At 41.4% G+C, this 71,738-nt stretch overlaps 2 protein-coding genes and 2 non-coding genes across 11 annotated transcripts in view; 2 read left to right on the forward strand and 2 right to left on the reverse strand.

Annotated features, from left to right (window-relative positions):
- Positions 1–240: 240 nt before the first annotated feature.
- Positions 241–34,864, reverse strand: Mdm4 (MDM4 regulator of p53). Of its 7 annotated transcripts, XM_076832413.1 has the most exons (12): positions 34,758–34,864; positions 27,764–27,815; positions 25,893–26,003; positions 25,576–25,650; positions 23,139–23,272; positions 21,340–21,395; positions 16,757–16,824; positions 15,760–15,859; positions 13,918–14,075; positions 11,792–11,941; positions 10,125–10,205; positions 241–7,469 (listed from the first exon to the last, which is right to left on the reverse strand). In XM_076832413.1, exons 3-12 carry the CDS (start codon positions 25,968–25,970, stop codon positions 6,897–6,899), a joined length of 1,473 nt encoding a protein of 490 aa, XP_076688528.1. In that variant the 5' UTR covers positions 25,971–26,003; positions 27,764–27,815; positions 34,758–34,864; the 3' UTR covers positions 241–6,896. The 7 variants fall into 7 exon arrangements, 5 of the variants coding, with proteins under 5 accessions (XP_076688528.1, XP_076688530.1, XP_076688527.1 ...); XM_076832415.1 differs by lacking the exon at positions 27,764–27,815 and having other exon boundaries at positions 25,893–25,991; XM_076832412.1 differs by lacking the exon at positions 27,764–27,815.
- A 6,058-nt stretch (positions 34,865–40,922) lies between these two features.
- Trnak-uuu (transfer RNA lysine (anticodon UUU)) lies at positions 40,923–40,995 on the forward strand. The gene has a single exon. It is a non-coding gene; the product is annotated as a tRNA-Lys (tRNA).
- A 338-nt stretch (positions 40,996–41,333) lies between these two features.
- Positions 41,334–41,406, reverse strand: Trnak-uuu (transfer RNA lysine (anticodon UUU)). The gene has a single exon. It is a non-coding gene; the product is annotated as a tRNA-Lys (tRNA).
- An 8,708-nt stretch (positions 41,407–50,114) lies between these two features.
- The window catches only part of Pik3c2b (phosphatidylinositol-4-phosphate 3-kinase catalytic subunit type 2 beta), a 63,261-nt gene continuing 41,637 nt past the window's right edge, over positions 50,115–71,738 (forward strand). For both annotated transcript variants that reach the window (XR_013088495.1, XM_076832445.1), the window contains exons 1-2: positions 50,115–50,490; positions 70,781–71,738. The exon at positions 70,781–71,738 is cut by the window's right edge and continues 63 nt beyond it. Coding sequence is in view for 1 of the 2 variants with exons in the window: in XM_076832445.1 (XP_076688560.1) it covers positions 70,869–71,738 (870 nt within the window). In the remaining variant the exon portion in view is untranslated. The remainder of the gene's footprint in view (positions 50,491–70,780) is intronic.

The following is a 71,738-nucleotide window of genomic DNA, read 5'->3' on the forward strand; positions in this document are numbered from 1 at the left end:
TGTGACGAATTCTCTGTATCTCTTACACTAATCCCAATTCAAAGACATAATAACCTCATAATTTCTAAAAATACTCTACAAAATTTGAGGCTTTCCTTCAGTACTGGGGACCTGAAAATGAAATACAGCAATTACTCTAATAGGTAACATGAAGGAAAGTTACTATTGATTTTCAGTCCAATAACTTTCCCAAATCATAGCTCTACATAAAATTATTTCCCCAATAATGAAAACGTAGTATGAAAGTGAAAATATTTTAATATACACATATGAAAAAAAGCCAAAAACACAATATAATCAAAAGGCATTGAAAGCATTACATAGTGCAAACACCAAAAAGATACAGAGCTATTAACCTAGCGGTACTTATAAGAACCAGGCAGAATATATGAAAATAGACCCCTCAGTCCTCATTTAGTGAGCTGGTCACTTCTGAGTTACTTTAATTGCCTTTTTCTCCTACTTTATGAAACCTCATTTGCTATTCCTGCTGACAATGACCGCCTGATTAGAAATATGAAGAAAGCCACGGCTTCTGTATAGTGGCAGTACAGTTCACACCACCTACTCAAAGTGTAGGTAGAAAGAATTTTTGCACATCAAAGCCACAGCAAGACAGGTCTATCCGGTACAATCTTCAATTCAAATGTACACAATTCTCTCAGACACCGGGTGACAGAACTCTTCTAATCAAGAGTATCATGTCAAAGACAGGACAGGAACCAGAGCTTGGATTTTGGTAAGCAACACCGGCTTTGCTAGGCAGGCATGAAAAACTCAGCTTCCAGGACATGAGGTATTCTGTATACCCCAAAGTCTGATCAACCGAGAATATAATAACTCCTTACACCTTCTTCAAGGCAACAATAGGTTTTAAAGGTTCTCCCCCATACTAAATTCCCACAACAAACCATGAGGTAGAAAGGGTAAGTGTGTGTGTGCTCACTTTACAAATGATAAAACTGAAGCTTAAAGAAGTTCAAGGCTGAAACTCAAATAAGGGGGATAATCTTTCTCTATCCAAGAGGCATTAATTAGTGCATCGCTATGGACTACAGAGGGTCCTACTAAGAGGCTGATTATGACTTTTGTGCCGAGTGCTGAGGAGGCCAAAAGACATTTAATTTTCTATTGGTTTTAAAATGGTGTAAGGGGGGGTGGGCAAGGGGAACATTTTGATTCTTGGTGAAAAACAAGACAAACAACAGGGAAAAGGAATAATTCTCCCCTGCACGAAGCGGAAACAATCCTGAGAGTATGGGAGCCAACTACTATCACATCACACACACAAAGGAAGCCTCAACTACCACTGTTATAATGTTAGACAGGAGCTCTGTGACATGGCTTCCCTCCCTCACGGCTGGAACCCACAATCTCACCCTGCAACACAGTATTGCTCAGGACTGGATGAAAGGGGAATCTTAAGACATTATAGTTGTAACTGTCAAAGAGTGACACACAAGGCCTCTGGTATAAAAGCAACATCCCAAAACAGATAACTTTAAGAGGACATAAAAGCAACGGTGTGAGGGTGGAAGGAAGTGGAAATGTCTGTTGACAACAAAGTACTTACTGTTAAAACACAAAAATGCCTTTGGGTAAGAAATTAAATGTGCTGCTAACTCTCATGTGTTATAATGACAATGCCAGTTTTCAATAAAGCACTTGCCCAATTACAGAACTGCTCTGAGAAAAGAATTGCTTTGACAACACTCTTTGGCCCTTTCAAGGGCCTTGACCTTTCTACCTGAAGAAATGGGGAAGTTCTACTAGCTGTGCTGTGCAACCAGAGAGCACTTAATGAAGACTCTAAGTGGGAGTAACAACTACCTGCAAGTGAGGTGGCTTCATGATTTCAGATAGGCTACCAAGAAACATAAATCACTCCTTTATACAGATATGACTATTTCTAACATTTTGAGTCATTCAAAAGGCTACTGGAGGTTCAGTAAATTTAAAAGGTAGGTTTACTGCAATAATTTTAACAAAGCCCCATTCACCAATAATAGCATTACATGAAATTGCACATTCATTACACCAAAAGACTTCAAAATGCTTATTTCACATTCTCCCACAGGAGGGGAGATTTGGTGTTGTCTATAAATGAATATAGCAAAGACAATAAGGAGAGCTTTGTCAACACAAATGACATCTCAAAACAGTAAGGAAAAATTGTCCCCAAATTCGGTCTAGGAAACTACTTTTACAACTGTCTCAGATACTCATTTACAGTTTGGCCTTAGGATGTTCAATATTTCCCCTCCTATGCTAAACTATAGCTCATCTACTCACAAATCAGAAAATCCAGCAAAGTAAACTCACCATTCTCTATGGCAGTGCAAAATTCCAAACATTTGTAAACACTGTACATTTTAATTTTGGCACAGGGAGAGCTTGCAGGTTCTTTGAAGTGTAGATTTTAAATACAGCTAGTTCTTTATCTACAACCACTTGTAGCAAAGGCAGCATCAGTCTTGACATGGTATGTGTGCATGTACCTATACACTCGGTATGGGAAGGATCATCAAAATTATTCTTTATAAGTCTGAACAATTTAGGCACAAAATGGGTTAAACAGAAAACAAAAAATTCACAGTATCTAAAGCCACATACTTTCAGAAGTTCACATAGCTCTGTGGAAACAAAATCCAAACAGATGGTCAGCAAGTTTCCTTCAACTTCTTATTAATTACTTTTCAAAGGAGCCAACGTGGCATTGAATTGACATACTCAAAAAGCTGTCACAAGGATCTTTACCTTTAAATATAAACTCATCCAGGAGCTGGGTGGTGGCTCAGTGGCAGAGCGCTTGTCTCGCACATGTGAGGCACTGGGTTTGATCCTCAGCACCACAATAAAAAATAAAATAAAGAATTGTGCAATTATGTCCATGTATAACTAAAAAAAAAAAACCTCACCCAAACCAAGGAACATTCTACATATTACATACATCTAAATATACACAAATTATAACTAGACCCCAACATTATCTCAAAAACTTGGCAGTGATTCAATCTTAAATTACACAAGTCTATGGCAGTTTGAAGGATGGATGGCCTAGCCGAACTTAGTTCTACTGTTTCAGCCTACGATCAGACATGATATGATATCTTCAGATGGACTATAAAGAAATAGTAATACCAGCTTAAAAACTTGGCATAGATTATCAGAGTCTGATTAAGCACTAAAAGAAAAAAATCAGATGCTGTGATTTCATTAATGTCTTATGGCATTGTGCAGCAGAAAACACTAAACTCCACTGATATTTATTTTAAAAGCTCCTTCCTAATAATCAAGATTAGTGATCTTGTAATTGAATGCCCAAGACGACATTTCAAAAGTGAAAGGGGAGAGATGGAGACAAACCAGAAGTAGGATGCTGAAAGATAAGGGAAAACTGGTGCTACCTCCAGAAAAGCAGAGACTAAAAGATGAAGAGTCTACCTTTTAGTTAACTCTAAAAGATTTCACAAACTATACCTTTGCTTTAGAGGCAATGAAAAAACAAAATCAGAAATAAATTAAGATAGTTTAGTTTTCTGCAGGTAAACAGGAAGTTTGGCTCAAACACAGACCCCTAACACTGCAAAACAAAAACTAAAGAAAATGAAAACATACCTTGGATTCTGTAAGCAAAGTACTTGGTGCTGGGGTTTGGGGGAGTGGAGAAGGCAGTGAAAACCCCAGCTGAGGAAAAGGAAGGAAACTGAGTGGACTCAGGAGTAAGTCTTGAGTATGAATGTACCAAAATTAGCATAATAAATATACAAACATAAATAAATGTGTAGTTCTTCTCTCATTTAAGTCTTACAAAAAACTGCAAGTTATATAAGTGGATTACAGGGCACAACTATAGATCTTCGGTTCTTATTTATAAGTTACAAAAGCATCTGACTGGCAAAAATCCAAAAAAAATGGAGAGCTATCAAACTATTACAAAGTAAGTATAGAGGGAGGGATAGAGATGAAATTTCCTAAAATTTTACAACATTCACGATGTTCTACAAAACATTTAGTAAGTAAGCTTTACTTACTAGGGGGAAAACTAACATCCCTAAATGCAGAGAGCGCACCACACTTGAGCTTCAGTTCCCAGGAAAAGGCAATACCTAGAGAAAATGGTTCAGAGTCCCTCTGTTACCTTACTTTTCTCACAGTGGGAGCAGTTTTCTGATTTCGCTAAGCCTGACATTTACCAGGTTTTCTTTTGGGAGAAATGTTAAAAATCTTTATTCTTTCTAAAGTCTCATTTTGGCTGTAAATCAGAGTCTCTAAAAACATTAGAAGATATATATTTTAAGGTTATTACTTGTCCCAAATTCAACAAGTACCACTCTTTAAAATATTTACCAAAAGTTAACAAGTATTTTTAAGATTTGCTAGTCATGAGACTTGGACTCTAGTAACCCCCAATCACCAGCTTTATCAGTTGGCTTCATGTGCAAAGTAAGAGGGACTGAATACATCAGTCTTAAAATTCAGAAACTGTGGCTAAAGTGGTACAGTGCTAGCCTAGCATGTGTGAGGCACTGGGTTCAATCTTCAGCACCACATAAAAATAAAAAAAAAATTGTGCCCACCTACAACTAAAAAATGTATATTTAATAATTTTTAAAAAATTTTAAGAAAACGTCCCTTCTAGAAACTAATATGATAAAGGGATCTTGTGCTGCCTACTTCCTGTTTTGAACCTACAAGAACAGGAAATAAAAGCCCTCCTGGGGCAGGGCTTCCACTAGAGTACTCTAGAAAACTTGAATCAAAGTCTCCAATATTTGTTTAAATGGCCCAGACGTCAGAGGTCCGTCTCTGGGAATTTGGGTACTTTAATAAGTAACCAGGTGATTTTTTTGGTCCCCAAGTTCATTTGCAAAATGATGTATTCCTATCCCTGAGGATACATCAAGATTTTACTGTGTATGATGATATATGTATGGTAATAAGGAAATCAACTTGAAAACCTTCAGTGTCTACATGTATTGTCCGAAACCTGATGTGACTTAAGGTGACTAAAGAGAATTAGAGATATTCATTTTTCTAGAAGTACTTCCCTTTTCACAACTGTCATACTCCCTAATTCTCTCACGCCAATCTTACTATAGGTCTTTGCCCTGAGGTATGAACAACTCCAGAGGCACAAAGAGACTAAAAAAACCCTAGAAGGCTCCTAAGAGAAAATGAATGAATACAAAAAAGCAAAGCAAGGGGAGCTTTGGTTAAAAAATTTTGTGCCTTTTCTTTTTAAAAACTAATCACCAAGGCCTAGGGATATAGCTCAGTTGGTAGAGTGCTTGTCTTGAATGCACAAAGCCCTGGGTTCAATCCCCAGCACCATAGGGAAACAAAAAAAGACACAACATATCACTGAGAAGGCTGTGCCAGATATACGCCCATATATTTATCTGAACTACAACTAACATTTTCTGACTCAAAGTTTCATGTGATTTGGCTCATCAATCTTAAAATGATGATTTTGCCAGTTCAAGTGACAGTACTTTTCTATAAATTTAATCTGCTAAATTTATAGATCCAAAACTTTGACAAAAACATTTCTAAAGTGTACATATAATATACAATATACTAAGATGGTAGGTATACCCTTTGTAATTTTAAATTTTAAAAATTGAGATCTCATATTAAAAATGTGCAAAAGGAAAACTATTCTGGGAGAGAACAATGAAATGGTTAAAGGACTGTCTCAAAAGTAAATATTTTGCAGTGAGAGGAGTATCCTACAACATGTTTAGAGTGGTGATGACCATTTGTATTTGTGTGTGTGTGTGTGTGTGTGTGTGTGTGTGTGTGTGTGGTGCTGGGGACTGAACGCAGGGCTTTGCGCAATTACTCAGATTTTTAAAACTCATCCAAAGGAAACATTTCATTATGTAATTATATCTAGATTTTTTAAATGTGCAAAAATTTATCAACTCTTTCTCAAAATTATTTTAAGGGTGTGTTAGCCAAATATTTGATAACCATTGCACCTAGTTTAAGTGATGTGCAGTGGCACATGCCTGTAAACCTAACTACTTAGAAAACTTAAGGCAGGAGGATCATGAGCTGGAGGCCAGCCTGGGCAACACAATGAGATCTTGTCTCTTTTAGAACTAAAGGGGAGGGGAAGGGGAGAATGGAAGGACAGCAGAATAAAATAGACATCATTATTGCTGTGGGAATACACATGACTGCATGACCAATGTAATTCTGCAACCTGTACACTCAGAAAAATGAGAAATTAGATCCCATTTGATTGAAATGTATGCTATGTCAAGATCATTGTACTTGCATTTAAAACTGAGTGGTAGAGCACATGCTTGAGGCCCTGGGTTCAAACCATAGCACTGCAAAACAAAACAAAACAAAAACACTTTCTTCTAATTTTTCTGAACTAGACAGCCTGACTACAACACAAAGTGATTCACGGCACTTCATAATTTAACTAATCAGATTATTTGTTTTTTCATCGTTAATCCTAGTATTTTTCTAATAACTACCTTGAATTTTGACTCCAGAACAACATTAAATAGAAGGCTAGGGAATAAAATTTTAAAAAGGGTTAATCTTCAAATAATCTGATACGTGAATGAATGAATATTTATGTTTATACTGGTAACTGTTCCCTCCCAGATCTTCATCTTTGGAGGGAGAATTAAGTGACTTTTATGTATCTTTTATATATCTTTTCCCCAAACTGAACATCTAGCTCTAAAATCTAGCTCTAAAATACTCAGTCTTAAGTTCCATATAAGCTTCAAAGCAAAAATAATCCAAAACACAGATGTTTACATGTACAAATGAACACATAAAATGGGTTACACTTAGTAGAGACAGTCAATACTGATGTTTCCATACGTGACCTGGTGCTCCTAATTAATATTTCTTTGCAATTGATTCAACTATGCTATAAAAACCTTAATAACTAATTGAATCTCTTTCTTGCAAATAGGACAGGAAGCCCCAGCCTTCTTTAGTCTTCTGGCACAGGGAAAGCAAGTCGTAAGATGGCTTGTCCTTCCATGAATAATATTCCCGTCTCGTGGTCTTTTCTCACACAAGCTACATGGCTTCAAGATATTCTGGCAATCCTCCATATTTTCTACATCTGTTCTCTGCTCAGAGACGTTATCTGATTGTTCTCCCATACTTGAGATGGTCTCTTGGCTTTCAGAACTGTGAGCCAAATCCAAGAATTCCACTGAGTTGCAGGGATTTAAAAGTTTAGAATTTCCTTCCTTTATAGATACATCTTTAGGTCTAACAACTGGAGCTGAAACAGTTCTACGGCAATCAGGGACATCAATTCCTTCACTTTCCTTCTTTTCGGGCACGGCAGTGATGTCAGATGTGGAGAGAGAATGTGTTAATTTAGAACAATCTGAATACCAATCCTTCCTCAAGGCCCAGCAACGGAAACAGTACCTCTTGCTTGGAGAATTAAATTTCTTGCATTCAGTACACTGCCACTCATCCTATAAAGACAAATACAGCCAATTAATACTCAGTAGTGAACATGAGGCTGAGGAAAAGGGAAGGAAAGCTGAATTCTTGACATCTCACTAAGTTAATGATAGATGAAGAAGTCAAAACACACCAGTGGTCCATCCAGCCTAGAATTTGAATAAATTCTACAGCCACATGAAAGAAAGTCTTTGGAAATTTTACACTTAGGATACTCAAAACTGCCATTTTCAGGAGCTGGGGGTTTAGTTCAGTTGGTAGAGTGCTTGCCTCACATGCACAAGGCCCTGGGTTCAATCCCTAGCACCAAACCCCACCCCCCCAAAAACAAACAAACAAAAAAACAGCAACAACAACAACAAAAAAAACCCTGCCATTTTCAAGTCAAAATTTGATATAGCTATTTTTTTTAATATTTATTTTTCAATTATCGGTGGACACAACAACTTTATTCTATTTGTATGTGGTGCTGAGGATGGAATCCAGCACCCCGCGCATGCCAGGCAAGCATGCTACAGCTTGAGTCACATCTCCAGCCCTGATACAGCTATTTTTAAGAAAGTTCAATTATGTGGGTGCAGTGGCCCACACCTGTAATCCCAGTGACTCAGGAAGCTGACAAAATGATCATAAGTTCAAAGCCAGCCTGAGCAACTTAAGCAAGACCCTGTTTCAAAATAAAAAGGGCTGCTCAGAAGTACAGCACCCTGAGTCCAAATCTTAGTACCACCAAAAAAGGGGGGGTTTAAAATTATTATTTTCTATCCAGTCAGAATAAAATTTATTGTTTGTTCTTCCTTGATGCCTTTTTTAGGTCACTTTACTATGTACAACTCGTTCCTTTATCCACTGAGAAGCTAAAGAATGAAGAACAGACAATATTCTTTCTTTCCTACTAATTAACAGATATTATTAAACTTGACAAAGAAAAAACTAAAAGAGAGATCTGAAAACTACTCAATTTTACTCATGTTCTCTCACTGCTCTCAAGATCACAAGTTATTAATTGTATGCCTAAATCATAACCTCTGAAAAATGAATGTTCTTGTCCTGAATGCCCAAGTAATTTTCCCCCTACATACATTAGGAAACATTAGAGCCCGATGAATTTTAAATGCCTTACTTAATTCAAAGGTAGCTACTGGAACAAGTCATGAGTGTTTAATGTAGATAATTGCCTGGCTTTGACATGATCAATGATTTGACACTGGCAGACTTGATTTCTTTCAGGACAAAGGCCAAGCACTTCAAGTTGAGAAGTCATAACTCAATTGTCCAGACTGAGCAGCAGAGACACATCCATCTGTTAAACTGGGTTGTTCTCCAGAGAGCCACAAAACACCCTCACTAAGTTTAAGATCTTCCAATTTCATCTGAAATGCTACACAAATACTCAAAGGAAATTTCAGAGATTTGGAATTCATAATTGATAATATGCCACAGTTTAACTGGCATCATTTGTTCTCTTTTAATAATAATAGGGTTTCATAAAGTCAATGGCATCTTTGATGTATTTACAGTCTATTTGCTTAATAGGTTTAGATAAAAGCATTTATCTCTGGTATTTACATTATGGTCAAGAACACTTAGTGGACCAATATGTTCTACTTTATCACTTAGTTATGTAGATAACTTCAAGAATTACCATAATGATCAACAGCAGTGCAGAGGGAGCAGGGGGAGGATGGACACCAGGGACAACCTAAATAAGTTTCTCTCACCAAACTACAAAATGTAAAATCCCCTTCTTAATTATCCCCCATTTCCTTTCTCCCAAAGTGAGTTAGCTACAAGAGGCACTAGAAGGAAAAATGGGAAAATAACATAAAAAAAAGAGAAAAGGAACATATACATTTGAGGTTAGATTTGTCAATTGGTACAAACTCATTCCTATTATCTAAGAGGTTAACACCAAATCTTTAATAACCTTCAATTAATATTAAACTATATGGAAACTAAGCTGTTTTCCATTTGGACACAATATTTTTTTTTATGTGGTGCTGAGGATCGAACCCAATGCCTCACACATGCTAGGTGAGTGCTCTGCCTGAGCCACAAGCCCAGCCCCTCCATTTGCTTAAGAGAACAATGACAAAATTATTTTGTACTTGTCAAAAAAATTTAGATAGCCTACAGTTCTGTACATGAAATTACGGAAAGATAATTAGTAGGAAAAAGTAACACAGGAGTACTTTAACTATATCTCCATCATGCCATGTCCAAAGAGTTTTGAAGGCAGGAACACAGAGGAATTTTGGTCATCCTTTCCAAAGTAGGGAGAAATTTGATCCTTTTCCCTTCTCAAATTCCAATAAACCCCTAATAAGAAGTAAAGAGTTGGGTGCATGGCACACACCTGTAATCCCAAGGTCTTGGGAAGCAGAGGAAGGAGAATCCAAAATTTAAGATTAGCCAGGGCAACTAAGTGAGACCATGCCTCCAAATAAAAACAGCTGAGGATATAGTTCAGAGATAAAGCACACCTGGATTCAATCCCTGGTACTTCAGAAGGGTGGGGACACGGACACACATAAAAAAATCTGGTATCTCTTAGCAACAAGGAAAGGTGGCTAGTAAAGGGCAGGAGGAGGTGTTCCTTCAACAAAGTGTACTGCTGGGATTAAAGATGTGGCCAGTACAAAAGAGCTTTTACTGGACATTCATACCTCAGAGGTAACTTCTATATCAGTATCATCACTTAAGGACTTAGAGTCCTCAAGGTCATCATTTTTCCCCACTTCAATCACCTGTGAAGGCAAAGACATCTCATTAATAAGGTTTATCTGTTATAGGTAAGGCTATTACCTGAAAGCAAGACAAAATAGCTTCAATTTAAAACTACATTCTGCCTCCATCACTAGTACTTTTAAAAGGGAGCTAGCTTAAATGAGACCAAAAACATGGTTCAGCACACACCCAGCTGACATTTTAGTAGCAAATGATTGAAAAGGCCCTCAGAAGGGTTACCAAATATCTTCTACGATTAGAAGGGAGGTGTCCAAATTTACAACTACAGAAAAATAAATAACATCAAGAGTAAAACAGTTACAAAATACTAAAATAGAAATCGATCTTGGGAATCTAGGTAGACTCGAAGAATGAAAACAAAGCCATTTAAAATTTTATTCTTCACATTGAAGAATAAAATTAAGCTGAGCACGGTGGTACACGCCTGTAATCCTAGCAACAAGGGAGGCGGAGGCAGGAAGATCACAATTTCATGCCAGCCTCAGCCACTTAGGAAGACCCTGCCTCTAAATAAGTAGATACATAGATAGGAAGGAAGGATTGGGAATATAGTTCAGTGGTAAAGCAACCCTGGTTCAATTCCCAGTACCAAAACAGAACCAAAATAAAGAAGACTAAAAACTGGTTATGTGATATTCTGGTTGCCTTGCCAAAAAAAAAAACAAAAAACAGGAAACAAAAAGTTAAGAAATGTGGGGGAATATCTACTTAAAACCTTAGCTTTGTGGTCCAGTAAATAGAACAAAAACAATTAGGAAAACAACTATGAACCTCTACATAAGCCTCTCCTCCCACATATTTATTTAATGGATGTTTAATGAAAATCTTCTGTAGGCTGAACACTAGATCTGCTGCCCAATTTCTTTTGAGACTTATGCTGCCAGTGTCACTTCATTTTAGTGTGTTCACACCATTTATAACACTCCTCTCTTCTCCCATTTTAACTCTAAAATAGGTATAAAAAATTCTATCTTACCATTTAGTTATAAAATGATCATGAAAGCTATGAATATTTCTAAGATACCAGGATTTCTTCTCCTACAGGAGCAAATACTGAGATAATTTAGAAGCTTGTCTTGTTAGCACAGCAGGATTTCTTTTCCTTTAGTGCATTACGGCTATACGTAATAGTTGGGTTCATTGATAAAATCATACATGCATGGAATTTAATTTACTTCATTTTAACCCCCAATGCCCGCCCCTTCTCTTGATCGCCCCCTCCCTCTATTCTTCCTCTACTCTACTTATCTTCCTTTCATTAATTTTTTTCTAAATTGGTGCTTTATAGATATACTTAAAGATGGACAAAGGAGAATTTCTAGGAGAAAACTTCATAATGAGAAACTAGATAAGCAACAGGATAAAGAATAGCTTATCACTTCTAATTAGGGGCTTCACCATGAAACTTTATCTTAACTTCTGGAATAACTTATTATGAACCTTAAAATTGGATATAGGGAAACATTAAAAACTAAAAAGGGACAAGTGTGTGAGAAATTTGTTGTACAAACAGATAACAGCGACCTAAAGAGATCATGCTATGAACAAATAAAAACAATCAACATTAAATTTTTCCAGAACGTACCTTTTTGTCACTCACTTTAACTACTTCTTCACTTGCTTGTTCAGTATCAGCAGCTTCAACTTTTATTCCAACACCTAACTGCTCTGAAACTGACTCATTTAAAAACCACAAATCATCTGTAGTATCTGAAACAATGGCAGTACCTATATCCTAATAGAGAAAAACAAACATAAACTTCTATAATCAGTGTTTATCAGAAAATGTTGAATAGAAATGAACCAAAAACTTAGTAACTTCACATTACATCTCCAGAGAACATCTCACCTTTCCTCAACAGAAGTGTATATATTCAACACATACCTAGCTGACACCTACTGTGGATAAACAAATTCATGGATATAAGTGTATATGGCAAGGAGTTTTCTACTTTAATAGCAAATCAGGTATAATATTCAATAAATAGTACCAAAGAGTTTAAGGATTAAGGACCCAAAGTTACTTAACTTAATAGAATTCGTTGACACTTGTTTCTACAAGTGGCCCTCTGGGATTTGTAAAATCATTCCATTAATTCTGACATATTCTTTCCTTTAATGGACAATGACTGCTTCCTGAATAAATACTAATGGTAACCTAAAACCTATTACATTGCCCTTGCTATATGTCCATTCATTTATTCAAAAACTACTCAATAAACGCCTGTTATGTACCAGACACTGTTCTATGTGCTAAGTAAGGGAACAGAGCACTGAATATTACATCTCAGTGAGAGTAAACAGATCATTAAATATATATATAAGATACTGAATTGGATAATAATTGCATATATAAGATGCAATGGAGAATATAAACTAAGGTAAGGAACCAGAGTATCTTGAGAAGGAGACAATTAGGGATGGTTTGGCAGGGCTACCACTTAAAACTGCACAACTACCAAAAAAAAAAAAGGTAAATGTAGCCCAGTGGAAATGTTCAACATGACAGCCTTGGTGACCAGGGATAATTATAAGGAAATTCCATTTGAGGTAAGTCTTAAATCATGAGAAGGCAATGAAAGAATTTGGGGGAAGACAGTTCAGAAAGAGGAAAAAAATAAATCTATGTTGCCTGAGGGAGGAAGGAATTTTGGGCTACGGGGTCAGAAAGAAGCCTGGTATATCTGGAATGTACACAAAGAATGACAGATGAGGAAAGCCAGACAGTTCAGTTACGGCTATGGAAAGGATCCTAGAATTTACTCTACTTGCTTCCTGAAGCCACTGAAGAATTATACATGCAATTATACGTGTAACTTATCCTTTAAAAAATTTACTCTTTGAGTGGGGTGCAGTGGTTCACACCTGTAATCCCAGTGACTTGGGAGGCTGAGACAGGGATAAGAAGTTCAAGGTCAGCCTCCACAACTTAGCAAGATCCCGTCTCAACATAAAATAAAAAGGTCTGGGGGCCAAGGTTGTGGCTCAGTGGTAGAGCACTTGCCTAGCATATGTGAGGCACTGCATTTGATTCCCAGCACCACATAAAAATAAAATAAAGGTATTGTGTCCATCTACAACAACAACAACAAAATTTTAATTAAAAAAAAAAAAGGACTGGAAATGTAGTTCAGTGGTAGAGTACCCCCTGGGTTCAATCACTGGCACAAAAATATATTCTTGAGAAAAAATTATCTATTAGACGAACAAGAATAACAACATTTGTGGTATGAGGTGGCTACCATATGTGTGTGAGAAAGAATGATGACTTGAATTAATTTATGACAGTGGGACAGTAAAAAGTGGTTAGTGAGGTTCTGCATATGTTTTGGATAAAGAGTTAATAACTATGAATGTGGTCTATGACAGAGAAAATCAGTATGTCCTTGTGTTTGGCAGGAATAATTGGGTAGTAGTAGATTTATGAAAAAGGGAAGGCTCAGGAAAGTTTAATAAAACTAAAAAAATCAAGAGTTCATTTACATATCAGATCCAAAGGGGGAGATGTTAAATAGAGTGCAATATGAAAGTTGGGCATTTAGGAGAGAGGTCAGGGCTAGAGATACAAATGTGGGCATCAAATACATATAGACAGTATTTAAAGTCAAAGGAAAAAAAAGAATTCTTAAGACAATGCAACTTATGGTCAAGAGTAACCAAGAATATTACTCTTTTAAAAAAAAAAAGTTCCCTTTCAAACATGAAATTTACCTGATTTGTCTGTAAATCAGTTGAGCCATTACTTCTAGGTGTATAGTTGTTTCTCAAGTTTCCTAAAAACCACCAAGGCAGGCCAGCTACATCCCACTCCTCAAACCCAAGGTCCAACCTAGATGTCTCATCTTGGCTTAAATTTATCAAGTCTTCATCTATAGAAATTAAATAGAAAGAATAACTATGTATACAACATTTAAGAACTCACAGTCTCCTCAGAATACTAACAATCTCTTTATAAGACAGGTAAAAAGAAATTCTTATTCTTAATTTAGAACCAACCAGAAATCAATTATTTGTCTCAGTGGCAGAACCCAAATTGCTTCCTGTTTAGGCTTTATTAGATGATCATTTATGAAGGAATCTAAATCTCAAAAACTACTTGAACAATGGTATCATTCTAAAAAGATTTCTAAACCACCACATACTGGCATTTTAAACATTCACATCACTGTAAAAACTAAACAATGACTTGCTCTAGTCCATGGTGCCTGGTAATGGCTCAATCTATAGGACTGCAAAATCGTTGACAACACAGTGGCCTAACCCATGAGATCAAAATGGGCAATCACAGGGTAGTTAAAGCAGTCATACTATTATCACACACTTTGAGGCAGTTCTCAATAATTCATATGCTTTTGTAGATAACAACCATTTATTAACAGTGAACTTTTGTCAAATATACACATACATTAAGTCCTTTCTGGATTGGTAGACTCTTACTGGAATTAAGCATTCAGAAACACCACAAGTATTAAGGCCCATTTATTTCACATAAAAGATCTTGTATTGTACATGTGAACTATAATCAAGGCAATTATTACTGTAAATCTGCTGCTATCACATGAAATTCTTTCCTATCCTCTAGGATTTTGTTCTAATTCACTCTTTGCCTACTTTCTGATTCTTTTCTACCTACCTCATACACTGGGCCTGCCAAAGGCAATCCGAGGTGCTTAAATGTGCTGAGCTCTATAGGGGTGTAAGAATTTCTGCAAAAAATTAGTCTCTTGATCCTTTATCTACTTACAAAATAAGTCAACCCTGCTTATCATAGGCATATGGGTGGCATCTTTCTATTTATTCGTTGATTAAATGGTCAGAAGTCAAATTTCTGAGATGAAGTCATAAGTATCCTTATCTATTCAAGCTCTATTACTGTTAAGGAAATGGAAATATTTCCATTAAAAATTCCGTCCATGGGTTGGGGTTTAGCTCCAGTGGTAAGAATGCTTGCCTTTCATGTATGAAGAAGCCCAGGGCTTGATTCCTAATACCATAAAAAAAAAAAAAAAAAAAAAAAACCCTCACCCTATTTATAGATCTCTCTTACAATCCTAAACTATTCCCAAATTTCCATCACAAACTTCATATTGTGTCTTGAATTAATGGTTTTTATTTTGTTATTCTTTTATTTTACTGTTTTATATATAGGAGCTACCAAGGCAGATGAATTTATGTATGCAAAAAATTCATCAGTAGCAAACCAATCAATAAGCAGCTATTTTCTAATTTTCTCCAAGGCATCCTAGCTAACAGAAGATCTTACACTACTGCAGTAATCCCAGGTTGCTAAAAGAGCACTAGATCACCTTTAAAGTTAACAATGGTTGAAAAGGATTTTTAGAAAAGAATGAAAAATGACATATGCCCCTCCTAGTTCACATGAATTACTTTTTTGAGTTCTCTTATCTTCAAGTTTCTATGATGGTCCTAATTACAGCTAGTGCTTAAGATATCCAGATACCTTTTCTAAAAAATAATACCCTCCACAAAAAAAGTGTGTGTGTGTGTGGGGGGGGGGGGAGCAGGAGAAGGAAGTCTTAATCCAAAACTTACTTTCTCTAGAATTTCTGCATTTATGCTCTGAGGTAGGCAGTGCGGGAATATCACCCTCTTCAGTTCTTTTCCTGGAATTAGAACTTTCCTCTGCACTTTGCTGAAAGAAGGGAAAGAGGTCTATCAGTATAGTAGAAATGACTGAGACCAGGGGATGTAGCAGTTCCATTCTGGCTCACCAGTGTGTGCAACACAATGGGTTATGCACAAGATCTCTACAATTCACAACAGTCATCCAGTAAAGCAACACAACACCTCTCTTCAACCCATTTTGAGCAAAGATACAAAATCCCAAACCTGGGAGTGGGGGACAATGACCTCTGCAAAAAGGTCAAAACTGTTTTTTAAGAGCATTTACCTATACACTATCTAAGAGTATATGATCTGTATAAAGCTGCTAGCCTAGGGGCTGGGGTTGTGGCTCAGAGATAGAGTGCTCGCTTAGCACATGCGAGGCCCTGGGTTCGATCCTCAGCAACACATAAAAATAAATAAATAAAGGTATTGTGTCCAACTACAACTAAAAAAAAAAAGCCACTAGGCCTACCACAAAATTAGGCATATTTCAGACATTATATGAAACTCTCACCATTTACCAATGATTTTAAAACTCCCCCAGGTTTGAGGAAACTTTAGGAAATGGCCTAACATGAACTTAATTGCAACAACCCTGTTAAAATTTTTAATAAAGCAGTTTTCTCCAACACATACATATACAATCCTTCACAAACGCACAGGCACACACAAACCCAAAGACAACGCAACTGGAAGAACTGAAGATCAGAAGTGCTACATCCCAAAGAAAGATTCAGAGACTGGAACTCTGTTATGGGCAGAACAGAGAAGGTTCACTCTGTCCCTGGTCTGTGAACTCCCAAGGACCTTTCTTATTAAATTCTTACCACATTTGAGGAAAGGCCTTGGGAGTCCAAGATCCACAGGTACAGAGAAGGGGCCACTCTGTACAACAAAAGAAGTCACCGTGTGGTGATTTTACCTTCGGTTGGTCTTGACTTGGAATATCCAAACTGTGATCCTGTGCGAGAGCGAGAGTCTGAGCAGCATCTGGATAGCAAGTAAAACAAAAGGAAAACCTTCCCTGGTAATAACCATTCTTTCCACACAAAAAGGACCTCAGCAAACAACCCTAAAGCCAGGTTTGAGCCCTACAGATATACTTCACTGTTCTGGCTGGACAAGGCTCTCATTTGAAAGAAATAACCAGCATTGATAAAAAATGACAAAGACCAGCCTGGCAAGGTGGTATAGGTCTATAATCCCAGCTACTTGCAAGGCTGAGGCAAGAGAATTGCAAGTTTGAGGCCAGCTTAGGCAACTTCCTGAGACCTCACTTCAAAATAAAATGTGTAAAACAATAAACTATAGTTCAGTGGTAGAGTACTGGCCTAGCATGCATGAGGCCCTGGGTTTAATCCCCAGTACTGAAAAATAAAAACAACAAAGACCAAGATAGGCCACATTCAAAATAATACCAAAATATATATGGGGAGAAGTGAAAAATTACTAAAAATGACAAGCTTTCAATTTTTTATATGAAAAGTAGTCCCAATCAAGAAATAAGAGTATTTTTATCATCTCTTCCTTTACTACCTAATTTGCCTAACTTCAAACAGCAATAAAAATGTTTTTTTTTAAATTTAATTTGTTTTTTTTAAGAGTCAGATTATAAAATCTGAAAATGTAGACTTTCTCCCACTTGCTTTTAAAACAATAGCATCTTCAAGCAAACTGATATTCTAAGTGTCAGTGATGATTTATAATTTAAGTTTCTATTACCTGAATATATATTGGATTTTTTTAACAAAAACTTAATTTTCCCAAATTATTACAAACATTTCCTAAGAAAGGAGATGAAGTAGACAAAAGTTTTTCTCAAGGCTACTAAAAAAAAAAAAAAAAAAAAAAGAAAAGAAAAGAAAAATAAAAGATTATCCTAGATGAGAGAAATTCTTAGATATTCCATTAGCCTAAGAGAGAGATATATTCCAAAGACCTTAAATATTTTTCAAGCAGAACAGATGATAAAACCTTGGCTACAGAAAAGAAAATTTAGTAACCCGATTGATTCATTCATTATATGAAGCTGTAGTTAATGGAAATGCATCCAAATAAATCAATAGATTTTATCAGCCACTACCAGGTCCAGAGATAAGATATTTACAGAAAATATCATTCTCATCTAATCAAGACTGCCAGAGGGAAAAAAAATCCAGATTCTACAACTGGTCTGACAATTCAGTTGTTTCGTGCAATGCAAACATCTTCAAAACTGTAATATAAAGAACATTATTCCTAGAAGTATTTTTATATAAGCTAAGTGATGATACTAAAAGTTCTGACTACAGTGGCCCTCCAAGAAGTTTGACTAACATATACAATGCAGGCGAAACAGTTCCTACAAAGCAATTATTATATTACTGTCACTTAGGCTAAAACAACTAGAAGCAAAAAACCAAACAAAAAAATCTGGGAAAGTCACGTGTAAAAAGAAATTTTAAAATCACATGTAAAAAGAAAATTTAAAATAAAGTTTTCAATCCCCAGTATTACAAAAATAAATCATACACACACACACAGCTTGTCATATCTATTTCATTGTGTTAGAATACTTGGGGAAACTTAAATGATTTAAAAAGAACCACCTTCACAGGGTTGGGGTTGTAGTTCAGTGACAGAGCACTTGCCTAGCATGTGAGAGGCACTAGGTTAGATTCACATATACAAATAAACAAAATAAAGGTCCACCAACAAAAAAAAAAAAAAAAAAAAAATTGCTTTAAAAGGTGGCATTTTCAAAATAAAGGTCTAGGGCTGGGGTTGTGGCTCAGTAGTAGAGCACTTGCCTAGCATGTGTGAGACACTGGTTCGAGTCTCAGCACTGCATATAAATAAATAAAGTCCATTGACAACCCCCAAAATAATAATTATTTATTTTTTAAAAAAAAGGTCTAACCCAACCCACTTGCAAATGTGTAAAATAGTTATATGACAAGCATTCTGATTTGTCCTTTCAAGTAAAACACATGCAATTCAATTTATGAAAATTAATGGAGATGGCCAATGACAAGAACGAACGCAAGAGATAATCAGAGAAGATAATCAATCAAAATGATGGGGGGGGGGCTAAGGTTGTAGCTCAGTGGTAGTGCTTGCCTCGCATATCTGAGGCACTGGGTTCAATCCTCAGCACCACATTGAAAAAAATAAAGGTACTGTGTCCGTCTACAACTTTAAAAAAAAAATGATGTGCAATTTCCAGGTTTTTATTATTGCATGATGGTTTTATAGACAATGTTAGACAATCTGGGAGTAATGACAACTCTGTATCATACTTTTGCAAATGTTAAAGTCTGAAATTTTTTCAAAATGACAAGTTAAGTAACGAATAAAAGTGTTTTAAATTAATGTTCAGGGGGAAAAAATGTGTCCAAAAAAATGGGTGGAGGGTCAAATTGTTAGAGGCAAGGGTTAAAGAGACATCAATATGTGGCATAATGGGCAGAGAAAGAACTGGCCTGTCAGAAATCTCTGCTCTATTATTTACCAGTAATGTCTAATATTGAGCAAATCACTCATTCTACACAGACACACAAAAAAACAAAACCTGTTTCTTTAATTCTAGACCCTTCTCACAGGGTTGTTACATAAATTGAAGTGTTTGCTATAGAAATGTTCTTTATGATATATGACATATTAAATTCTGCAGAGAAAGTACCAAAAAAATTGAGAGGGGAGAAAAGGTGAAATTTTACTCACTCCATATTTCAGACTTAGATCAATGAGGAAAAAAAATTACTAAAAAAGTAGATCAGCAATTTAAAAAATTTTTCTATATACTTCCAGCCATTAATGACTATGACAAGAAAGCCGTATGATTCACAAATCGCTGATATTCAATAAAGTTGCCATCATTTGCAAGACTTCTCAGAAACTTAGAGCTACATCTCTAAATGGGTGAAGTGAGCAAATGGCTCAATGAAACAAACAGGCTTCAAAAGTCATAATATAAGTTCAAAATCATGTTGCAATGAGAGCAAAACCTCTTTTCCTAACTTTAAAGCATAAATCAATATTAGAAATTGATTCTTTCCAATCTATTTACTTTAGCAAACATAGCCAATTTAAAGAGATTATTTTGAGCTTTCTTCAAAGAACAATGCTACCTACAATCTAATTTAAACTCACAAAATGGCTTCATATAGGAGTGGAGGGGAGGAACTGTCATTATTTGGAAATGACAGTGTTACATTTCAGCTGTATCCAGTTTATTCACCCATGTCTATCATACCACTACTTTGGGGTTTTCAGATTCCAAGGCCAGTTTCCTGAACATACCTAATAAATTCAAAGGACTGTATTTAAAAGGTCTAGAATCAAGCAAAGGCTTAGACAAACTGGCATTCAGAAAACAGATTACTCAAATCATTAGGTGAATGGTTTTAGGGGACCTTTATAATAAATGGATCAGATTGACAACACCTAAGCCCCACAGACCTTACATGACTGATGTAATCAGACGACAGTACAAAGCACCACCTAGGAAGAACTCTTGACAAAAAAACTTAAACTTGAATGTATTCAAGCACTACTAGCATAGGAAAAATAGAAAGGCTGAAGAAACAAGTTAAACAATCACAAGGATACAATCTCCAACTCCTGAGTATAGGAAATTCTACAGGATAAATGATCCATTTCTTTAATAAATCAATGACATGGAAACAAAACAAGTGTTCTATACCACAGTAGAGTGTCTATAGTTAATAATTTATTATGTATTTCAAAAACAGGAGAGGATTTTTTAATACTTCCAACACAAAGAAATGATAAATGTTTGAGGTAATATGTACTGATTTGATCATTGCATATTGTATACATGTGACAAAATATATTACACACCACAAATCAATTATGTATAATTGTATCTCATGAAAATGTAAATTTTTTAAAAAGTTGTGATTAAATAAAAGTATTAATTAAAACCAAACCAAACACACAAAAAAAGGAGGATTAAGTTTTACAGATTAAAGAAATATGAGATGTATCAACCAAATGCAATGTGTGGACTTTGTTTGAATCCTGATTTGAACAAGCCAAAAATAAAAGATAAGTTTGCTTAGCAGGGTTGTGAGGCTGTGGGTTTGATCCCTAATGAAAATAAAATTAAATTTTTAAAACTGTAAAATTTTGAGATAATGGTGAAAATAAAACAATAACTAGCATATTAAATAGGATTATGGAATAATTATTAATTTTGTTGCGTATAATAATGATGGATGTATGTTTGAAGGAAAAATGTCCTTATCTGTTAGAGATTTTTAAGTTATGTCTAAATTGTAGCACGCATGACAACATGTTAATAACTGCCAAGTCTATGTAGGCATCTGCCTAATTCTCAGTATGTTTGAAATTTTTCATAGTGAAAAGTTAAATAATAACATTCTGTAAGACAGACAGTATCCCCAGTCATACAAAAGACTGCATTCCATTTCTATTTCCATCCTCTTGCTTGCCCCTTTGAACTCAAAGCTATAATATAGACTGAAGAAATATGTGACATACCTGTAGTAGCAGTGGTTAAAGTGACAAGATTCTTTCTTAGCATATCATAGAGAGGGCTGTAAAAGAGATAAAATAAAAAAATTAATAACTCTAAATGCCACTGTTAAGATACTGGTCATGGGCTGGGACTGTGGCTCAGTGGCAGAGTGCTTGCCTTGAATATATGAGGCAATGGGTTCAAATAAATAAGTAAAGGTATTGTGTCATCTAAAACTAAAAAAAAAAAAAAAAACCCATTTCAGTGGTTTTCCATTATATAACACATTATCTCTGATATGTCATCCCCCCAACTTTCCCTATTAAGTATAGAGAAAGAGAATTCTTTCCCCAGAACTGCTTTATTTAAAAAAAAAAAAAAAATCACTCTTAAGGTCTGGGGTTGCAGCTGTGGTTAGAGCACTTGCCTAGCATGTGTCAGGCACTGGGTTTGAGCCTCAGCATCACATAAAAATAAAGGTATTGTGTTCATCTACAACTAAAAATATTTTAAATAAATAAATAAATAAGCTATAATAGATGTTAAGATATAAATGTCCAGGTTCTTGTGACTACTTTGCCCCCATTAAAAAACTGATTAGGGCTGGGCACTCTGGCCCACACCTGTAATCCCAGCAACTCAGGAGGCTGAGGCAGGAAGATTCCAAGTTCAAAGCCAGCCTCCGCAATTTTGGCAAGAATGTAAGCAATTCAGTAAGACCCTGTCTCTAAATTTGAAAAAAAAAAGGAGGGGGTGGGGGGCTGGGGATGTAGCTCAGTGGTTAAGTGCCCCTGGATTCAATCCCCACCCCAGTATCAAAAAACTGATTAGTTTTTGGTTTAAAAAAAAGTGATTAGTTTCCAGTTACAGTGGCGCATACCTGAGGCCGAGGCAGGAGGATTACAAGTCTAAGGCCAGCCTCAGCAACTTAGCAAAGCCCTAAGCAAGACCCTGTCTCAAAATAAAAAATTATAAAGACTGGGGATGTAGCTTAGTGGTAAAGTGACCCTGGCTTAAAAGACAAAAACAAAACACAAACAAAAAACACTTGCTTACATTTTATGTCATTAGCTAACAATTACCCAAGTTGGAATATTTCCTTCATTTTAATTGAGGGGTGAAGGTGGAGAAAAGTCTTACTTTACTAACTTAAGAAAATGAGCTAGAAGAAAGTAGTCTTTACTAAGCTACAAAGAAAAGTGAACAATGGTTTCTCAATGACTGACCAGCTTGACCTAATGCAATACACCCCATGCAAGAGGAGAAAGTCACACAAAGATCATCTTATCTCTACTATGATTCTGCCTAGGCTCACCAACAACCTCAAATTGTCCTGCAATTCTACATTTTTTTGATCTGCTCCTATTTTTCATCTTTGATCTTTCCTTCTATTTCTAATAATTACTTCACAAAATCCTAAACTAGCTACATCAAACTATCTCCTACCTGCATGATATCCAATCTGAAGCTCTCCTTCAACTATCCCCTCTGTGTTGTTTAGTTCTCAGCTTAAATTTCACTTCCTCAGGGAAACAATAATATTCTAAAATTCCACCCACTCCTAACTTTATGTACTTCTTTCTATAGCGTATCTGTAATGTAATTTTACCACATATTAGTGTGATTATTTGATTAAAATGGGAAAGACCATTTATTTTTAAAGCTCTAAAAATCAAGACTGTGTTGCTCACTACTATATTCCCAGTGCCTAGCAAACGTATGCCAACCCCTAAATATCTGTTGAGTAAACGAATTAATCATCAATAACCCAAGAAGATTAATAAGCACTCAAAAAAGATACACAATCCCTAACTCTTTCTACCTTGGATCTTTCACGGAGAAGCTCTGACGTCCCAGTAGTTCTCCCAAAAGATCTCCACCACAATAAACCATATGCTGCTCCTGTTGATCATAAAGCTGCTTCACCATTATATACTGGCCTAGATAGTGCATTACCTGCGTGGGAATAAAATAACATGAAAGAATCTGCTGGACTACTATCTAAAACAAAAATTATAAAAAGTAGATAAGGAAGTATGCTAGAGAAAGAGAACACATTTATAAGATTGTCAGTGCTTGTACACTGGCAATATAAAAGGGGTCCTACAACAGGATAGTTGTTCCCAACTACTAAGTACATCCACTCATTATCTTTCTGGCCATCAACAGACTCAGACTTTTTAGCACAGAAATGTGCTCATCCAGGGCTGGGGATGTGGCTCAAGCAGAGCGCGCTCGCCCGGCATGCGCGCGGTGCTGGGTTCGATCCTCAGCACCACATACAAATAAAGATGTTGTGTCTGCTGACAACTAAAAAATAAATATTAAATTCTCTCTCTTAAAAAAAAAAAAAAAGAATACACTAGGATTTGTATTCTTTAAAAAAAAAAAAAAAAGAAATGTGCTCATCCAACAGTGAGAAAAGTGATGAATCTACTTAATATCCCCTCAAAAATGTTCTCACTAGTTCAAATGAAAATGTCTGTTCTATTATTAAAAGCAATAAGCTTTAAATCTGCCTGGATCATAAAAATATTTCCTAAATCCCAGGGGCATATAAACAACTAGGCTTCTGCTAAGCTCACTTTTTTCTTTCTGGCACATGTACAGTGTTTAAGAAGCTAATAAGCAATTATCTGCACAAAATAAAATCTAGGTATTTAACAAATAAATACTTATGTCTGAGTTTTTTTTCCCCCACAGAATTCACAAAATGGAAAAGAACAAGTTCATGATTCAAAAACCTGAACATTATATTTTAAAATGCAGATGAAGCATTTCCTATAACTTTTATTATATCATCCAGGTTGGAACATTTTGTCAATGGACCTGTCTGCATTTTAGCATAAAACTAATGAAACTTATTGAAAATAAATGTTTTCTAAAGGTAGCAAACTTGAAAAAAAATTTTTTAACTTAATAATTGGTTGTCATAGATCACAAACTAAAAAAATCTTTATTTCTTATTTTTTATTTTTTTATGTGGTATTGGGGATTGAACCCAGGGCCTTGTGCATGCGAGGCAAGCACTCTACCAACTGAACTATATCCCCAGCCCAGCTATCTTTAGATTCCAACTTCTTAGGAATTATTAAATATCTGTATAGAACTTTTCTAACATAATCCTTACTATATTGAAGTAATGATGCTCCTAATAACATCCCCAAATACATATTAATGGATTAACTGAGATCTCATATCTAATCTATTATGGGAAAATAAGATGGAGAAAAGCACCTACTCGAAGAAACAGGAGGAAGTTCTTTATATCCATCCAACTTTCCGAAAAAATAAACTAACCTAAGTATATAAACAGGATTTCCTAAAACACTACTCTGAATTTATATATAATACTCTCATTAAATCATCTGCCTCAACATACACATTGAGAAACATGATTTAATAATAAAAAATCAGAGAATTCCCCTTTAGGATCAAGATAGGGTCATGGTTCATAAAAGCTTATCATATAAACATAGGCAAATCTGCTTCAAAAATAAAGAAGATGGCATAACTCAGCATAACAACTTTAATGATATAAAAAAAATTCAGACTTTAGTAACAGGAGTCTTACATATAAGGATTCTAAAGATACAAATTCACATATTATATAAAGATCTGAAATGCCTCCAGATTCATTTCTTTGAGAGGCATATTATAACTCAGGAGCACAGCATTACTAACAGATATGGAGTTTTTCAAGGAAAAAAAACCACACTTCATAATTTTATTTCCTCTCTTTAGGAAAAGTCAGATATCTACCCTTCTAAATGCAAACAGTTCCAACAGATAAACATTTTAATATTGGGTCTTTTCCACTTAAGGAATTCAATTTGTCTTTGTTTCTTAAAAAAAAAAATTCAGAAACTAAATAAGTTATTTAAATGCATAAATGTTTAAAATAACTCAGTTCTCAGAAGAGTATCTGACACACTTATAATGAAACACTACTATAAATTCCTGCTTAGCAGCATATCTTGTAAATCATAGTGTCATTTTCTTAAATCTGTACATGTTTTGCTTATTAACTCTGAGATCAATGAATTCATGGTTAATCTTATATTTAAAAGATACTTCAAAATGAATTCTGAAGAAAATATGAAGTTCAACTTAATAGTCTTAAAGACAAAATAGCAAAAATCACCTCCCTCTGGTACCTCAGAGTAGAACTCTCTTTGTTATCTCTGATTTCAGAACTATTTACTGGATGCTCCTATTCAACTGTTCTTAAAAACTGAGAATTTTCATTGATGTCTTACCTCTTTAACAGTGAACATTTCACCTTCTGCACCTGCTGCCTGCAAAATCTTCAAAAGTGGCAATTTTGGTCGTACCTGATGTAAACATGAAATAAATTTGCTATTTACATTTCAATTATATTGGTCTCAAATCCTACGGAACAAGCAAATTTCTTTAAATACTTTCTTTTTTTAAACAAACTCTGGAAGACACTTATCACTTAATAATGTACAATCTGCTCTGTATAAATCCTAATCAGTGAATGCAGCTATGTTTGTTCTTCAATTCAATTTCCTAAAAATTTAAAAAAGAACAGGAATGCCCAATAATGACTCACCTTATTGACTCGTTCTGGAGAGATCCTGCAAACACTATCAGATGTTGAACACTGGGCAGAGGTGGAATATGATGTCATTTTGACTGAAGAAACTGCAGTCTGTTGATAAAACTAAAAGGAAATGTATATATAGAAAACTGTGTCTTTAGCACTAAAAAAATAAAAAAAGTCAAAGAAAGTAAATAAAAAGACACATGTAGGGCTGGGGTTGTGGCTCAGAGGTATAGCACTTGCCTAGCATGCCTGAGGCACTGTGTGCGATCCTCAGCACAACATAAAAAATTAAAATAATAATAATAAAATATTGTGTCCACCTATAACTAAAAAATATTTTTTTAAAAAGACACATGTAACACAGATATCTATCAGAGCATTCTACATAAATGTAATTTACTCATGCTGAGGTTCTCCGTATCTTCCAATCATTTTCTAGTTCAGATCCTGCAAAAACTTAAAAAGTTTAACTGAGACTAAAAACCATCTATGTCTTCAGGTGAAGCATGAAAAAGAAACAGGTTTGGGCATGCTCCAACCTCCATACTGATGTAAATGAGTAAATTGTTTTAGCTGAAAGTCATTTACAATCATTACTTCCTCAAAGGATTTCAAGTTCCTATCTCCTGGTGATGTGAAGACCCTCTCTGGAAGACAGATGTAAAGCTGGAGAATTGCAAAGATTCCAAGCATTTCAAGGAAAATCTCAGCAACATGTTGGAACATGTCTCACTGAATAAAGTGAGAGTCAACATTTTCAGTATCAGCTTCTGAGGGTTGAGGATATAGCTCAGTTAGTGGTGTGCTTGCCTCCATGCACAAAACCCTGGGTTTGATCCCCAGCACTACCAAAAAAAAAAAAAAAAAAACTTCTGAATGCACCAAACCTAAAAGGAGCACAGCCACTAGACACTTAAAAAATGGGTTAAACTGGGCTGGGGTTGTGGCTCAGTGGTAGGGCACTTGCCTACCACGTGTGAGGCTCTGGGTTCGATTCTCAGCACCGTTATAAAAAAAAGTTCACTGGCAACGAAAAAAAAAAACTAAAAATGGGTCAAACCAAGATGGACATATATCATCAGAGAAAAATGCAGCATGAATTGAAAGAAAATTGAAAATTGTTCACTCTCTACTTCTTAAAAAAAAAAACTATACAGAAGGAAAATAAATATTTAAATTAACTGCTTGAGTTTACCTTCAGGTTTTTAAAAATAGATGGAACTCAGTGAAATTTGTGACTTACAAGTCACATGGGGAAAAGGGTGAAAGGAACTTAGAAAAACAAACAAATGCACTGGCTGAAGCTAACAAAATCCCTTATTCTTCAGAGAAAGCTAAACTATAACAAAGTAATTCCTCTCTGCCCCATTAGCTTCCCTTGTTATAAAAGGGAGTCAAAGAGGATATAAACACAACTTAAATCCTTAAATCTTTTAAAACTGGCTTTTAATTTGTACTTCAAACCCTACAAATATAAAAATCACTTGATCTCCTCAAACCTGCCAGTTCTGCAGTCTTCCCCCTCTCAGTAAATGGCTATTCCAGCCTTCCAGTTGTTCAGGTCACTAACTCATGAAGCCACCCTTGACTCCTCTTTCACTCCACACCCAGTCCATAAATAAATTCTTAAGCTGCATCTTCAGATTATGTCCGAAATCTAATCACTTCTCACTACTTGTTATTACTACATTAATATAACCCAACTCTCTTAATTGTATCAGGAGAGAATACATGAATAACAAACTGTTTCTCATATACTCTCACTCAACAATCCACACAGACTTCTGTGACCTATGGTCAACCAATTAAGAGCATTTGGGCCCATCAGTAACCAACCAATTCTGCAGCAGACACAGCTGGGTATCCTCTAATTTTACCTGAAGATAGTGTCAGATGCTGTTACCGCTGTTGACCGGTGACGAGTCCTTGCTTCCCCAATGTTGAAGAATGACACCAGAGAAGCATGCCGAGGCAAGGTCAAAGTAGAAATTAGAAGTTTATTAAAGGACAGCAGAAAAGACTTCTCCCAAAAGATGGAAGTGCAGCTGTCTCTCCATTTTATAGTTTCTTTCAGTGATGGAATGTAGGTGGGAAGGCCTGAGGAGTGGGACACAGATGGGCACTTCCGAGTCAGCATCTTCAAGTTTGCTATTCATTAACATTTCTCTGGGATGGACTACCTTTAAATCTGCTGGGGCTGTTCATTAACATTTCTTTGGGATGGACTTTGGCCTTGGGATTTTTCCAGGACTTCATTAACATTCCAGGAGAGTTGCTCAACTTTTCTGGAATTCATTCTCAACATGGCCTCCATTTAGATTTCACTCAATATTAGACTCGATTTACCTACACTGACTACCTAATTTTAAATCTGGCTTCAATGCTACAGATTGAATGATCAATCCCAGACTGCACCCCAATGCCAATGCTAAAGCTGCAGCTTGTTTTACCTGTGCTTCCAACTGAATGGCTACAAATCAGGATTCCCACAACCCCCTCCTCAGAACCAATTAATTTGTTATGGAAACCACATCTAATTTATTATAAAGGATATCGATGAGCACCAAATGGGAAGCACAGGGCAAGGTATGTGGGAAGGAGTAAGAACATTCCAAGACCTTTTCTGGGCAAACAACCCTCCAAAAACCTCAGCTATCAAAATTCTGTCCTTTTGGGCTTTTATGTAGGTTTCATTACATAGACTGATTTGCATATCATAGGCATCAAGGGCCACTGAAGATCAATTTAACCTTCAGCCTTTCTCCCCTCCCCCAAAGGTAGGGCTGAAAGTCCCAACAGTAATCCTACCTTGGATTTTCTGGTGACCAGCCCCCATCTCATAGCTACCTAGGGGCTGCCAGCCACCAGTCAACTCATTAGCATACAAAAGGCATTTATCACTTTGGAGATTTCAAGTACTCCTGAAACTGCATGCCAGGAAACTCAGGTTAAATTTTTAAAAAATGTACACACACATACAACACATGCACATGCGCATAATATCACTCCTCTTTAAAGTTTTCTGCTTCCCTGTCCTTTAGTTCCTATCCTTTTGTCTTCACTTAAGCGTCAGTCTGTCCATCAGTCTGTCCCTGAAGTCTCCCAGTGACCAACCATTTTTAATAAGTGCAACTCCCAACCCCCTGTATTACTGTCTCCTTTCCTGCTTTATTTTTCTCCACCATCCTTATTACAAACTATAAACTATACATATTAATATATTATTAAGAACATAAACTCTAAGTGGGCAGAAATTTATATCTATTTGCTCATTAATATATGTACCAGATCCTTTAATATAGCTGGCAGAGTTTACAAGACCTCATAGCCTGAGTTTTTTTGTTTTTTTTTTTTTAATGGGATTTTGCACCCAAGGGCACTTAACCACTGAGCAACATTCACAGCCCTTTTTGAGGCAGGGCCCTGCTGAGTTGTTGAGGCTGACTCTTAACTCAGGATCTTCCTGCCTCAGTCTCCAAAGTTGCTGGGATTTACAGGCATTATGCGCCATCATGCCTGGCATATGATCATACTTCATGTCCTATTTAAATAAATGTGCTTGGCTATAAAATTCTAGGTGGCTTCAATACTCTGAAAACTCTTTTGTTTTCTTGCATCTAGTGATACTGCAGGAAATTTTTATTTGCTCCCTTTAAATGATCTGTTCTGAGATCCTAGTATTTTTCTTTTGCTTTGATCTTCTTAATTTGACTATTAAGCTAGGACTTAATTTGACTCACCTAGGAATAAGTTTTCCTGATTTCTCACCTTTAGCATTCTAGAGAATCTCAAGCAGAGGTCTTTGTAACTGAAGGAGAATTACTCCATTATTTCTTCAAGCATTTCCTCCCTTTTATTTCTCTAAAACTTCTATTAAATCAGATGCATCTCTACATTTACTCTACTTTTCTCCTTGCTTTTTCTGTGTCTTTTTCCTTATTGTAAGGTTGTACCATTCTGTTATGCTTCCCATGTATAATATAACCATTGTATTCTTCATACCTACTATTTGTTTGGTTCTCCCAGTCCCTGTGAATTCTTATTTCAAATTGTTAACATCTCCCTTCATTTCTTCTAGGATGATTATCAGTAGCTAACTTTAAATTGTTGGTCAATCTGTCCTCACGTTTCTGTTCCAATTAAGCCTATATAGTTTCAATTAAAGTATTTGTGTCCTTCAACTGTATTTTTCTGGGGAGATCTGATCAGGTACTCCCACAAGTGAAGCATATGGGGGAAATCCAGACTCCAGCCCATCAGCCCCTGTAAGCTGGAGAAAGAAATGAGGGCTCCAGTAGAAAGCTCCACTCCAAACCAGAATCTACAAAATCACTCCTCAGATCAGGGTTTCACTCTTTGTTCCCCAAGGACAGAAACATGATGATAGAGATTTACCAAGACCTAAGGATAAGGGACAGAGACTGCCTAAAGTCTTTGTCACCACCTGACTCCCAGTTTGTTTTTCTCAACTCCTCACAAGCATGGGTACCAAGCATGGTACTTGAGGGGAAGTGAACTAGAAATCTCTGTCACAGGTGTGGAAAAAGGTAAACTCCAAGGTAACAACGCAGGAAAGAAATAGGAGCAGTTTTCCAACAGTTCCTTTTCCCTACTGTTGTATTCTTACACAGCCATGCCTGACACTTATTTCAAGACAGTCCTCTCTTCTCCCATCAGTTCAAAAAGATCCCCATCACCCATTACTTCTCACAATATTTTCCTTTTATAGTTCTTCCAGGTACGACTTTGGGGAAGGGAGCCAGCAGTCACGCTCGTTCAGCATAGAGATGGGAACAGAAAATGACTTCTTGGCAGTTTTGAAGAATTTAAACCACAGTGAGGGTTTCTTACATTAACACCTGGTAGAAAGTGTTGTCCCATTAAAAAGATAATGAATATAAGAACCTTTTTGAGGAAGTGTTTCTGAGAAAATGCAAATATAAGAGTAGCTCTTAAAAACTGTCCTTTTGTAAAAGAAACATCTAGAAAGGAAATCTACAATCAGTAAAGAATCTGTATCAGGAAAATGGCTGATGAGACTTTTATTACCCAAGAGACTTTATCTGCATAACAAGACAACCTTTATTCACCATACAATTCCTTCCCTCATTCTCCCATAACGCTTGTGGCCATCAACCCTAGAACCCCCAAAACCCAATGCCTTCTGTAGCTCAGGAGGTTATACAAGTTTCAATATTTGACCTTTTTTCCAGTCTTTATTTTGTGAGAATTTGTAGGTACATGACTGTTTTTTTTTTTCTCTTATTAATGTCTTATGTTAACTCACAGCCCAACGAATCTAGAAAGGTAAACCATTTTTCACAACTTATAAGAGGTACTCCCATATACAGAAACTCAGGTAAACCATTTTTCACAACTAATAAGAGGTACTCCCATATACAGAAACTCGTTCCCCTCACAGGGTATGTGTACACAAGCTTTCTCTCTTTTTTTTTTTTTTTGTTTTTGGTACCAGCGATTGAAGCCAGGGACACTTACCACTGAGCCTAGCCCTCTTTTTTAAATTTTATTTAGAGACAGGGTCTCACTAAATTTCTGAGGCTGACTTTGAACTCAAGATCCTCCAGCCTCAGCCTCCAAAGCTGCTGGATATACAAGTTTGCATTACTGTACCTGGCTACAAGCTTTCTTTACAGGTTTTCGACTAATTTTCCATTCCATCTTGGTATTCTCCAAGTCTCCACTTCCACCACTCAACACCCACTATTATGAATGGCAAACTCAATTTGCCTCCTTTACCACTCATCTCAAGAGTTTTTAGCATTAAGTTTTCAAACTGTTAAGTTGTACCCCAATAGGCCTAAACACTCCCTCAGAATTAATGAATAGAAAATAAAACAATGCTTAACAAAATTATATTTTATACCATGGAAACCATTTCTGTTACTCCAAGTAGCTAACACTTACTGAACATGCTTGGGAATCTGAGACAGGAAGATCGAAGTTCCAGGCTAGCCTGGGCAAAGTAATAAGACACTGTCTCAAAATAAAAATCAAAAAAAGAAACAAATAACAGCAGCATAAAATGTGGACTACAGATGTAGCTAAGTGGTTAAGGGCCCTTGAGTTCAAGCCCCAATACCAAGAAAGAAAGAAAGAAAGAATGCAGGGCCCAGTAGCACGCACTTATAATCCAAGCAAGTCAAGAGGCTGAGGCAGGAGAATTGCACATTTGAGGCCAACTTCAGCAACTTAGCAAGATCCCATCTCAAAACAAAAAAAAATTAAAAGGGCTGGTGTTGTGGCTCCATGGTCAAGTGCTCCTTCATCCCCAGTATCCAAAAAATAATAAATAAAGTAGTTGGTTTTTGTTTTTGTGGTACCAGGAGCACTTTAATGCTGAATTACATCCCCAGTCATTTTTGGCTTTTTTTTTTTTTTGAGACATGGTCTTGCTAAGTTGATCAGGCTGCCCTCAAACTTGTGGTACTCCTGCCTTAGACACCCAAGTAGCTAAGAGTACAAGCATGCACCACCATGACTGCCTGAAAAATGAATATAAAAAGGGGTGGAGGTGTAACTAATGATAAAGCATCCCTAGGTTCAATTCACAGTACTACCACATTCTATATTAAGCACTTTTGGATCATGCATTCTTTAAAGCACTTTTCATATAATAATGCATAATCCTTAGGGAGATCCCAAAAGGTAGACAGTATTGACTCAATTGCAGAAAGAGAACTGAAGCAAAGAGAAAGAAAACATGCCCAAATCTTGGAGTACAAGCACTATGGCTGCAGAAGCCACAACTATTCCTATTACCCCCCCCCAATGTGTAATAGGACACAATACAAAATTTATTTTTCACTGGGGGGTCATGATTAAAATTTGAAAGCCTTAGTACTTGTCTTTTCTTTTCTCCGAGACTCAAAAATTTTTATTCATTCTTCTACCTAGGTCAAAAGTCACTTCCTTAGTCAACAGTTTTTCTGAATTCCAAGGGAAGCTAATGATGTCAAAGCACCTCTATTAAAATACTTACTTGGGGGTGAGGGTGTAGCTCAGTGGGAGAGCATGTGCAAAACCTTGTGTTCACACACACAAAAAAATAACCCCACAGGGCTGGGGATGTGGCTCAAGTGGTAGCGCGCTCGCCTGGCATGCATGTGGCTGGGGTTCGATTCTCAGCACCACGTACAACCAAAGATGTTGTGTCCGCCAATAACTAAAAAATAAATATTAAAAAAAAATTCTCTCTCCTCTCTCACTCTCTCTTAAAATAAAAAAAAAACCACATATTTTTATCTTTTCATCTGTGTCCCTACTAGACTGAAATCCCAGAAAGCTGAACAGTTAGTTTTATTCATCTCAGAGATGATAAAAGGGTGGTTTCCACCCTATACTCAGTCCAAGAGACTCCTATATACCTCATCTTCAAATCTCTACCTTTAAAGACAACTATGATTTTAAGAGTAAAATAAAAACTTATCAGTAGCAGAACTAACTGTTCTATAACTTCCTTAAAACTGCGGGAGCCAGGTGCTCGCCTGTAATCCCAGCAGATCAGGAGGCTGAGGCAGAAGGACTCAGAAAAAGCAAGGCACTAAGCAACGTAATTAGACCCAGTCTCTAAATAAAATTCAAAACAGGGTTATCGATGTGGCTCAGTGGTTCAGTGCCCCTGAGTTCAATCCCCAATACGGGGGGAGGCTGTGGGACCTATATTAAACACCAGTTTTCAACTGGCACATGAGAATGAAAACAATTTTTTTCTTTTAAAAAAGAAACTACTACCAGACGTTTAAAACGTGAAATGTGTCCCTACAGTATACTCCAGCACAATCTGCAAAACAAACAAGCCGCCAGGAAATAACGTAAAAATACATCCATAGGGATCTGGTTACAGATATTTGTTGTACAACACTATAGCACAATACAAGTCTTTAAAAGAAAGAATTGTATATATTTATAGAAAGCAGCCCAGGATATAATCTGAAAAACTGAGTGGAAAAATACATACAAAGGGGTGCCCTTATGATTTCAAAATGTGACTTGGGGTACAATCAGAAAGGATAAACATCAAGCAGTTAACATTAGCTAGCCGGAAGAGCTGGGTTAGGAATGTTGGACTGCTACCTTTACACACTTGTGTATTTTGCACTTTTAAGACTTGTGATCCTGACCAGTACCGGGAAGCAAAATATTGTGAAATAAATACTTTTAAACTAAAATACGTTTTCATATTGGGAAATGTACGGGGAGGGGAATGCATCTGAACTGACGTGTCTTAATACCTAAAAACTCCAAATATCTTTGACTCATAATTGTTCCGCGTGCCAACGTCCTAAGGCCAAGAGCAGCCCATTTTCAAACTTCAGCAAGTACGACCACCATCGAGGTGCACTGATTAAAATACATATCCTGGAGCCCCATCCCAAAATAAAGTTTCCGTAAGTCTGGGTGTGGCCCCCAAACGGGCATTTTTCAAATAAGCATTCAAACGAGGCAGACAATTCGCAGTTCTAAAATGATTAAACTCAGGTCACGCCAATATCATCCTTCCCGCTTCACTCTCTCCCCCCGGATCTCCTCCAAAGTGCCTCGGCACTCCTCAGATCCTGCGCCGAGTTAAGCATCTTCAACTAGACTACTTCGATTTTAAGTTTCGGCTGGCCTCCCTCCGCCTCCATTTTCTCTTCCGCGGGCGCGCGTCTCACAGCCCTTCCCCCACCAGCCTTCCTTCCGCCCGGCGCGACCGTTCAGCGCCGCCACCCACGCCTCAAGTTCCTCTAGCCCGCTCCCGCGCTCCGAGGCCCGCACAACTGCGGACCGCACCGAGGCCAGCTCCCCCCTCTCCACCTCCCGCTCCGGTCCTCCCGACACCCCGCATACAAAACCCAAGATCCACACCTTATGGTCGCCCCATGAGTCGCTCCCCCTCGGAGCCCGGGGGGGAGGAGTGGCAGTCGCAGGTCCTAAACCCTCGGCAGCATTTTTGAAATGGCGAGGAATGAGGGCGCAACTTCCGGCCTCCTAAACCCCCATCTCCTACGAGAACTTCCGGCGAGGCCTCCGGAAACCATAGATGGGGCAACTGGAGGACTACGAGAGCTAGAAAGGCTGGGCTCTCTACCATAGAGTAGATCCTAGTCCAGGGAGAGAGTCACGCACCTGGGCGCCTGGAAGTTGAGGTTTCGAGAGAAAACATTTGGGGGAAGTGGTAGGGTCTTGGGATAGTCGCAGAAGTAGCCTAGGAGATCACAAAACAGGGAAGGGAGAAAGTCTAGAACAAAATCAGAGGAGGCCTTCAGCTCGTCGGAAAAATTACATATGCTTCCTTGCCACTGTTCCTTAATGTAATTTATTCGTTGTTCTGCCCCTGGGGTGGCCGGAGAGCGAAAACGGAGCATCCAGCGTTGTCACTAATTGAGGGAGATTAGATTGGTATATTCACAAATAACTGCTAATTATGTGACAAATACTAAAAGAGAGGTGCCAAGAATAGTGAGAAGGAGCTTGCTTGGATCACACAGCCAGGCCATCTGGTCTGATCTCTCCCAAAGCCACAAAAGCGTCTTCAGCAAGGCGGCAGGCAAGCTGCCTTCAACTTCTGTTGCGTCCAGGAAGAGGGCATTACTCCTCACTATCTAATTTCATTTCTTTTCTTTTCCTTCCTTTTTTTTTTCTCCCCCCCCCCCAACTCTTTGTACTGAGGATTGAACCTAAGGGTGCTTTACAGCAGGACCACATCCCTAGCCCTTTTTTATTTTTTGAGACAGGGTCTTGCTAAATTGAGAAGGCTGCCCTCGAATTTGTGATCCTTCCTCCTCAGCCTCCGGAGTTGGAATTGCTAGGATTACAAGCGTGGGCCCGGCTCTCATTTTACTTATTTCAGGATGATCCTGAGATTTGCAGGATATTCTGAACTGTAATATTTTACCTGGCAATTTCTTTCGGTTTTAGTGCAGTCCTTTGGAGAACAGATTAAGGCTTCATTGCTTCCCAGTATGAATACTGCCCAGTTATTTGAAGACAGCTACCAATTCTCGTCTCCAACCCTATCCCTGATTTCTCTGCAGGATAAAGCCCCCTTGGTTTTTAATTTTTTTTTTTTTTTTTTTAACTTTGCTTGGAGTCTCCTGACCACACTGATCGCTCTCTTCTGTTTAAACATGGCTCCTTAGATACCCATGCAAAAGAAAATTAGGCAATAACCTTCCTTAATTTGCAAGTTGCCCCTTGCTCTACTTCTAGCAAACTTCCTGCGTGGCTGGAAGATCTAGAAGCTGAAGAAATAATTCCTTTCTCACGGTTGTTTACAGCTAACTCAAAGGGAACAACCTCTCAAAAAAAGGAGGGGAGGGCTTTTTGGGTTGAACCACTGTCAATCTCACCCCCTCCACCATCCCCTTTGTTTAACTTCCAAACAGGAATTTGTTTTGTATCTTTCAAATAGCATTTGGTTAGTTTAGGTCCCTTCCTACTGTCTCCCAGAGACAATAAAAAGAATATAAATATAAAAATAATAAAGGCTTGATAAGTACGTTAAATATTTATGGAATCTTAAAGAGTAGAACTTTTAGCTGAGCGTGGCAGTGCAGGCCTGTGATCCAAGGGTTCAAAGCCATTGAGAGGCCCTGAGCAACTCAGTGAGACCCTGTCTCTAAATAAAATACAAAAAAAAGGGGGCTGGGGATGTGGCTCAGTGGTCAAGTGCCCCTGAGTTCAATCCCTGGTTGTCTTGTCTCTTCCCCACCCCACCCCCCAAAAAAGAATAGAAATTTTTCCATCATGATTGATACTGATTTTTGATTAATCATTCATCTTCCAGTAGTATTGTTTTTTTTTCCCTCCTTTGACACTGAAAATTGATCCCAGGAAGCTTTACTACTGAGCTACAGTCCAAACCATTTTCCCCCAGTCTTTTATATTTTTTTAATTTGAGAAGTTCTCACTTAATTGCTGAGAATCTTGCTAAATTCCTGAGGCTGGCCTTCAATTTGTAATCCTCCTGTTTTATCTCCCTAGTCTGGGATTACAAGTGTGCACCATCACACCCAGCTTGCAAATTACATTTTTGCTCATTATTGTGAAGTTCAGTGATGTTAAATTGTGTATGTTGTCCAGGCTGTCTTGAACTTTTAGCCTCAAGTGATCCTTCTGCCTCAGCTTCAGTTGCTAGGACTACAGGCATGTGCCATTATAGCCTGGTTACATCACATTTTTTACTCATTTCCTATTTTTTTGAGATTTAAGGGCTAGGGATATATTTAGTGGTGGAGTTCTGACCTTGCATGTGGTGTGATCATATCCCCTAGATGTGATCCTCAGCACTGAAGAAAAAGAAGAGAAGGAGGAAGAAGAGGAGGAGGAGGAGAACAAGAAGAATTATTTAAGTGTTTACAATTTTCTGTTACAAACAATCCTGCTGTTGACACTCTAACTTGTCTCCATGCGCACAGTACAGAGAATTATTGACTGTATATATATTGTTCACTCTATTATGCCAATGTCTTCTCCAAAGTAATTATAAAAGTATACACTCCTAGCAGAAGTGTTAAGAATTCTGTTGCTCGACATCTTTGCCGATCATCAGCATTTTCAGATTATTTAAAAAAAAAAAAGCATGATAGATATGAAATGGTTTCTCCTATGAAATAATTTCCCATAGTGGTTTAGTTTATATGTTCATGATTAATATAATGAGTATTTTTTCCATAATTATTGACTTAAGTTTCCTCATCTATGAATTGCCAAAATATTTTGTCCATTTCTCTATCAGACTGTCTTTTTCTTATTAATCTGTATGAGTTTTTATATAATCTGGATACTAGTCCTTCTTGGTGATAGGTATTACAAATACCATCTTCACATCTGTAGCTTGTTTTTACTATTTAATGTTGTCTTTTGATGAACAGAAATTTCTAATGAAGTAAAATGTATTAGTAATTTTCTTTGTTTTGTAAATTTTAGATATATTTTTAAAGGGACTCTTCCCTGTCTGGGTCATGTATTTTGTTCTAAAAGTTCCAAAGATATGCTTTTCCCATTTAAGTCATTAACTTATGTAGAATAGATTTTTGTAACATAGGATTCCAATTTTATTTTTCAATTTGAATAATAATATTATGGCTCTGTTACTGAATCTATAAACTGAACATAAGTCTGTAGCACTTGAATTAATCATTTCTTCTTATTTAACATTATCATTGAAGATTTTGTAAAAGAACTATAATTCAAGTGGAGCCTTAACAAAACTAGTAGGAGCTGGATGCAGTGGTGCATGCCTGTAATCCCAGCAGCTTGGGAGGCTGAGACAGGAAGATCAGGAGTTCAACAGTACCCTAAGTTCAATTCCCGGTCCCCAACCCCAAAAATAAATAAATAAAAATAAAAAGGGGTATGGGGTGTGGCTCAGTAGTTAAGCACCCCTGGGTTCAATTTGTGGTAAAAATTTAAATACATAAAAACAATTAGGATTTCAAGAGGCAGAGGTGGGAGAAGGCATTTGAAGAAGAGACATGGCATAAAAAAATGGGGAGAGAAAGAAGGACGGTTCAGAAGACACAGACTGAGAAGAGTCCACTTTGACAAATTGTTAGTTGTTGTGTATAAGATTGTGATAATATTGAATCACACTAATATAGTAGTCACTGGCCACAGGTGGCTTGAAATGTGGTGAGTGGGGTGTGCTGTAAATATTTTTATGGTATATATTTTTATATACCATAAGATATGTACGAGGGGGCTGGCGTTGTGGCTCAGAGGTAGTGTACTTGCCTTAGCATATATGAGGCACTGGGTTCGATCCTCAGCACCACATAAAGTAAAATAAAGACATTGTGTCCACCTATAAGTAAAAAATAAATAATTAAAAATAAATAAATACCAGACTTCAAAAACTTAGAAAAAAAAAATTATGTGAAATATCTTGTTGATAATATTTTATATTGATTACATGTGTTGAATAAAACATTATTAAAATTAATTTCAGCTGTTTCTTTTTACATTTTAAAAGGTTACTGCTAGAACATTTCCAACTACAGTTGTGTTATACAGTTCTAGTAGATGGTGCTGGTATAGAATGCTAGCAAAATAGGCCAGGCCTATTTTATGGAGAATTTTGGATGCCTGAATATTCAAAAGTTACTGTAAGGAATAAATAAAATTTTTTTAAAAAAGTTATTGTAAGGACTGCCATAAAAATTTAATGTGTTATTCAATATGTAGTAAGGAAGAATAAAAGGTTCTGAGCTAAGAAAAGCCAGTCTTATAATAGTCCTAATTTCATGGCTCAGTGTCCCATCTAAACACAGCCAGCTTTAGAAAACATTCTGCATTAGTTTTGAGTAGAATTTGCATATGATTTTTATAATAAAGAATATTTAATATGGTAATCATTGTGATTGTTTTTAATATAACATGAATGGAACAAATCTGATGTGTTCCCCTTTGAGTGGGAAACTTAAATATTAATGTGACAGATTTCTAATAGCACCTCACTAATTAAGAGATAAAGTTCTTCCTTTTGCCGGGAATTAATTTTGTCAGCTCTTATGATTACATCTGCCTCCACTCTAATCAAATATGTTAATCCTTTGTTAAAGGTGGACAGCTTCAAGGACTGGTAAAAGAGCAGAACCCATACAGCTTTGTTATTGTGACATCTTTGCCATTAAGTCTTTTTTTTTCTTAAAGGGCCATTAAATCTTGATGTGATCTCATATATACTTTTTTAATATATATTTTTAAGTTTTACATGGACACAATATATTTTTTTTTTTTCATGTGGTGCTGAGGATGGAACCAGTGCCTCATACATGTGAGGCAACCGCTCTACCACTGAGCTACAACCCCAGGCCCCCTGTATACTTATTAAATGTCAGACCAGTTATAAACATTTTATAATGCTATCTTATTTATTCTCATGATCATCCTATTGTCCCCAGACACAGAGAAGCAGTTAATTCAAGATTACACAATGGCAGTCAGGATTCAAACAGACACCCCCTACCTTCAAAACTCAAACTTTGTAGAAGCATTTATCCTTTTAGTTTTTGAGTGTGTGTGTGTATATATATATGCACTCTTTTCTTGAAAAAAGAGAAAGACAAAAGCAAGCAATTTGAACTATTTTAAACAATATTTTCAATTTCCCAAGTTGTTTTTGTCTATATTTTATATTAATGACTGCATCATAACATTCCATATTAAGGCTATACCATAATTGATATAGTTATTTATGTCATTTCCAATAAAAATGCTATGATCAGATATCTCTCCTGTGGTCAGATGTTTTTTATGTCCCTGATTATTTCTTTGGGACAAATTCCTAAAAGTGGCTTTGCTAGACCAAAGCAGTCACTCCCCAATTAAAGATTGAATTGAGAGGAAGCAACAACGTCAGTTAACAAAGATCCTTTAGTGTCCCATACTCAACTCCCCTGTGAGTAATTCTCAACCAGCTCCTTAGCAGAGAGAGAGCTGTGCTCAATTACAGACGGCTGCCAGAGGTAAGTTTCCAACACCAAGATCAGGGTAAGCCCTCCACCGCGTATTCAGCATTTCTGTTTCCGACTCCGTGGGGCTGCTACCCACAATGTACTGCTGGTGCTCTCTCCTGGGGTTTGCGCCCCGAAAATTACTTGGACGCCTTCAGGCGACCTATAGGGCCACCTCACCATCCCTCTTTTCTACAACTTTATACTAGTTCAACCCAATGGTTTCAGAACGGCAGGTTTATATTCTTTCTCAGACTTTTTTCTTGTTGCTGCGGAGTTAGCGCTGATCCTGTTATCAACCGTAAAGTAGGACCCCTGTCTCACAGCCCTTCAGAAGTAGGAGCTCATTTACATTAGATCGAGGTCTGGGTGTTAGGCACGCACGCATTTGCAATTCGGGATTAGTTGGTATTGCTGGCGAGAGGTGCAGAATTTGGCCCTCTTATTTTTCTTCTGCTCATAAAGCTCGAATTTTAAAGTTGAAACCGTTTTCTAAAAAGCCAGAACACGGTTAGGTACAAAAGACTTCGTATTTTTATGTAAGATGGTGTAGAGACGCCCTCTCTTTGCGAGAGCCCGGATAGCTCAGTCGGTAGAGCATCAGACTTTTAATCTGAGGGTCCAGGGTTCAAGTCCCTGTTCGGGCGCTCCAGTTTTTGGCTTGAAAACTGACCAATAAAAATTACATCTGAATTTATTAATGCGTTCATTACTTAACATGCTTCTTATTCTTTTGCGGTGAGAACACGGGGGATTTTGTTTTAACCCTTTATTTCCCTTCCTCAATTTGCAATCCAAAAAAATGTCTCCTTGCTCACAACAACGGCATATGAAACCTCCAAACCCTGTTCACAGTCACTTTTCTCTCTTATCCGCCCTAAGAACACGTTTATCCAAGCACATTCTGAACTCAATGAATCGAATTCAATTTAAAATGGAGGCGCGTTCGGCTGGGCTAACAGCAGTTGGGAACAAAAACCACAGCCGCCCGAACAGGGACTTGAACCCTGGACCCTCAGATTAAAAGTCTGATGCTCTACCGACTGAGCTATCCGGGCGCTCTCCGCATGGCTTGCTCGCAGGTTTACTTGATATACAGGTAACAGATTATTTCTCTCCAGTGGATTAAAATGTATATAAAAAAAACTTTTTTGCTTCATTTATTTAAGGCATGTGTCTTCAAGATTTTTCTCATATTTCATGTTTGATAAATTTCCAACATCTAGTAAATTCTCTAAAACGAAATTAATGGTAGTCGATTACAAGAAAACAGCAAATAAGGTGAACTTTCAAACTTCAAAGACAGGATTGCAACCTCTTTTTATTACACTTTGTCTCTCTTCTATTACTTCCCTGTTAGAACCTCTTAATTTTACTTATGGAGCTAGATTACAGCATTTTTCCGATTGATGAAAAATAACACTTTCATTCAACCCCACGATGCAGCTGTTAGATGAGCATTCCTCAGTAGAAAAGAAGGAAAACCACGTTCAATCCATGAACAGAGGAGTTAGTATCGTAGAAAAATTGACGTGACTGCAGAAAGGTGAGTCCAAATTTAGGTTGTAGGAAAGGGAGTTTAGAATTTTATTGTGAATTTTGAAGAGCTTTTCTTTCCTCCCTTTCAGGCTCACTGTGTGAATCATTCCAAAGTGGTATTTCTCCGTGTGCACCAGGGGGAGCAACATGAAGTATTCAGGATAAAACTCCGGATCAGCCTAGTTTTTCCTAAAATCAGTTCATCAGCACTGACGCATAGGGTGTGGAACACAGAATTGTGGAGTTTCAAAGACTGATAAGGGAATTCATTTTTGTTTCTGGGAACTTGAGGCTTCTGAACACAATGGACAACAAAATAGCCCAGCCTCAGTGGAAGGAATTTTTCTTTCCTAGAATTGTCTGGTTCTTTTGGAATAAAGACCAACAAATTGTGTTCTTCTGAATAGGTCTTCAGGTTTCCACGTGTATAAAATCAGGGGAATTGATTAGAGAACCTCTAAGAAACCTTTTAAGTCTAAAGTTTTACCTTTCTGTTATTTTTTTTCTGCTGTGAATAAGATCACAAGGAGCAAGCTCAGGTACCAGAAAGTAGAAATTTAATGCAAGAAATATTTTTATTGATCATTTATTATGTCTTAAGCTCTGTTATAGCTCTGGAGTGGGATATGAATAGATCATGGACCCTGCTAACGGTCTAGAAAGAAAAGCAGACACAAAACTGAACAATTTTTAACATAAAGTAATAAATGCAGTAAAAATTCAAGATTTGAAATGGCAGGAGACGAAGATGAACAGAGGTTAGGGCTTATAAAATGTAAGGAAACTACATGATCAGCATCTGTCAAGAGTCTTAGAGAAGAAATTAGAGTGAACTAAATAATCACCTGCTGTGTTAGATAAGGGAAATCTTCTGGCTGTTTCTGCAAATGATGTGGGAATGAATTAAACCTTCATTTTTTTTTTTTTTTTTTTTTTGGATGGGATTGGTTCTGAGGATGAACCTAGGGCCTTACACAGGCTGGATAAGCACTCTACCCCTGAGCTATATCCTCAGGTGTTTGTTGTTTTGTTTTATTTTGTTTTGAGGGGACAGGGTATTGCTAAATTGCCCAGGCTGGTTTCTCCTGCCCTAAGCCTCCTGAGTAGCTGAGATTCCAGGCATGTGCCAGGATATTAGACATTCACATTCTCAAGGAAGTGAAATGGTGTCTGTTCAGGCTTCCTTAGAGGGGCAGGAATAGATAAAGGGGACTTCAAAATTCTGTCAGACTCAAAAGCCTTGTTCCATCATATTCTTTTTACTTCAAGATAATAAAGACATGTGTTAAAAGTTAAATAGACTAATAATTATAATGCACCAATCAAAAGGAAAAAGGAAAAAGTTAAATAGACTAAATGGGATTGACTAATCAATACGTTGCTTATTGGCTACCTACTATTTCCATAGCTGAGAGTTACAGCCAGGCCTAGTGGAGAGGAAAACAGTAAAATCTGAAGGGAACATGGAGAATGCAAGGTACACTTAGCAAATGACAATCTGGCCAGAGTGCAGGGAGGTAGAGAGAGGTAAGGCCAAACTAGAGACCAGTGACCGACTTTTATCAGGCTAGGAAAAAATAATTTTAACTATAGCAGTTGTGAGCTATTGAACTTGTTAACATTGAAAAGTCCCCCTGAGGTAGCATGAAATGAATGTATCACTTATGATATATTAAAAACATAAGTGATATATTAATATATCACTTATGATATATTAAAAACACCACCATTAAGTACCATCTTGTACCTTATTTAGAATCAAATCTTTCCTGTGTGCTTCAAGCTTCTCACTTTACATAAATGTTGAACCTAATTTTCTCCACTAGAGGGCAGGCTAAACCCACAGATTCTATTTTTTATTTTATTTTATTTTTTATTTTTTGGTTTTGTGGGATTTTTGTTTGTTTGATTGTTTTGTTTTGTTTTGTTGGTACTGGGGATTGAACCTAGAGGGCCTCTACCAATGAGCTAAATTCCAAACCCTTTTTATTTTGAGACAGGATCTTGCTAAATTGTCCAGGCTAGCCTTTAAATTGTGACCCTCCTGCCTCAGCCTCCTGAGTAGCTGGAATTATAGGCATCTGTCAGAATGCCTGGCATCACTGAAATCTTAAAATTTTCACGCTCTGTATCATGTGACTTAGATGATGTCTGAGTCACTGTGTTTCTTCCTGTGACCTAGATCTAGGTCTTCAAATACCAAATATTTACTGAGAGACCGCTTTGAATCAGGCAATGAATTAGGCCCTGAGATTCACAGTAGAGATTTTCTTGCCCTTTAAAAGCTGCTTCTAGTGTAGTTGTTCTTTTCTTCTGTTCCTAAAATACAACACCCTGTGATTAGTGATACAGCCCAAGCGGCTCTCAGGTATGTGTAGACAGTCTTCAGAGTCACAGTAGGGAAGTTTCCTAGAGAACCAGTTGGAGAGTGTATTAGTTTGTTATTGCTGCTGTAACAAATTACCACAAATTTAGTGGATTCAAACACAAAAATGTATTACCTTACATTCTGTAGGTCAGAAGCCCACCATGGATCTCACTGGGCTTAAACACAAGCAGGAGAGCTGGGTTGCTTCTGTCGATTCCAGGGGAGAACTTGTTCCTCCTCTTCCTTGCCTTCTTCTTCTAGTTCCATCCCTCAGCTCAGGAACTCCATCCCACAACTCAAAAGCCAGCTGTATAGCATTTTCCTAGCAATTCTGCTATATCACGTCTCCCTCTGACTTCAGCTGGGAGAAATTCTCCACTTTTAAGGACAGAAGTGATTAAATAGTGCTCACCTACAAAATCCAGGATAATCTTTGGATCTCTGGATCCTTCGCTTAATCCCATCTGCAAAAGCTTTTTCACTTTGTAAATAACACATTCACAGGTTCCAGGGATTGGGAAGTGGACACTTCTTCCTTCAGGAGGGCCATTATTCCACCTACCATGTACAGAGGCAGCCCCTAAAGGAAGAGGCTAGAGGTGGGGACTGGGGATAGGAGACCCTTCCCACACAGGGGGAAAAGCTTTGGTGAGGATATTGTGTGTTCTAGGAACTGCAAGTTTGGTAAGGCCAAAGTATAAGTTTGTACTAGACTGAGAGGTTATTTATTCAACACACATCTATTGAATACTATGTGGCTGGTCCTGTTCTGGGAATTCAGAGATGAAAAAGACAAAGTCCTTGTCCTCTGAAATGAGAATGAAAAGCCAGGACCAGTCCTGAAAGGCTTCAAGACTTTCTTCAGGAGTTTGAACTTTTAGAGTTCCAAGAAACAATGCACTCATTCATGTGACAAAATTTTATTGAGAACATGCTATGTTCTGGGCACTGTTATAGGTTCTGTGAATACAGAAGAGTAAAAAACTAAAGTAAAAAAAAAAAAACCTAATCCCTTTATGCCAATTGATTTTAAACAAGGGAAGAAATTTGTGCTGGAGGAAAAAAAAATGGAGAAGGAATAAGACTATAGTCAAATCCCTTACTAGTCCTTCATCAAGATTCACTTTTTCCTTAATTATACTTCCCTCTTGGGCATTTCCTCTTTTGTCAGGAGCCATTTTTTTTTTTTTTTTTTTTTTAACCCAGGGACACTTAACCCCTGAGCCACATCCCCCACCCTTTTTATATTTTATTTAGAGACAGGGTCTTGCTGAGCTGCCTAGGGCCTCACTATATTGCTAAGGGTGGCCTTGAGCATGTGATCTTCCTGCCTCAGCCTCTCTGAGTCACTGGGATTACAGGCATGTGCCACCACGCCTGCCCCCTTTCCTTATCCTATCTTGCAAACCCTGACTCCTACCTAACATGCTACACCAAGCTCCAGGTGTAGAACACACTGAAGAAGAAAATGAGGAAAACATTCAGAATGTAGCAATGACATACTAGAATATACAATGCTGGCTTTCTTCAGTTCTGCTAATCCCATTCAAAGGAGATACTACTCTCATTACTTTTTTTTTTTTTTGTGTGTGTGTGTGTGTGTGTGTGTGTGTCTGAGTGTGTGCGCGCATCTATATATATATATATATATATATATATATATATATATATATATATATATATATGAGAGCACTGGGGACTGAACCCAGAGTCTTGTGTGCTGTGCCACTAAATTATATCCCAGCCCACTCATTCCTTTCTATAGCCGTTTTAGCCATTAACCACTTTTCTTAAGCCCTCAACTCTCACTCTCAGCAGATTGCTCAGATTTATCAAGGAGCAACCAATGTTCTAAACATCTAGTTTCTTTGTTTACCAATCTACAAAGGCATCTGTTTATACCCTTCTTTTCAAAGATACCCCAGGCATCTTCCAATCTTCCATCTGTTTTCTCTAGGACATTTTCATTCATCACTTTCTCTTTCTCTCTGTCCCTCTCCTTGGTCTTCTCTTTCAACACATGAACATGTTTACTTCTTATCTTTAAAAGAAACAAACAAACAACCAGAGGCTCGGGAGGCTGAGGCAGGAGGATCATGAGTTCAAAGCCAGCCTCAGCAATTTAGAGAGGCCCCTAAATAAAATATACAAAAAAGGGCTGGGGATGTAGCTCCGTGGTTAAGTGCCCCTGAGTTCAATCCCTGCTACAAAGAAAGAAAGAGAGATAAAGAGTCTTCCCCTAATCCTGCATTCCTCTCTATCCACTGTCTTATATTTCTATTTCTTCACTTTCGTTGCCAAGCTTCTAGAAAGAGTGGGTCTCTCTTACTCTTTAAGCCACTGGAACCTGGTTTAATGGACTAGTCCCACTCCATGGGTACCAGTGACTTTCTTGCCATTCCTAAGGGCATCTTCCAGCCCTGTCCTCCTAGATGTCCCTGCTGTCCTGTGCTAACCTTTCACTCTCTCCTGACAAGCTTTTCCATCTGATCTTCTTCTGACCCTCTGGTCTCCAGTTTTTCTCCTACCTCTTCAGTTATTTCTTCTGGATTTCTTTTGTAGACATCTTCCTTCTTCCATATGCCAGTTTTTATATAATATATTCACTGACCGCCCGTAACCTAGAGCCCAACATTGATATCACTTTCCACACCTTTATTTTTATTGTCATAAGTCCCTGGTCTGCTAGACATTGCTAACTAGGCATTTGACAGACACTTCGAACACAAGCTGTTCAAAATTCAACTCATGATTGCTTTCCCAACACCTAGGCCCCATCTTAGGGTCCCTAATCTAGGGAATGGTACCTGCTGCCATCAATTCCTAGGCATGCAGAGGGGGCGATTCAAGATTCCTCCCCCTCCCTCATTCCCTACATTCAATACACTGTTAAATATCATTGATTTGACATCCTGTGTCTTTTATCTATCTGTTCCTTTTCGTCTCTCTGTCACAGTTCTGATTCTCTGATCTTGAAGTTGAAATGTAGCCATGATCTCTTTGTTGAGTTCCTAGTCTGTATTCCTGGCCAACATTCCTGGTCAGAAGCAAATGGCACACTCCAATTTGAGGGAGAATCTGGGGGGGAGTTAAAAAAAATAAAGAGGGTTGGGGGTGTAACTCAGTGGTAGAATACTCCCCTGGCATGTGAGAGGTTCTGGATTCACCCCACGCTCTGCAGGAAGAAGGAAGGGAGGGAGGGATGGAGGGGGAAAGAAAGACAATTTATAAAATGTGGGCGGGGGCTGGGGTTGTGGCTTGGGGTTGGGGTGGTGGCTCAGTGGTAGAGTGCTTGCCTAGCATGCACAAGGCATCAGGTTTGGTCCTCAGCACCACATAAATGTAAAATAAAGATATTGTGTCCACCTAAAGCTTAAGAATAAATATTTTTTAAAAAGTGGGCAGTATATAGGAAAGCCCCAAGGAATAACATGTAATATATTGGGCCAGTAGCCAAGCAACATTTCCATATCCAATCCTGAAAAGTCAAAGGAAGGGGGTGAAAAGGGGGGAGACGGCCATCTGATGGGGGCTATCATCTTTGGCTGAAGTGACCCCAGAAACAGAGATCCTGAAGAATAAATGTCCAGACCTCCCTGACCTTTCCCCATCCAGCCTCCTTCACTCACGGCTGTTTCCTATTGGCCAGCCCCCACCAGGAAGACAGAGGTCAGAAGGATCTGCAGGGACAAAGGGAAGGCATGTGGTACATCTTCCAAATCCTCCTCTCTGCTATGCCAGGAGGGTTTTGTTTTGGTTACATCACTTGTTACATCATTTATCTACAGCCAGATTCTCTGTCATCTACAAAATCTGAACTTTAACTAGGCACAGTGGAGCATGACCATAATTCCAGAGATTCAGGAGGCTGAAGGGAGGAGGTTCACAAGTTCAAAGCAAGACTCAAGACTCGGCAATTTAGCAAGGCTGGATGCAATTTATCAAGGCCCTGTCTCTAAATAAAACACAAAAAGGGCTGGGGATGTGGCTCAGTGGTTAAGCTCCCCTGGATTCAATCCCTGGTACTTGGACATTTTCATTTATCACCTTTCCTTCTTTCCTTCTCTCTCTCTCTCTCTCCTTGGTCTTCTCCCTCAACATATGAATATGTTTAATTCTTATCTTTAAAACAAGCAAACAACCAGAGAAACTCTCAAAAGAAAAGATCTAGACTTGTGTATCTCTACAGCTGTGTGACCTTGAGTAGCCTCACCCTTTAACATCAATAATAACTTCAGGTTTTCTTTCTTTCTTTTGGGGGTTTCTCTTCCTATTGCCTTATCCAGGACTGCCTTCAATTAATCCCTTTGCATTCCTTCCCCAGATTTCATGAGAACAAAGAATATCAAATAATACCAAAAAGTCCTTCAGAAACAGGAACTCACCTTTTATATTGCTTTATCCTACCTTAAGTAGGACTTCTTCTAATTATTCAAATTCTCTTCCCTATAGATAGTGAAATAAATGGAGACTTATAAAACCCTCAGGGAAAAAGAAACCTCAGGAAAATGACCCTTTGCAATCCCCCTGCCTGCTGAAAATCAGCCCACCAAAAGTAACTGACCAACTCCTCCCATGACCTGGCCCTGCTAAACCCTATAAAACTCAGATCTTGTTTGTAGCCCATGGCCATTTCCCCCTTGATATGTGACCCTCCGTTGCTTAAAAAAGCATCTCTGATCCGATGAGGTCTTTCTTTCTTTTTGTTTTTGTATTCTCTTTCATTTGCTTTTCAGATAGTTATCCACTTTTGGGGATATAGACTCTCATCCCAGGCTAGAACTCTTATAATTTTAGGATGACCTTTAACAATTGTCTCTTGGAGAATCCTGTTTGGGTTTGTTGCAAAGTTTCATATTAATGAGAAAACTTTTAAATGCCCCACATCTTTTAAAAAAGACTTTTCTGGGAAAAAAAAAAAAGTTTTAACAAAAACCCTCTAGTGAACTCAAAGACAGACTGCAATGGTAGTAACATCTTGACAAAGGGGAAGCTTGGCAGCTGTTTCCATGGGAGCCTTGGCTGGGGAGCTGTGGGCATCTGAGGGAGGCTGATGGCTTGAGACCTCGGACACCTGATGGGACGTAGAGGAGGGAGGCTGAGAACCAGCTGTTGGTCTTCCTAATATGACAAGAAAGAAGGAAGGAAGGAAGGCAGAGGAGAGAACAATGAAAGGTACTTGGAGACCAGAGAGCAGTTATCATCCCAACCAAACGCAGGAGGAGCAAGCCTATTAGGGGGTAGAGCCTTTAGGAAAATGCTTCTGGAGACCACCGCTCAAAGAAAAGTACCCAGGGTCAAAATTTAGGACACATTTTATGGAAGTTTTCTCCCCTGCCCTAGTTGAGTTGGAGGGTCTCCTGCCTTTCCTCCGCCCTCAGGTTGGAAAACCCACTTGGGCGAATGGAAAAAGGAATGAGGTTGTTTAAAGGGGAGAGACAGCTCCCTGCACCTGCACCTCCACCCTCAAGGTAAGGGGTTCTTTCGGGAATCGCTAGCAAATTTATGGGGGAAATTCCTCAAATCGACAACTGAACCTCCACACTGTGGCACTTCCAGCCCCATGATTGATCTGGCTGGCTTTCGTCTGACCCAAAGCCAACGGGTTCCAGCAGGAAAAAGTAACGACCATCTGCAAAAACCCTCATCCAAGCGAGAAGTGGAAATCTGCGCTCTCGGGTTTGCAGAGCCCAACTTGACGCCAGCGCGTTTCTCTTCCCCCACGCACTGGCACGAAGGGCGGGAGGAGAGGGAGGGAGCAGGGGGCGGCCGGGGTTCCCGCCGCCGCCCCGCCCTCCAGCTCGCGGCGATTCGGCGCTGCGGCTGGAGCTGGCGGCCGGCGGCTGCCTGTCCAGGCAGGGTCTGGCCGAGCCTCGCGTCGCCGTGCAGTGCGCCAGCTGTCCGGGAGATGGCTTCTCCCCTCTCGCCCGCTGCTCCGGCTTTTGTCTCGCCCGGGGTTGCCTGACTGCCAGCTCGCGCACGCTCTCGGCCCAGAGCACTCCCCGCTCCAGGTTGGTCCTTGCGCCCTTCGCTGCCGGGGACCCCAGAGCCGGTGCGAGGCGGGAGAGGCAAGCCGAACGGGAAGAGGCGGCGTGCGGCCGGCCACCCCACATCGCGCTGGTGCAAAGGACGCCCGGAGCTGCAGAGCGAGCCGGGGAGGCGCCGAACCCCGGCAGCCCGCGTCGCCGAGTCCAGGACCCGTCGGGTGTTGCAGCAAAGCCGGCAGCGAGCACAGGTACGATCGCACCCAGCGGGAGCACCGCTCCGGGGTCTGCAGAGCGCCCCTCGAGCCAAGGCAGCTGAGGTCAAGGAGCCCCCCTCCAACATGGCAACAGCCGAGGTGCAACAATGGGTGCGCCGAGGCTGCCCGGCGGCCGGCTGCGCCGGGGACGCCCTGCAGCCCCAGCTCTCCCGCGGCGCCTCGCAGGTTGCTCACCCCAAACCCACCGCGCGCCTGCGGCTTTGCGGCCTCGCGGCCCAGGTCCCGGCCCACCCCTGCTCTCTGAAGACACTTCCTGGCTCCTGGCTGCAGGGCGATCTGAACCAGCCAATGGTTTGGGGGTTTGTTTGTTTGTTTGTTTAAGATGAGAAAAGAAAAACCTGTCCCGGAGTGGGGGCGATGCGGCTTGTGCCTTTCCGTACGGTGGGTGAAAAGTCAGATTCTAGCCTGGGCACTATATACATTTTTTAACCCGGCGATGAGAATTGCCTTCTCCCTTATAAGGATATTGCAGCAAAGGAGACAGAAAGCTTGGAAAAGGGAAAGGGACCCTCAGGCCTGAGTTCCCGGCCCTCTGGGAAAGCACTGCTCTCCTGGCCTGTACTTGTCTCTGGTTCCTCCTCAGCTTCCGACAGAGGTTGCTTTGATGTTGGGGTGCAATCACAGCAGGAAGCCCAGGCAAGGCTGCCAAGCCGGGGTGGGGTGGGGTGGGGAGCCCAGGGGCTTGGCAGGATCCTGAGTTGTGAAAAAAGGTTACCAAATATATGAGGTTAGTTAGTGCACACACCCTAGTTGGCTGAGGTTGGAGTGGGGTGTGTGTGTGTGTGTGTGTGTGTGTGTGCGCGTGTGTATACCAGAGGAATCAGTCATGGCACTTACTCCTTCAAGCCAACCTCTACCTCAGTCTCCGTCTCCATCTTTTGAGGTCTTTGTGGCTTCCCTGCCCCAGTCCCAGTCAAGCTTGGGATGAAATCTCCATTGTCCTGATGATATTTTTCGTCAACCTGGGTGGGGAGTTATGCCAGCTGGTCTAGCACAACACCAGAGATTCTTCAGCACACAGTTATTCCTGCTCCCAGAAGTGGGCCAACACTGCCCCTCCTTTCTCTAAACTACCTGACTGTCTGGGACATGGCCAAGCAGATGTAAGCAATTTGCACTGAATTCCAACCCAGAATCAGTCTTTAATGAAAACTTACTTTATGGCTGCACTAGGCCTTAGAAAGATATTAGGAAGAAAAATGACCCAGAGGGTGGCAACCCTGACCCCAGAATACTCTCCCTGTCCCCAGCTACAGCTATGGATCCTGGGGCACTGAGTCTTTAGAATCTCAGCTCCTCCAGAGCCTGGCAGTCCCATCTGGGGTTGTGTCCATGGAAAAATTAAGTCGAGGCACATTTTATAGCTCTTCCTGGCAGCCAGCGCCTGAGGAGACAGTGGCTCTGAGCCGGAGCCCTGGACCCAGGCTGTGGCTGCTTCTTCTTTGGCTTTTGGGTGAGCTTAAGGTTTGATTTCCATGGCTCTGAGCTTACTGCTGAGTGTGCATGGGTGTGTATGTCTGAATCCCATGAAGCTCTCGGGTCTGGCAGGAAAGCCACTTGTCCATTTTCCTCTCCACTAGAAGCATGGGTGAGGAAGGGAGATACGTTGGGATCAGTTTATCTAAGGCCCTAAGCATTTGGGGGGTGCTTCTTTGGGCTTTCCCAGTCGTCTGAAATGCCTGTGGTCATTGCCATGACTTAGTTGCACTTTAATAAAGTTGAGCTCCAAACCTTCCTGAGCTTTTGGTCCCCTCTGTGGTATCCCCACCCCAGATAGGCCTGTGTTTGTAGGTGTCTCAGGTCTGTGGGCTTTCAGCCTTGAAGGCCTGCCTGTGCAAGCAGGGAGAGAACTGAGGGAGGGTCTCTGTGCCTTTTGGAGAACATAATGTGAACTTGGATATCGTAGTGTGGATGTGGAGTAGTAGAGAAAACAGTGTTAGGAAGCCCAGTTTTGAGTCTTGGTGTGACTGACTTTATAGTTGTGTGAGCACAGGCAATTTGTGAACTTTAGATTTAGTTTGCAATATTTATAAAATGGGGGTACCTAGGCTCCTGGGATTGTTTTAAGGATAAAATACACTGCTTACCATGAACCAAATGAAAGTATGTGTGCAAACTCTTTGACTATATTGTTATATTGTGTATTGTGTATAACTATGTACGCATCAGTATATACAACTATAATGCACCAATAAAAAATGTGGGGGAAAAGTTGGTGTTAGGGTTAGGGTTAGGGTTAGGGTTAGAGTGTTTGCTTTGCATGCACAAGGCCATGGGTTCCATCCCCAGCACTCCCCTGCCCTGCCAAAAAAAAAAAAAAAAAAAACACTCCGAAAACTGCAGAGTCCTGTATAATAAGTGTGTGTTACTCATCTAGCATTCATTATAAGGGAGGAAGAACAGTCATGGGTGTGGATGGGGTGGGATGAGGAGAATATGGAGTAGGGAATGTTCCAGAACCTTTCCTTTTTGGTTAAAGGAAGAGTGATATGACAATATGAAGGCATTATACCTTGGGCATTTCTCTTTAAATAGAGATAGGATGGGAACTGGGAGAGGGCGGGGGGAAAAAGCTGCTAATGTTAAGAGGGAACTGGGTAGAGACAAATACCTTCCAAAGGCTGCTACTTCCTATGGACAAGGTAATGCTGAGCTGGCAAATAATATGACAGCTAACACTGATGTCAGCCAACTAGGAAATGACAGAGGTGAGATTTGATTCAGGCAATCTCACTGCATAACACTGTGCTTGTAGCCTCAATGCCACTAGCAGAGATATTGGGTCTTAGAATGGACAGAGGCAGCAGAGTTGCAGAACTCATTTGTAGTGGACTCCTTGAATGTCCCTAAGATGCCACCAGCCTGGTACCTACCTTAGATAATATACTTCTCCAGGACAGGGGCTTGGGAGGATGATTTTTCTCTACCCAGCTCCTGCCCAGCTGAGTACCTTTTTAATTCCTGATTGTTGGGGTTGAGGCACATGTATGAGAATCCTTACCTGCTGCCCCCCACCCCCACCACCACCTTTTTTTTTTTTTTTTTTTTTTTCCATCCTCACCTTTCCTGGGAGAAGACTTGGGATAATCAGATCAAATAATTTTGCTGCCTGGTGTGACTGACTTCATAGCTGTGTGGACAACTCTGGTAGGAGGTTTGGGACTTGGGAAAATTAAGGGACCTGGGAAAATTAAGGCAGGGTTCTTATTTTGGTAGTTTCATATCTGCTTCATTTTGTCTCTGTTCTATACAATGGAATTTTAGGGATGATTCTTGCAGTTCCTATTGATATAAAGCATTAAAACTGGAAAAGACCTTGAAGATTCATATTTCAAAGAAGCCAAAGATCTTGTACCTTTTTGGAAGCTATCCTTCCACCTTAATTCTGTCACCCCTGCACCATACCTTCCTTGGAACCTTGCTTCACCTCCTTTCTTCCTGGGCCTTCCTTTCCATTTTCTTCCCCAGAGCTGGGGATGGAACCCAGGGCCCCACGTATGCTAGGCAAGCACCCTACCACTGAGCTACAACCCCAGCCCCAGCCTCCTCTGTGAACACTAGCCCACCCTAAGCAACCAAGGACTGCGAGTTGTCCTCCCCACAGATTTCTCCAGGGCATTGGCTTCTTTTCTTTTTGACAGTTCTTCTTGCTATGCTTTGCACCTCTGTCTATGGTCTCTGTGCTGAGGCAAGGGGAGCCATCTCCTCCTCTCCCTGCAACCTGCCCACTGTGGGGGTGGGTGTCAGGATTGAGAGCTGCTGCCCACATGTGGTTCTTCTCCACACCCCATACCTGCTAAGCCAGGCCCACCAGGAACAAGCTTGAGTGGAAGCCTTCTCTCCAGCCAAGCTGTCTGTCTGCCTCTCTCTCTCTGATTACATGGTATCCTCTGCAACACACCAGAAGGCATAAGGGTGAGGGAAAAGAAATAGAGGGCCACGAGATAACATTTGAAACACTAGTTGGCCTTGCCAGGTAGAAGCTCCTATTTGCAGGAGCTCTTCTTGTCACTTCACAAACTCATCTAGAGCCCAGATAATGTAATGTTGGAGTCCCCAACTTTTGACATCTCCCAAGAGCCCTACTCTCTGAAAGCAGAGCATCTGTCACATTCCTGACTTGCTATGCTGTGTGTCTTCCAGACTGGAAAGGAAGTCGAAGTGAGTTGGAGTGCCAAGAGAGTAGATTTAATCCTGACCAAGAAAGGAGAGATTGCCTGCAAATTAGAAGACAATATGTTCCCAAGAACATTGTAGCCAGGGATGTCAGATTTCCACTGTAGATCCTAAGAAGGCAGATTTTAAATAAAGAGACAATATTAGATACCCGATGAATGTACATGATTATGATTTATCAATTACAAATTATATATGTGTGTGTGTGTGTGTGTACTGCAGATTGAACCCAGGGGGTTTTAACCACTGAGCCACATCACAGCCCCTTTTTTATATTTTATTTTGAGACAGGATCTCCATAAGTTGCTGAGGCTAGCTTTGAACTTGTGATTCTCCTGCCTTAGCCTCCTGATCCACCAGGTTTATAGGCGTGTACCACTGCACCTGGCTACAAATAATATTAATAAGCCAAGTGGGGGTGGTTCAAAACTATCATCTCAGCTGCTTGGAAGACTGAAGCAGGAGGATTAGAAGTTTGAGGCCAGCCTCAGCAACTTAGCCAGACTGTGTCTCAAAGTAAAAAGGGTTCCGTGGTAAAGTGCTCCTGAGTACAATCCCCAGGTTCCTCAACAATAATAATATGAATAAAAAATTGAATAATGAGGGGCTGGGGCTGTAGCTCAGTGGTAGAGCTCTTGCCTCACATGTATGAGGCCCTGAGTTCGATCTTTAGCACCACATAAAATAAAAATATAGATATTGTGTCCACCTGTAATTAAAAAATAAATATATTTAAAAAAAATTGTATAATGATTAATTCATTTAGAGAGAGAGAGAGAGAGAGAGAGAGACAGACAGACAGACACACACACACATACACACACACACACACACAGAGGGGCTGGGAAGTGGGGACAGGGATGAAGAAAAGAAATACAGTTCCTGGACTACAGATTGGTTTTTTTCAAAGAGTTGAGAAAACCTTAGAATAAATGAGCTTTTGACTATGCTGTTGCAGATGATCCCAACCAGGAAGGCAAAAAAGGAGGCCCTTGGGTAAAGTTCAGGTCCACAGTAAAAATTAACAGCACACGATGGAGAATAGTTACACTGAGCATCTGTCTACCTGTAGTATCTTGAGCATTTTCTTAATTTTCTATCTCTGCCCCCAGCTTCGGAGGAAATGGATAATGATGAAATTGTCTCTTCCCCCTTCACAGATGAGAGAATTGAGATTTGGTACTGGGGATTGGCCCAGGGGTGTCTAACCACTGAGCTACATTCCCCAGTTCTTTTATTTATTTATTTATTTATTTTGAGAAAGTGTCTTTCTTAGTTGCTTACAGCCTCACTGAGTTGCTGAGGCTGACTTTGAACTTGTGATCCTCCTACCTCAGCCCACGGAGCCATTGGGGTTGCAGGTGTGCACCACCACGCCCAACTGGTTGTTTTTATTTTTTTGTTTTTGTTTTTGCTCTGCTAGAAATCAAATGGAGGGTCTTATGCTTGGTAGGCACGTGCTCTAGCACTGAGCTGCACCCAAGCTCCTGACTTGGTATTTCCAGTGACAGCCCAGAACTTACCTCTGAGTGGGGAGTCCAGCAAGTCAATAGGCTGTGGTGGGGGAAACGTGGGATGCCTGTGAACTCATGAGTGGGGTATCTCGGTGGTCAGACTTTGGGGAGGAAATGAAATGTTAGCTGAGATCTGAACAATGAGTAGGAACTGGGGCAGGATGGGGAATGAATGGGGGCAAGATGGGGAATGAATGGAAGCATGTGGTGAAAGAGGTGAGCCCAATGTAGTTTGAATCTGGCCAGAGCCATTGAGGGAGTCTGCAGTTTTTTTGTATTCATTCATTCAACCATTCAGCATTTGGATGTGAATGCACACTGACATTCTAAGTACGCAGCAGCAAAGGAGTTAGATAAAATCCCTGTCTTCCTGGAGTTTATGTTCTGAGAAAACTTAGTTCACTAAGAATGACTTAAGCTGGGCTGGGGTGGTGGCTCAGTGGTAGAGTGCTTGCCTAGCATGTGCTAAAGCCCTAGGTTCAATCCTCAGCACCACATGAAAATAAATAAATAAAATAAAATGAAAAAAAAGAATGACTTAACAACCAGGTTTCTTTACTTATTGACAGAGATCTTACCCTGATAGATCAGGGAATTAGAGATAAACTTTGGCTGATCTCAAAGAAGGTTTGAGAAGGACACTTGCAGTATATCCATGGATAATATGGGATAGAGACAAAAGCTAATCAATGGCAGGTGTTTTTTTTTTTTTTTCTTTTAAAAATAGTCCTGGGAACTGAACCCAGGGTTAGCTACAACTCTAGCCTTTTTAATTTCTTTTTATTTGGGTACTGGGGATTGGACTCCGGGGGACTCAACCACTGAGCCACATCCCTAGCCCTATTTTGTATTTTATTTAGGGAAAGGGTCTCACTAAGTTACTGAGGCTGGCTTTGAACCTTCCATCCTCCTGTCTCAGCCTCTGGGATTACAGGCGTGCACCACCGGGTCAGCTTGTTACTGTTTTATTTTATTTTTTTAATCATCCCTCTTTAATAGGTTCATGCTAAATTTAGGGATACAACTCTGAGTCCAGAGTGGTCCTTACCACCTTGTTTCCTGCAGAATGCAGGTGAATGGATGAATCCCTCATTTTTTTTTTTTTTTAAAGAGAGAGTGGGACAGAGAGAGAGAGAGAGAGAGAGAGAGAGAGAGAGAGAGAGAGAGAGAGAATTTTTCAATATTTATTTTCGGCGGACACAACATCTTTGTATGTGGTGCTGAGGATCGAACCTGGGCCGCACGCATGCCAGACGAGTGCGCTACCGCTTGAGCCACATCCCCAGCCCAAGGATGAATCCCTCATGGCAGTGGGTAATGAGTGATCTGTTGCTCTGAGAGTTAGTATAACTTAGGCAGATTAAAAAAAAAAAAAAAAAAAGTGTACTAGGCAGAATGGGAATCCAAGATAAATGAGATATAATCTTTATTCTTAATATTAATGGGCTAATGTCTGTGAAAGTGCTTCATAATTACAAATAAAAGTTATTATTTATATTCTGATCACTCATAGGGATAATATGAAATAGCATCCAACTGTGGTAGGACACATTTAACATTTTGGAGATGTTCCAAAGGGACAACTCAGATGAGCCCAGGCTGTGGTCTCAGAGTGGGACTTTGTAGAGGGCAGAGCATTGGTGCACCAGCATGAGTAGAGGTTTGTAGGAAAACTTGGGACTCTGGAGGATGGATAATGCTTATTGGCATCTAGGGTGACATTCAGGGAACGGGACTAGGACTCCACTGGAGCATCTTGAATATCGGATAAGGAAAGGGAGAAGCAAGTGTTCTCATAGGAGGGAGACTCTTGGCAACAGAGAGCATATACCTTCTTGGGGTGGGCAGGGTAGACAGACAAGTTAAGGGGCATCTCAATCATTTAGGTATGAGAGAGGAATTGTAATTTCTTTTTGTGCCCCAGAAAATAATTTTCAAATAAGAGAGTAATTGTTTGCAAGAGAGGCATAATAGGGCTGGGGATGTGGCTCAAGTGGTAGCGCGCTCGCCTGGCATGAGTGCGGCCTGGGTTCGATTCTCAGCACCACATACAAACAAAGATGTTGTGTCCGCCGATAACTAAAAAATAAATATCAAAAAATTCTCTCTCTCTCTCTCTCTCTCTCTCCTCTCTCACTCTCTCTTTTTTAAAAAAAAAAAGAGAGAGGCATAATAATTCTTTGGTATCCAATATGTGCCTTGTGTGTGTATGTGTGTGTGTGTGTGTGTGTGGTACTGGGGATTGAACCCAGGGTGCTTTACCACTGAGCTACATCCCAGTCCTTTATATTTTGAGGCAAGGTCTCACTAAGTTGCTTAGGGCCTCACTAAATTGTTGAAGCTAGTTTGGAACTTGCAGTCCTCTTGCCTCAAGCTCATGAGCCAGTGAGATTACAGGTGTGTGCCACTGCGCCAGGTCCCAGCCCTTTGTATATTTTATTTGAAGGCAAAGTCTTAATAAACTGCCAAGCCTGACCTTGAACTTGGATCCTGCTGCTTCAGCTTCCTGAGTCACTGGAATTACAGGTGTGTGCCACCACGCCTGGCCAATATGTGCTTTATATAAATAGTTTCATTTAATAAAAGTAGCCAAAGCTTGGAAAGGAATGGACCAATTTAAGAGAGGTTAGAAGAGAAAGGGTGGGGATTACCTTCCCCAAAGGATTTTAAGAAAGGGAGCAAGAGACTTGAGATGTCACAAGAGAAGAGCCCTGGAATGCCTGCACCCCATCAGGTCCCACCTCGGCTGCTGACCAGCTGTGTGAATTCAGAAAAGTCATTTTTCCCCTCTGGCTGTTGGTTCTCTTATCTGCAAAACCGTGTTCTGTCTTGTTTTGTTTTGTTGGGGCTTGTTGGCTTTTGGTGCTTGGTTTCTTTTTTGGAGTGGCCTGGAGGAGGGAAGTGCTCTTGGGATATGGAGGGGGAGGATAAGGGTGCCCCCAGAGTCATCACCAGCATCGTGGAGAACTCTTGTCAGATGTGATGTGCCTGGGTTTCTGTGGCAGGGCAGGAAGAAGATTCTGGATTTTGAACTCACACAAGCTTCCGTGTAACTCTTGATTCTATCATTTCCAGGTTGCGTGACCTTGTGCAAATTACTCAATCCCTTTCCTGTTTTCTAGTTTCCTCATCCGTAAAATAAGGATAATAATATCCACATTTAAGGACTGTTGTGGGGATTAAATAAGACAATACCTGGCACAAAATGCCAGAGGAAATAAAAGGCCTGTTTGCTTCCTTCCATTTCTGGTGATGGTCATAGCCATTTAGCCTCTGTTCTCCCACCCAAACAAAGTGTTATGTCCTCACTCCAGTTATGATGGTGAGCACGCCCCTGGAGATACTAATTTGCAATGCTCAAAGTATAGACTTTGCAAATGGCATTTACATGTGTTGTAGAGGTCTTTCAACCCAGCTCCTATGGGTCACTGGCTCCTGTGTGCTTACCCATACAGTCACATGCCACTACACTCATCAGCTGCAAGCACTGTCACCTACTCTGTGCCGAGAAAGGCCTCTGACTGTAGCTCTCCTGGGAGGCCCTGGGGGAGGGTCTTATGTGGAAGATGAGTGTGCTGTGCTCTGTTGGGTGGTCATCCCCCCTGCTGAGTATTCTCTTTGCCTAGCATAGACCTGGGCTCGGTCTCCTTTGGGAACTTCCTGTGCAAATTGGAGGATAGGAGATCAAAGGAAGGCATCAGGCCCTAGGTGTGATTCCTTGCTCTACCCTGCCCTTCCCACCAAAGTCACTTTCTTCTTTGAAAATCTTTGCGACTTCTCCATGCATAGAGATGCAAAGCAGTTTAATATGCTCTGGGGTAAGATGTTGCTCTTGTCCAGCAGACACCAGGGCCACCAGATAAGTCAGCATGGCAGGGAGCAGCAGAGCATTAAGGAGACACTGAAAATAAGACAGTGAGGAGAGATTGCAAGGGCTAACTGGGGAGGCTTCTGAGGATGTTGGGTTGGGATGGAAAGAGAAGACCCAGAGCAAGCAGGAGGAAGGGGAAGGGGTGTGCGACTACCAGGCCGCCCGGAGGCCTAAGGGTCCCTAGTGAATGAATAATAGGACAGGGCAGACCACACCCTGCTGTGCATGCAGATGAGGGGCTGAGGACAGACTGAAACCTACCACTGCCACATGTTCAGGGCTTAGCCAGGCCGTGCTGGGGATCCCTAACTGGAACTCCATGGGTTGGCACCATCAGGACCCTGCCTGCTGCCCCTACTCCCCAGTTCCCCATCTAGACATCCCCTTGCTGTGGTTTGGGAGTTCTGGGACACTGAGAGGCTGTCAGGAGAGGATCTCACTTCTCAGTCTCTCTTAGAGTCCTGCACCCCATATGGTGTTTCTCTGTTGAGCATCTTTGGTCAACCCTCTGAGTTCAGTGTCCTTGGCTGACCCTAGAGCAGGATATCTTTCTGGGCTGCAGGCTTCCAGCTTGGAACTGCGTGGCTACTGGGGAAGGCTGGTGGTCACTTGGATCGGGCTAGGCTAATAATAGCCAAGGCCACGATTGAAGGGATCACTGACTCAAAGGGACAGATTGCCTGGTGGGCAGTGTTGGGGGAGATGTTCTAGAGAAGGGCAAGAGATTCCTGTGCTCAGGAGCAAGGAATCGAGAGGCTTACCCTAGAGATCAGTTCTCCTACCTCTTAGTAGAACACTCCTCCCAGGGTCTGCCGGGGTGGACACTCCCCTCCTCAGATTTGCTTCTTAAAGGTGTTAGGTGGTAACTAGTACTGAACAGTGAAATGCATGGCAAGGTCACAAGTGTTCTTTCAATTACTTTAGGGTTCTTCTTTAAACTATCTTAAGAAATCAAATGGTGGTACGTAATCTGTAGAAAACAGACAAAAGCAAGGGAGCTATTTTCTTTTTTACATGTCAAGAGAAAAGGATTAATGGGACTGACTCTTGACAGGGTCACTGCGGCTGATGTGAAGTTAGGAATATGGCTATAGGTGTCTCCGATTGTCTGGGAAAGAAGATTCTTTTAGTAGCGCTGGTGCACTAAGGTGACTCCTGACCAGTTACTGACCCCAGTGCCCACATTAACAAGGGATTGACTTGTAGATGAAGCCCCCCAAAATAGAAGGGCCACCATGACAGGTCTGGAGAGTGGAATAACTAAGGTCAAAAACTCCACCACCCCATGTGAAGGAGGATTTGAACACCTGACTGGCAAAGAGTACAGAAGGTGGTCCCCAGCTCTCCTGGTAATCAGCAAACAGTAATAAAATTGGAGACAGGCTGTTCTCTGTGTTCTCTGCTTGGAGACGGCCCACCCCCTCTGTCTTGAGAGTGCTCTCTGCTTGAGCCTCACTTTGCTTTTACTTTCCTTTCACCTCACTTTCATTTACAATAAAGTTCTCTTGTGTGACTTTAAGGTGTCTGACTTTAAATTTTCTTGGGTGAGAACATAAGACCTGAGGTTTGGAGTTTCAGCTCCCTGCCTTCCGGTGACAGAGGCAGATGTTCGTGGGAAGGACTCACACCTTGGCCTCTAGCACCCCTGTGTAAATTAGTATCTGGCTGACTGGTGCCAGTCTGTAAAAGCTGGGGCCTGCTTGCAAGCTGGTTCCCCTTTCCTTTCCCACCCTAGTCTGTGGGGCTTTTCCACACCTTTCTGACTGAGGAAATAACCGGCCATCCCGGGGCCTGCCTGAGACCTGGAGGCTTTTGGGAAATGGGAAGCGGCCCTGGGGAAGTTGTCTGAATCTCCCTTCCTGGCGGGCTGCGTCTCCCAGGGTGCTGTCCTGGCTGCAGGGCCTGCCCTGGGCGTGCTGGAATGCAAACAAGGAAGAGCCCGCCTGGGGAAGGGCCAGAACTGTCCCTGGAACCCAGAGGTCCTGTTTTTCTTTTTCTTCCGGGTTCAACCTTCCCTCTACTTTTTTCAGACTTCTCTGCCAGTGATACTAGGAACATGACCTCATGGGGTCTAAGCCAGCTTTTCCTCTTCTCCTCAGGGAGCCTGGGAGGGAGGGAGGAATTTGGAGGATGTGTGTGTAGGGTGATGGGTGGAGAGTCTGCAGCAAGATGGGAGGCGAGGAGGGTGTGTGGGAAGGGTGTGGGGTGGGGTTGGGAAGATGGGGAGGTATAGGGATTGTGGGTGGTGTGTGGGGTACAAGATGTGTATGGGGGAAGGTCTGAAAAGTGTGGGTAAGTATGGAGTGGGAGTTCTGAGGAGTGGCTGGAGGGCATGGGAGAAAGGTGTGGGTGCGAGGGGAGTGGTTGTGGTGTTGGGGAGCGTGCTCAGCTTGGCAGGAGCATGCTCATGCTCATGCTAGTGGCTCTGGGTCCTGCGAATGACTAGTCCATCAGAGAGTGCATCCATGTGGAGAGTTAGCATGAATTGAAGACATTCTGCTCTATGATTAGCCCACATGTCTACACTGCTGGTCCAGGAATGCCCTGGTAGCAGAGGCACAGTAGGCAGGGCTTGGGGAGGGGCGGAGCATGTGGTTCAGAGCTTCTGTGCCCAGAGGGAGGGAAAGAGTTTGCTTCTAGCATGGTGTGGGGGCTGGTTGGCACCTCCGCTGGTTGCCATGGCTGGCTGGCTCGCCCCTCTCGGCCTTGTTCTGCTTGACTTCCTTTGGCCCTCCTCAGAGCAGAGCAGGTGGTAGTCAGCTGCCGGCAGCCCACCGCCCACACAGCCTGTCCCTGCCCACTGGCTCCCACACCCAGGCCTCCAAGGCACCCCAGAGAGTACCTCCCCAAGGGAGCTGCTGGCCACCTACCCTACTCTGTGTGCTTGATCATTCTGGTTGCCGTCTCTTGGGTCCTCTTGGTCCCATGGCTCTGGCAATCCGGCAATCATGGAGGGAGAGCCCAGGGCTGGGGCTGAGGTTGTTTCTGGGTATCAGCACCACGGTAACCTCACCGTACCAGGTCTGTGGGTCCTTCCCAACTCTGCAGTGATTTCAGTGTGAGGCCCAGGGCAAAGGCACTTCTTCCCGGTGGGCCTCATTTCTCTTCATCTGTAACAGAAACGAGGATTTATCATCCAGAAGTGAGAGCTTTCTGAGAAAGTTGCTACCAAAAAGAAAACACTCAAGGAATTATAATTGAATGAATTGGAGACCCTCTATAAAAAACCAAGGGTTGGATCCTAGCAAAGATGCCTTTTTTCCAGGTATGATCTCAGTGGCATCATTTGGGGTCCTCTGGTGAGTCTTCTGCCTCTGCAGTTACCCTGCCATCCATCCTCATCTGCTTGCTCAGGGGTTTGCCCCCGATCTACGCAGGCTTCAGTGCTGCCTCTGTGCTCCAGGCAGACACTGGTGGGTCAGCCCAGCCAGGGCACAAGGACTCCAGGGGTCCCCAGCTATGATGGAGCAGATCTCACCGATGCCCTCCGGGCGGAGCAGGACCTTGTTGGTCTGTTTTGTCCTCATTTTGCTGCCCTGTCTGGAAGGGACAGCTGTGACCTGCTTTATGGAGTCTTTCATGGGCTGGCCTCTTCTGGGGAGTTTTCCCGACCCAGGCAGGAATCCTGGAAAACTGGATCCCACGGGGCATCAGCTAAGAATCTGAACCTAGGCTGAAGGTGACAGGTGATAATCTGGGCTTTGCAGGAGGCCTCGGTTTGCAGGAAGTAAAAGGTGTGCTGAAGCCAAGCTGGGGAGGAGGAGGATAGCAGATGGGGGGGAGGGAGGAGCTGAAGGCAATTTCTATGTCCTGAACCCCATGCAACCCCTTTTCTGTGTCCCCTTCCTGAGGAGGGGCCTCAGCCTCTTACTACACAGCACCCACAGTACTTTAGGATTCCAAGGTGTTGCTGTTCCCAGGGGTGGCTTTTTGGATTTGGGATGATGTGAAGGTTGCATGTGATGATACTCAGGAGGCCCCCCTGCTAGAGGTCAAGGTTGGTAAGGGGAGGTCATCCTGGGATCTTTGCTTGTCCTCACCAACATCCTGCCCCCTCACCTTTCTCTGGTTGGTAGAGGTAGTGGAGGAGTCCTTTGAAACGCTGTGGCCCTACAGGGACCGAAGGAGAAGGGCAGGTTCGTGGGGCTATGGCTTCTTTCCCGGGAATGAAGGAGGCAGGGACCAGACAGAGGGGATGTGGCTGTTCCGGCTCCCGGGATGGTTCCTGGGTTAGGGATCCACAGCTGCCAAGGCTTTTCTTCCCCTTTGCCAAACGTTCCATTCAGCTGACTGCCAGCCCCAGGTCCTGGCCCTGTGGTCTCAATTGTCGGCTCTAAAGGAAGGAGTATTCTGAGAGGAGCCACGAGCTGCCTCACGTCTTCCACCCCTGTCTGTCTTTATACACAGAGCCCAGCGTCTGCAGGAGTGTGCTGGAATCTTCTGAGCTGGGGTCGGATGGAAGCTAGCAGAGCATGCAGACTGGACTACCTCTAACCATGTCCAGCAGGCTCCCAGCCCCTGTTCCTGTGCTCATCTATATCACAGAAAGCCTCTTCTTATTTTTTTAATTTTTTAAAAATTTTAATTTGTTCTATATGATAGCAGAGTGCATTACTTTTCATATTACACATATAGAGCACAATTTTTCATATCGTTGTACACAAAAGCCTCTTCTTAAAACTCTTTATACACACACACACACACACACACACACACACACACACTAGGGGATTGAACCCAGGGGTGCTTAACCACTGAGCCACATCCCCAGCCCTTTTCATGTAGAGACAGGATCTCTGAGTTGCTTAGGGCCTCACTAAATTGCTGAGGCTGGCTTTGAACTGGCAATCCTCCTGCCTCAGCCTCCCAAGCTACTGGGATTATAGGCGTGCACCACTGTGACTGGCTTCTTCTTAAACTCTTGTGTCTAGTTTAGCGTCATATTAGTGGAAAGTCCAGGATGCACCCAGGCAATGAGAGATGGAGAGTGAGTCCTAGTAGAAAATGGTGAATTACTCGGGGTTGCTAAAATTTGACTAAGAAAATGCTAGAGAGGGAATAAATGAGTGGGAAGAAAACACAGCAGCTATTTTCTGTGTCCTCACATTTGGAGCTAAAGGAGAACTTCTCAGAGGGAACACAGGCTAGAAAACAGACCTTATTGCCTTCTTGGTATACACGCGCTTCAGTAATGGACTGAATCAAGACACGTATAGAGAGGTGTATGAGACTGTGGGTTTTTGTTTTGTTGTGTTTTTGGTACCAGGGATTGAACTCAGGGGCACTTAACCACTGAGCCACATCCGCAGCCCTTTTTATTTTTTTATTTTGAGACAGGGTCTTGCTAAGTTGCTGAGTCTGGCTTTGAATTTGTGATCCTCCTGCCTTAGCTTCCTGAACCACTGGGGTTACAGGCGTGCGCACCACGTGCCTGGCAGAGACTGTGGGTTTTCAATAAGGAAGCAGAGGTCAGATGCACATCTGTTGGAGGCAAGGAATTGGCCTGCTTGACCTCATTGAATCACTTCCTGCTGGAGGAGTGTGGTTCCTGGTACAGGATGAATTGATATCACTGTCAGTAGAGCTGGGGAGGGACAGCTGGAGCAGGGCAGCCAGTGTGTGGCATGAGGTCTGGGGCTGGCAAAGCCTGCAGGATTGGAGTGTGGTAATTGTAGGTGTTGAGGGATGGATAGAGACAGAGGTCCTCTCTGAAGAGAAAAATCTAGAAGCCAAAGGGGTTAAGTCCTTATGCCCTCCAGTCCCTTGGATCCTGTCTGTCCTGAGGGGAGGTACTGAGGGGCCCTTCCTAGGGAAGTCCTAGAACCCAGTTCTCTTCCCTGCCTAAAAACGACTAAAATGGTGGGATGCCCAAGGCCCCAGGTGCTTGAGACTCCACTCTTCACCAACTTGCTTGAGAGTTCCCCATTTCCCCTGCCCAGTGGAGATGGGCTGAGACATGCAGGGCCGCCCAGTTTTATATCCCAAGGGGGGATTGAATTTTTTAACACATGCGTCCATCACCTTTGCTAGATTCTAAGCTCCTTGGAATTGTGCCACAGTCGCCTGAATCCTGATTCTCAACACCCTTTGGGATCCAGTTCTATGGCTCAGGATGTGGGGAGATGACCCAGGCCCTTTAGGTTCTCCCAGTCCTGAGCCAGAGCAACGCTGGCACGGCGCCCTCCAGCAAGAGAGCAGGAAGCTTCTCTGCCACGGCTTCAGTGGTGCCCTCGGCCCCTCCCTCCTTGGCAGGGGTTCCAAACAGAGCCAGCTCCTCGGGAGGGAGGGCTTTCTCCCTTTCTCTCCCCCATTGACTCTGAACCATTGTGTGGCTCTGCCCTGACCCCATTTCCTCCCTCCCAGCCTCCAGCCATCTGTGGGCAGCTGTGTAGACCGAGGTTGGTGTCTGGTGCTGCTTAGACCCTGGCACCGACCTGCTCGGCCTAAACATGTCCCCTTCTGTTCGGTTTCTTCTTATCTTCCTACGGGTTCTGAAACCCTCGTCTGTGGGTTGAAATCTGGCTGCACATCTGAATCACCTGGCGGGGGTTGGGGGGTGCTCTGGAAATACACGGAGTCCAGGGATTCGCCCTACTGAATCAGAGCCTCCAGCAGGAGGGGCCAGGAATTTATGTGTTTGAAACATTTCCCAGATGATGATTGCAGTCATTCAGGTGTGGGCTGTATGCTGGATCATGTTGTGTCAATGTGAAATTTTGTAGGTGTGCTAAGGGCATCGTGTTTACATAGGAGAATGACTAGAGGCAAAGTGGTGAAGCAAAGAGAGAGAGAGAGAGAGAGAGAGCGAGCGCGCATGAGTGAGCACAAAACAGCACATGCAAATGGGGATAGGAAACTGACCTTTCCGATCATTTCCATCTGTTCTCTTGAGAGATGGACACTAGGAGAGAACACAGTACTGCCAATGTGCACAACTCCAGGGGGCGCCATTCACTTGGTTTCTTTGTCGGGATGCCACTGATTTAGAATACAAAGTGTGGCATGCTCTTGGGGTTGTGTGATAGCGGTGCTGGCCTCAGACACCTCTTTCTGGATGGGCTGTGGAAGAGAAGGACAGAGGCCCTCACTCACCTGCCCTCTCTCCTGAGACCTATGTGACTCTATGTATTTGTATTTTTTTAATGGAATCCCTCGTAGCCCTTAAGGACTAAGGGACTAGAGCAGTCTCCAATGTGTCAACCCAGTCGAGGCTGCTTCAGAGAAACTGAATTGGGGTAGGGAGGAGGCAGGAAATAGGAGACCTGATTCCTAAAATACTTGGCTCCCACTCCCCGAAAATGAAATTTGGGGCTTAGAGCAAGCCAGCTCGCTCTGTCTCAAGGTCATTGGAACTGGTGGCTGCCTCCTTTCCTGTTTCCCTCTCTGGTTTTCTCTGTGCCTGGCTGCTGGTCTCTGAATGCTCACTTCACTTTGGAGGTGGCTCTGGTGGACCTGCAGGGGATGCTGTTTGTCCTGTGTCGTCACCGTCACCGCATCCCACTCTCTCAGCATCCATGTGAGCCTTTAGGAAGGAGCAGCTGCCAGCTTGGCCCCTGGTGTGACATGTGTCAGCACAGGCTGGGCTTCCTTCCCTGCATGATGGGGGGGGGCGGGGGGATGGTGGTTACAGAGGGTAGCTGGCCTTTCCTGTGTCTTGGGAAAGCCTCAGGAGCAGGGCCTGCTTGGCTCACCCTGGGTCTTTTCCTTGCATTTTCTATGACTTTGGAGTCCTCTGAGGAATTTCACATTGGGGAATCCATAGGTCTGAGTCAAAGAATCTCAGAGCTGGAAGGCACTGCATGGGGTTTTCCTGCCTATCTGTACACCTGCTTACAGGTGCCACACCCAGCCCCGTTACTTTTGAAACCCAGTCCTGTGTTTGAAGGACTCTAAGGAAAGACATCACCTGTATCCTGGTCAGCAAAAACCGGTCGGTGCCAGGGTCTAAACAGCACCAGACACCAGACACCAAACCTCTGCCCTTATATTCAGTATTCTCGAAGAGCTTAGTGGGGGTGACAGATCCCGAAACGTGTAATTTTTTTAAAAAATATTTATTTTTTTAGGTGTAGATGGACACAACACAATGCCTTTATTTTTATGTGGTGCTGAGGATCGAACCCAGATCCCGCCCGTGCTGGGCGAGCGCTCTACCGCTGAGCCACAATCCCAGCCCAAAACGTGTGATTTTGAATAAAATAATTTAAGCCCGTGTTTGGAATATGTACAGGTAGCTGTGTGGAGCAGAAAGAAGGGATCCAATCTGGGGGTTCAGAGAAGACTTCTTAGCCTGATCTCTTAGCAAGTCTCGGAGAGGTGAGTTAGAGTCACACAGGCAAACGGGACCAGGAAGGGCAGCCAAACGCAAGGGCTAGCGCTTGAGCCACATCACAGAGGGATCAAATACACAGTGATGAACGGGTTGGGGATGAGCTGGAGGTGAGTGGGAGATGGGGGCAGATGATAAAGGCTTTGTGGAGGAGTCAAATACAGAGCCATTGAAGGATTGGTTGTTAGCAGGGAGTGAGATGATCCAATTTACACTTCAGAAAGCCCTCTGGCTGCTCTGTAGAGAAAGCCTTGGAGATGGGAAGATTAGGAGGAGGAAGGACTGTTAGGAGGCTATTGTACAGAGAGGAGATAAGGGCTTGAATTAGGACAGCCCTGTTAGGATGGAAGGGAGCCCTAGTCCGGGGAAGTCCTGAAGGGGAAGAGACTTGGCAGTTCTTGGTGATTGGATGTGGGGGCCGAAGGAGGGAGGACACTAGGGTGTCTGTTGAGTTTCTAGCTTGAGGGATAGAATATGCCACTCAGGAGTCAGGAGGGAGGAGCAGGGCGTAGGGAGGAAAGAAGGTGACAGTTCAATTTGGGCCATCTGGATTTTGAGATTCAGGTGGGCAGATGAACTTGAAGGAGGGATACGCATTCAGAACCAGCACCTGTGGGTGGTGGGATAGATGAGACTGCCTGAGCAGGGGGGTCGCATGGTGACACAGGGCCAAGAAAGGAAACCTGAGCCAACACCAGCATGTCAGGACTGGGCAGAGGGAGAGGAGGACAAAGATGGAAGCAAAAAGCAAGAAAGAAAACTGCATCAAAAGCCAGAGACTTAGGAAGGAAGGGGATGGTCCGCAGAGCCAAGTGCTGCAGGGACTTCTGGGCAGAGGGAAGTGCCTGCTGAGCCGGGCAGCCTGGGCATTGTTGCTGGAAACGCCAGATGAGAGTCAGTTAAAGAGTGCATGGGAAGGGAGAGTTGGGGAACATCAGGTATTGCTGCTCTCTTGTGAAGGATGGCAAGAAGGGAAGAGAGCAGAGGACCAAGCAGCGAGGGAAGGTGTTTAGGTTGTAAGTAGTGGGGGTGACAGATCCCGTTTTGTTTTCAAGGCTGGAAGAGGCCTGTTGATGGGCTGAAGAGAGAAACCACATAAGGACAAGAGGTTGAAGTACAGGAAAGTGAAGGGAAATCCAGTAACACCACCCTGGAGGAGATCAGTGGTTGGCACATGAGCAGAAGAGGGTTGTGCCGATACATGGGGTTGGAAGAGAAGCAAGTGCTCTACCACTGAGCCACATTTTTATTATTAAAAAAAAAAATTTTTTTTTGGGTAGTTGTAGATGGATAGAATATTATCTTATTTGATGTGTGTGTGTGTGTGTGTGTCTTGCTGGGCATTGAACCCAGGGCCTTGATGCATACAAGGCAAGCACTCTACCAACTGAGCTATATCCCCAGCCCTTATTGTATTTTATCTGTTTTTGTCAAGTGCTGGGGATTGAACCCAGGGCCTTGCTGCATGCAAGGCAAGCACTCTACCAACTGAGCTATATCTCCAGCCCTCAGCATAGCTAATTTCTTTTTCATCCATGTGCATGCATTAGTCAATAATTCATTCCTTTTCCTTGCTGAGAAGTATTCAATTGTAAACACATAGACATACCACATTTTTTAAAAAGTTGTTTGCCTGATGATGGACATTTGGGTCATTTCCAGTTTGGAAGTATTGCAAATAAGGCTTCTGTGAATATTTGTGAGTATTTCTAAATCTGTGTGGATATATGCTTTCAATTTTCTTAGGTAGGTACCAGTCATTTGCAGTGTGGGAATTGAACCCAGGGCCTCGTGCATGCTAGCAAGTACTCTGCCATTGTGCCTTCCTACATCCCTAGACAGTTGTCCTCTTTTTTTTTTTTTTAATTTTTAATTTTTGCAATTCTGGGGATCAAACCCAGGGATGGTCTACCACTGAGCTATATCCCCAGCCCTTTTTATTTTTTATTTTGGGACAGGGTCTCACTGAGTTGCTCGGGCTGGCCTCAAACTGGCAATCCTCCTGTTTCAGCCTCCTGAGTCCCTGGGATTATGGGCATAAGCCACCACGTTCATCCCCTTTAAACTGGAGAGTTGGCTCCTCTAAATTTTTCTTCTTGTCTGATGAAAGGCACCCCTCTCTTTCCTTGGGGCATACAGGAGAGAGATGAAGATAGGAGGAGTTAGTGACCGGAGATGGAGACATGTATAGATGAGTGGGTGGGGGGATGGATATAATAGATGAAGTTGACCTAGTATCTCATTTTATCTCTCTGTTTCCCATCTGTGGTAGGCACTGAAGAAATGGGCACAAGCCCAGACTATGTCACCTACATCAGCTGATTGATGAGTCTCTCTTTGTGGCTGAATGATATTTTTACTCTTCCTCTGCAGGTATCCAGACACCATGCTTCAGCCCTCCAGTCCTGACATTGGTAGGAAGTAGAACGCTTCCTTCTGTCGCTTGCCCCCCGTCCTCACCATGTCTTCGACTCAGGGCAATGGGGAGCACTGGAAGTCCCTGGAGTCAGTGGGGATCAGCCGCAAAGAACTGGCCATGGCTGAAGCCCTGCAGATGGAGTATGATGCTCTGTCCCGTCTCCGGCATGATAAGGAGGAGAGCAGGGCTAAGCAGAACCTGGAGCCCTCTCTCATCAGCTGGGATGAGCCTGTCTCAGACCTCTATCACAAGCCCGCAGCAAGGCGGGGTGACCTCAAGCTGTTACGCGGTCTCTCTGGCTCTGATCCTACCCTCAATTACAACTCGCTCTCCCCACAGGAAGAGCCGCCCAACCACTCTACCTCCCCGGGCCCCCAGCCTGGCCCAGATCCCTGGCCCAAAGGCTCACTGTCTGGAGACTATCTCTACATTTTTGATGGTTCCGATAGGGACCTCTCTTTGTCCCCAGGACCAGGGACTGTAGATGACTCTTGCAAGAAACTGTCCCCACCTCCTTTGCCTCCCCGAGTCTCTATCTGGGATACCCCTCCCCTGCCTCCCAGAAAGGGGTCCCCCTCATCCTCCAAAATCTCTCAGCCCAATGACATCAACACTTTTTCTTTGGTGGAACAACCCCCTAACAAACTGTTGGGGCACCGGATCCTGGAAGAGGAAGAGTTGCCAGGAAATGGGGGGCAGGGGCGCCTGCTGGGGTCTGTGGATTACGATGGTATCAATGATGCAATTACAAGGCTCAACTTGAAGTCAACCTATGATGCGGAGATGTTGCGGGATGCCACTCGGGACTGGAAGGAAGGCCGAGGGCCCCTGGATTTCAGCAAGGACACCCCTGGAAAACCTGTGGCCCGGAGTAAGACCATGCCCCCTCAGGTGCCTCCCCGAACCTATGCC

The sequence above is a fragment of the Callospermophilus lateralis genome, chromosome 13 (assembly GCF_048772815.1).
Source record: "Callospermophilus lateralis isolate mCalLat2 chromosome 13, mCalLat2.hap1, whole genome shotgun sequence".
In the NCBI taxonomy this organism is placed as follows: Eukaryota; Metazoa; Chordata; class Mammalia; order Rodentia; family Sciuridae; genus Callospermophilus; species Callospermophilus lateralis.

What these genes read in the sequence shown, in the direction of transcription:
- Mdm4 (XM_076832415.1), bottom strand. Translation starts at nt 25,970, where the DNA reads ATGACATCATATTCCACCTCTGCCCAGTGTTCAACATCTGATAGTGTT. An exon ending in CTCCAGAACGAGTCAATAAG is followed by an intron (nt 25,651 to 25,892) that starts GTGAGTCATTAT and finishes TGTTTACATCAG; the next exon opens with GTACGACCAAAATTGCCACT. An exon ending in AAATGTTCACTGTTAAAGAG is followed by an intron (nt 23,273 to 25,575) that starts GTAAGACATCAA and finishes ATTCCCACGCAG; the next exon opens with GTAATGCACTATCTAGGCCA.